This window comes from Stegostoma tigrinum, chromosome 6, assembly GCF_030684315.1.
Source record: "Stegostoma tigrinum isolate sSteTig4 chromosome 6, sSteTig4.hap1, whole genome shotgun sequence".
NCBI classification, from domain to species: Eukaryota; Metazoa; Chordata; class Chondrichthyes; order Orectolobiformes; family Stegostomatidae; genus Stegostoma; species Stegostoma tigrinum.
The window spans coordinates 32,010,162-32,082,250 of NC_081359.1; the positions used below are offsets into that span (position 1 = coordinate 32,010,162).

Here is a 72,089-nt window from a genome sequence, read left to right on the forward strand (position 1 = left end):
AGGATCTTTCAAGACAAAAGGAACAATCTCTCCACAGAGATAATGGGAACTGCAGATGCTGGAGATTCCAAGATAATAAAATGTGAGGCTGGATGAACACAGCAGGCCAAGGAGCATCTCAGGAGCACAAAAGCTGACGTTTCGGGCCTAGACCCTTCATCAGAGAGGGGGATGGGGGGAGGGAACTGGAATAAATAGGGAGAGAGGGGGAGGCGGACCGAAGATGGAGAGTAAAGAAGATAGGTGGAGAGGGTGTAGGTGGGGAGGTAGGGAGGGGATAGGTCAGTCCAGGGAAGACGGACAGGTCAAGGAGGTGGGATGAGGTTAGTAGGTAGCTGGGGGTGCGGCTTGGGGTGGGAGGAAGGGATGGGTGAGAGGAAGAACCGGTTAGGGAGGCAGAGACAGGTTGGACTGGTTTTGGGATGCAGTGGGTGGGGGGGAAGAGCTGGGCTGGTTGTGTGGTGCAGTGGGGGGAGGGGATGAACTGGGCTGGTTTAGGGATGCAGTGGGGGAAGGGGAGATTTTGAAACTGGTGAAGTCCACATTGATACCATATGGCTGCAGGGTTCCCAGGCGGAATATGAGTTGCTGTTCCTGCAACCTTCGGGTGGCATCATTGTGGCAGTGCAGGAGGCCCATGATGGACATGTCATCAAGAGAATGGGAGGGGGAGTGGAAACCATTTCCACTCCCCCTCCCATTCTCTTGATGACATGTCCATCATGGGCCTCCTGCACTGCCACAATGATGCCACCCGAAGGTTGCAGGAACAGCAACTCATATTCCGCCTGGGAACCCTGCAGCCATATGGTATCAATGTGGACTTCACCAGTTTCAAAATCTCCCCTTCCCCCACTGCATCCCTAAACCAGCCCAGTTCATCCCCTCCCCCCACTGCACCACACAACCAGCCCAGCTCTTCCCCCCCACCCACTGCATCCCAAAACCAGTCCAACCTGTCTCTGCCTCCCTAACCGGTTCTTCCTCTCACCCATCGTTTCCTCCCACCCCAAGCCGCACCCCCAGCTACCTACTAACCTCATCCCACCTCCTTGACCTGTCCGTCTTCCTTGGACTGACCTATCCCCTCCCTACCTCCCCACCTACACCCTCTCCACCTATCTTCTTTACTCTCCATCTTCGGTCCGCCTCCCCCTCTCTCCCTATTTATTCCAGTTCCCTCCCCCCATCCCCCTCTCTGATGAAGGGTCTAGGCCCGAAACGTCAGCTTTTGTGCTCCTGAGATGCTGCTTGGCCTGCTGTGTTCATCCAGCCTCACATTTTATTATCTTGGAATCTCTCCACAGAGCTTGTCTTTGCAAACAACATGAGCTTGTCAGGTGTCTCAACACCTCCCCCCAGTGAATTCCTCAGAGAGCTGGCCCAAACTAATGAGGAATCATCAAATCGCTGTCATCAGCCCATAAGCTGCAATACTCCAGATGCAGACAAAATGAAAGAGAGGTTCTTTGCAGACCTTTAGCGACCCTTAGTTCGTGTATTAGCTGGAGAGAATCTGAGATTTCAACTCCAGTATTGTGGAGAACATTCACCTTCAAAGTGTGCCACTAGGAAGGAAAAAAAAGTGTTAATACATTACAATGGAGAACCATCTTTGCAAAGGGTTAAAACACGACCTTGTCAGAACCAATATCCTGTTCTGTCAGTGAATTAAGAACATGACATCATAACGAGTCCAAACACTAACACTTATTCCATTCTCTGATTGTTTGAGCAAGGGACTGCAAAGCAGTATCCACATCACCCAGGCTATGACAGGTAAAAGTGGCTGCCGAACCAATCACTGTTTTATTCAATCTACCATCTCCATCACCCTGGCCCAGAAACGACAGATGCCGCAGAGGCAAATGTTGAAAATAAAAATATCGAAAACTTCAATGATTCCACCAAGGGATCCCTTCTGAGTTTGCTTCTCACTGACAATCACTAAAGATTGTGTCATCAACCTTCTTAGACTCCACAGAAGTAGAGGAATTGAAAGCAAATACAACAAGCATGCTAGGATGTTCAATTTTTGTCAGCTAAAGCAATTTTACATAACAATAAAAATGACCAGAGGAAATTTAATATTTCTGCTGTGGAAAGATTGGACATATCAACACTTTCACTGGCTTAAATGCAAGCTGTCACACAAAAACAGAACAATAAATCTTCTTGAGAGCAGAAAATTTCCTGAGAAGGGAAAAATTCTAGGAAAAGATAAAATTCAAGGAATTACAGACAAAAATACTTTCTTCAGGTCAAAGAAAGGAAAGAGATTCTGTAAAGTTACACTAGAAGTGAAAGACTTTGATACAGTTTTTGAATTCGACACTAGTGTTGTAGTTCTTGTGTTAGCTGATAGATTGTCATGCTTTAAATTAGTAGGTGTCCAAACAGCGATCTGATAATCTTCAAGTATATGTTTGATTCACTATCATCTTCAGTTAGAAATGATGAGAGATCACAAAGATAACACGGTGTGAAGCTGGATGAACACAGCAGGCCAAGCAGCATTAGAGGATCAGAAGAAGTGTCTCGACCCAAAACATCAACTTTCCTGCTCCTCTGATGCTGCTTGGCCTGCTGTGTTCCTCCAGCTTCATAGCATGTTATCTCAGATTCTCCAGCATCGGCATTTCCTATTATCTCTAACAGAGATCGCAAAGACTTTATTTTAAAGAACTAAGTATTTTGTTTTAAAATTGGAACATACAAACAATGTCTTCTGAAAAGAGTGGATGCAATATCACAAGATGACAAAGGAACAGAATTTTGTAACAAATTTCCATTGCTTTTTCAAGGTTCACGTTAGTTCAAACAAGAATGTCACATTGTATTACTTCAGGATGTCAAGACAATATGCTTATCCGCTTCCAGGAGGTGATCATGCCCATTGCTGAAAAAAGGTAAAGGACAGGTTGACAGTATGTATAACACAGAAAAGTACCATCACCTGTTAGAGTCAAAAAGTTGGTTTTCAGCACTAGGAACTGCATCTGGATGGGTATGAATAGGAAGAGTTTAGAGGGATATAGTTCGAATCCTGGAAAGTGGGACTAGATTAATTTAGGATGTTTAGTCAGTATGAAGGAGTTGGATGAAAGGGGCTGTTTCTGCACTGTACATCTCTATGACTCTACGGCTCAAGCCAAATAGTGAGCTCAACCTGTGTGTAGTTCAATTGAATATGGCAATCTTGAGTTTTATGGACAAAGTGTCCAAAATTTTAAAAAAACTACTTGCTTAGACCAAATATAACATCACAGGAATGCATGAGAGTAACAGTCGTTGAGAATGACAAGACGGAAACAAAAGAAATTGGTATAATTCAAAGCGCAAAGTGAAGATTTTAGATCATTGGGACTCGGCCAAAAGATTTGAATCAAAGATAAGAAGTCAGAAGATACAGTCCTCAGAAATGTAGAACAGCAGTGGTCTTTTATTGTTGAACTTCAGTGGGAACATAAAGGAAAAGAAAGTCACTATTTCTAGTGAGGAAGAATTACCACAGACATTAGCTTAATAACAGCAGAACTATCAATTGCCTTGCAGTGTAATACTTGAGTTGGAAAAGCAGTAGAAAGCCATATTTTTCATTCAGCAGTAATGTGAACAAGATCTGAGTGAGTTGTGAAATTCCACAAAGAATTGAGCTCTGATGTTTGGACTATGGGTGCGTGGGATGGGGTAGTGTAGGGGAAATGTAGGTGAAAGGAGGAGGATTTGGTCAAGTGGAGGAGTTGGTGAATTTTCAAGTAGTTTACAATAAGTGTTGAAACTGCATTAAGAGTCGAGAGAAATCAGGAGAGAAGTAGTATAATGACAAAGCATATGTTTATAACATGATGATGTAGCACTGACATTAGCTTTCATTTACCATTGAGACTTTGGGAAGAGAGGACGGAACTGATTTGGAGCCATGTCAGCAGCCCTTCAAAGTCACTGGGTCAGAATGCTGGAATTCCTTTTCCAACAGTCCCGTGGATTAATTTACGTTTAGACTGCAGAGATTTGAGAAGGGGACTCACCATCCCCTTTTTGCTTCTATTTGTGCCACAAACCTGCCCAATATTTTGGGGATTATTGGGAGTAGGGACTGCTGGATCAGTCAATTAGCTGAGCATACAACATTGCTCTTCCAAGTAATTGAAAACAACACATGATCACAATCCATTTTTTGCTCATTGGGTGGCAATTTTTGTTCACTAATACCAGATCGCTGCCCAACCTGTTTCAGTTTCAGTGAATTAGCACAGTTAACTCAGTGAAAAGTAATTATCTGAGTCAATTAGAAAAGCCTAACAACCAATCTTTCAAGCTGGAGACAGATCTCAAGCGCAGCACGTTCATTTACTGTACGATGTATACAAGGTGCAAGGCTTTTAAACTGTCTTGTTGAGGTACAAATGAATAAAGGACATTGTGGCTCAGGTTGAATCACAGCATCAACTGGTAACAATTAAATATACTTTACGGTTACAATTTCATGGTAACAGAGTAAGAGATTTGTAGCAGCTTATACATTCTCAGTGGACAATTTTTGAGGAGCTTACAAATTTGCTGAAGCCAGTCAAACATATGCCACTTAATAAATGGCTTGCATCTTAGCCTCAGTTAGCAAAGTTAATACAATTGGATGAGCTTTGTAATAGTGCAGGGTAGGTTCTGTCAGCTGGAAAGCTGCCGAAATCTGTCTTGAGATGCAAGCAGTTGTGAAGGGATTACTTCTGAGAAACTAGAATTTCAAGGCTGCATTGCACTATGTTAGCAGGAATGCTTTGAGGACCATCTTGTGGTGCAGTGCTAGTGTCCCTAACCCTGGGCTGGAAGGCCCAGGTTCAACTCCCATACAACAGCAGAGGTGTATAATTACATCTCTGAGCAGGTTGATTAGAAAATAGGTTAGATTTATTTTGAAAAACAGGAATGTAGCAAACAACTGAGCTGGATTGTTGCACAGATTGGCATGTAAGCAATGTAAGTGAACAGAAGTAGATGTCAGCAGACATCTCTCTTGGCTACGCATTCACCTAAGCATGACATTTCTTTGAAAAAAAAGTGGCAAATTTGCTCTCATGCCATAACTTTACAAAAGAATTCCTACTACTACAGTAAACAGCTCGTATTTTAATGAAGATGTGGGAATAATTAGTGTATAATCATAAGAGAGAAACAACAATATATTTAAGTTTTGAATTATATGTTAGTGACTAAATCTTGGATGTCATGCAAGATGAACGTACTGAATCTGTTACGCACATGTTACTGAAAAGAAAAGAAGTAGATTTAATAACCTCTTATATGACTACAGAAAATTGCAAATAATTAAAATATCTTGAAGTGTAGTTGTTGTTGCAACATAGGAAACACCACAGCCAATTTGAACATATGCTTGCACAAATAACAAGGAGGTAATAAGTGGATGATTCATTTTTATGATATTAATTGAAAAAAAGTCAAGACATCTGTTCTTCTTCAAGACATTGTCAGTTTTCTTTTTCTCTCAAGCCACTTAAGAAAGTAGATTTACTGCTGTTCAGAAGATGCCATCATTGAGGATGTAGCACTCGCCTTATTGCATAAGCGTTTTAGCCTTGACTTTACTGCCCAAAGCCTATCGTAGGCCTAAAATTCATATCCTGCAGACTCAGGAGTGATAATGTTAGAATCTAAGCCATAACTGATACTTAATCATCACTTGAACTATGCTTGGCACTTTTTCTCTCCCTTTGCAAGTAAATTTTCTTCAGTGCAGTCAGACATTCGACTGAACTTTCAATCCCATATTTAAATCAGAAAATAATATACTATAGGAAGAGAGTATTTGTTCCACCAAGTTGATTCCATTTGCCCTCAGCTCTCACTGTTTCCACTTCCCCTTTAAAATTGTACAATTTTGTTCATAGTCTCTCCTTGTTCTTCTCACAGAAGGCATTACTTCACATTTCTCTATGCTAACACTTCCCATCACGTATTTGCACATTTAAGCAGACTGCCTGTGTCCTCCTGAAGTCCTTTGCTGTCTTCTTTACTTGAAACTTGAAAACATTGAATTGTAATTTGCAACCTTTGTGACTGTCACCTCCACATCCAAACTAACAGGATTCATCTGTTTCAAAAAGAGGACCTGAGGCATTTTCCAAATGTAAATTAATTTTATCCCAGATTATTCTCCATAGCAATTTCCCTGCAGCAAATATTTGGTTGATTCCTCTATGGGTGCTTTGTGCATTTCCCTTTATTTCCCTTCGTTTATCAGTAACATATGTTATCTTCCAGTCCTATAGTACTACAACAGTTTGGGAGGATTGATAACCTATGATGCATCCCGATCAGACAAAAGTGGCTATTTTTCTTAGATTATTGTCAGCCTTCTAAATGCATCTACTTTATTCTATTTCTAACCATTTTGTTACTGTTGTTTCTCTACTGTAAATCCTTAACTGGGAGGGACACTTTATCTAACTCAATAGCACTTTTAAGACATGTTTCTGCCATCACTTATAGAATGATTATTGCCATGTGATTTAATTTCCATGACTAAGAATCCATTAGGTAGTTCATCACCTCCAAACAATACTTTCAACACCTTTTCCATGCAGACCACAGCATATTATCACTACATAAGTACACCAAAAATGATTACATAGCACTCACAAACACTAACACATCTACCCTGATTCTTACTTTTACTCATTTTTGCTTGTGATCTAGATCTTTTGTGAAGGGTAATCCCTGTATGAGCTGCAGACAGCATGGATGCTGGGAAGTTGAATAGGATGGTTCTGAAGTCCTCCTGTGACTCTGAGCGAGATCTGGCTCAGATCGCACCATGCCAGCATGGGCTTCAGCAGTCTTGGACACTGACAGACAAGTGGTAAATCTGCTGGTGGAGTGCCAGGGGAGAAAACACATAAGAACCAGGAGCAGGAGTAGGCCATGTGGCCCTTTGAGCACACACACGCTCTGTCACTTGGAGAGAAGCCAGTAGGTTCAAGCAGCTTCCCAAAATGCTACCGTTGAATTTTCTCAATGGATCACTGTCTTGAAATGATAAAGAGACTCTTGCGCTCTGATTATTCTTTGAGTAGTGCCATCAGGACTTCATTACATTTGCTGGGCCACCAATGGCAGCAAGATTGGGTAATTGTGGGGGCACTTCACAAGACATTTTTTTCCCTGTATTAACATGAGATTTGAACACACAGAACACCCAAAACAAAAAAAAACTGCAGATGCTGGAAATCTGAAACAAAATCAGAAATTCCTGGAGAAAGTCGGCAAATCTGGCAGCATCTGTGGAGAGAAAACTGTATTAATGTTTCAGGTCCAGTGGCCCTTCTTCAGAACTGATTGTACCCGTAACAGGTTGCTATATATGCTGAAGGTGGTGGGTGTAGGGAGGTTGGGTTGGGGAACTTGGTGAAAGAGTTTGTGATAGAGATAGAGAAACGGAGCCCAAAGAGAGAAAGAAAGGCACCTAGGTAGGCAAAGGGATGGATAATGGTAAGCCAGAGAAGAAAGGAAAGATGACAATAGTTAACATCAGCAGGTGAAAATGTGTTGGCAGTGGCCATGTTGAAAGCAGCCCATGTGATAAAGGGCCTAGCATTCAGGTTGGATATAGGGCTTGGAAGGAAATATTCAAGTTCTAAACTTATTGAGCTTGATATTGAGCCCTGAAGGCTGCAGCGTCCCCAAGCAGAAAATGAGCTGCTGTTCTTTCAGCTTGCACAGAGTTTTAATGGAGCACTGAAGCAAGCACGAGATAGAAATATTGGTTAGGGAGCACAGCGGTTTGTTCAAGTGGCAGGCAACTGGAAGCTTAGGGTTCAGTTTACAGATAGAACATATGTACTGTGCAAAGTGGTTGCCCAGGCAGCATTTTGTCTCCTCAGTTTAACGGAGACCTCATTGTTAGCAGTGAATATAGTAGACTAGATTGAGTGAAATGCAGGTAGATTATTGCTTCACCTGAAGGTGTATCTGGAGCCTTGGATAGAGGGATGGAGTTTAAGAACAGGGAGGCGATGCTGCAGCTGCATAGGGCCCTGAGTGAGGTCGCACCTGGAGTATTGTGTGCAGCTTTGGTCTCCTTGCTAGCACTGGAGGGGGCACAGAGGAGATTCACTTGGTTGATTCCAGAGTTGGGAGGGTTGGTTTTTGAGGAGAGACTGAGTAGGCTGGGATTATACTCAATGGAATTCAGAAGAATGAGGGGAGATCATATAGAAACACATAAGATTATTACGGGAATGGATGAGGTGGAGGCTGAGAGTTTGTTTCCACTAGCAGACAAAACTAGGACTAAAGGGCATCGCCTCAAAATAAAGGGAAGCAGATGTAGGACTGAGGTCAGGAGGAAATTCTTCACCCAAAGGGGTGTGAATCTGTGGAATTCCCTGCCCAGTGAAGCAGTTGAAGCTACCTCGCTGAATGTTTTTAAGGCAAGGCTAGATAAATATTTGAACAGTAAAGGAATTAAGGGTTATGGTGAACGGGCGGGTAAGTGGAGCTGAGTCTCAAAAAGATCAGCTATGATCTTATTGAATGCCGAGGCAGGCTCGGGGGTCCAGATGGCCTACACCAGCTCCTAATTTTTACGTTCTCATGTTAACTTTTCCACGATGAAATTATTGCAACAGTTCTATGTGGCAAATCTGAAACAAGCAGCTTCAAATTAGGGACACGGTATTCTATGCTCTGTGATAACAATCAATCTGACATTGACTTATCGACCTTACAGAAGATCAACAGCTCTCTGTTGTCAGCATTAAATGGCATCGAAATGGAAAACTCTTTAAATTAAGTTGCCTATGCACCAAAATGAACCTGATCTTCCACATAAACATGATCTATAGTTGACTACTCACTACAATGTTGATGGCCATTCTGTGCTGGATTTTTAAATCAAACTTGATCTCTTCAATTTTTCATGCAAGCAACTTAGTCAATCATTGAATTTTACCAAAGTAAACTTATTTATCAATCCAAATGGGTCTGACAAATATTTCCCCTTCAAAATTTGTTGAGAGAGAAATTCTGAAGTATGCTGTTTTAACTCAAGAGCTGCTCCTCTCAGAAGGTCACCATTCATAAGATGTAACACGGAATCAGTTGTACCAAATTACAGCAATGTGTGTTTGACAAGAATATTCTCCTTATGTTAATAAACGTTCTAGCGCATAGAGCAACTGTTATCACTGTCTACAGTACTCTTGTACTGCAGTGAAACTTGGACAGTGTGTCAGTGACATATAAGCATTTTAGAAGATATTCTCCATTAATGACTTCCTTCAATTCAATGGGAAAGCTGTTGACCAACTTATCTTTCTTGAAGGCAACTCCATGGGCATCCAGGCTGAATTCCTGTACAACCAAGGTGAGGATTCGATGTGTAGATAGCTGAAAACAATCTCTCCTGACGGTTTTTGTTTTCTCAAATTTCAAATAGCTAATGTTCAAGGACAGGATAAGGAAAATGCTTCTGGGACACTCTAAAGTTCTCTTTGAAGCATGGCAGCTGTGATATTAATGATTGGAAAGATTTTACAATTAATCGTTCAAAATGGTTACAACTTCTCTATCAACATGGGTAACAATGCCTTAACGAAAGTGCAGGTCAGCAGCAAAGAAAGAAATAAAGCAGATGCTGCGCTCTTAATCCCACTACATTATAAAATATCCTGTCTCAAATATAGAAATATTGAGTAATTAGGAAAGACAGACAAAAAAGAAAAGACAGTGGAGTTGCATTATTAGTTAAAGAGGCTATAAACAGTATTGAGGAAAAATATTAGCTCAGGCATTGTAGAACGTTTGTGGATAAAATTGAGAAATACCAAGGGACAAAAAACATTTGTGGCATGTTATATAGACCAGCAAACTGTAATTGTGATGCTAAGAATGCCATTAAACAGGAAATCAGAACTATGTGCAGTAGAAGAACTTCTGAAATAATTGGCGCCCTTAATCTCTACATTGATTGGGTGAATCAAATTAATCACATTACCATAGAGGACACATTTCTGGAGTGTATACAGGATGGCTTTCCACACAAATACTTTGAGGAAACAATTGGAACACAAGCTATGTTTGACTGAGTATTACGCAATGAGAAAGGAATAATTGATAATCAAGTTATGTGAGATTCCTTGGGGACGAGCAGCTTTAATGTGATGGAATTCTTCATCAAGATAGAATCTGTTCGATTATGGTGGACTGGGTTGCCCAGTTGTTGCACTAGAATAAATTATTAAAACCACATTGCTTTCTGAAACCTTTCCTCATCACAAATTTTCCTGTGGATTCCAATGAACTTATAATAGTTTAGTTAACATTCGGGATGATGGTGAATTTGAGATACATCTTGGAGTTTATTTGTTACTTCATGCTGCATGGATACAGTGGAAAGGCCAGATATTTGTTCAGAACTTTGTAAGATTCTAGAAGTCTTGTCATCATAATGTTTATTTGCTTTTACATTATGGAATAAGAGGTTAATATAAACCAGTCAGTGATGTCAGCTGATGGCATATCTTGACATGGAGAGAACATGGAGAAAGAGCCTTAGATCAGACTAGCAAAGAGGCATCACTTTGTATTCTACTGCAATGATGTATTTAGTGTTAATAAACAGATGGAACTTCCTAACAATGACTAAATCAAGATTTCTAATATAGTACAGCACTTCAGTACAAGGATAAACTGAGCAATGGGTTAAGGAATGAATGGATTTTGGTGCAGACCTCCAGTCGATGGCCAACCCCATTCTAAACCAAACAACTAGGCTACAGCTCAGAAAATCTAAACTAGAATCTAAGTGATCCATGTGAGACTCATGTGCCTATCCATTCACCCTGCCAGCCAGTGGAAAGTGGAGACCGTGAATGAGTCTACAGATGTATGTAGTTTCTTATATCAAGTGTAAAAAGTTTCTAAGAAGAGACAAACAAGTACAATGACAAAGTATGGCCAACAAAGTACAGGCATTGTAGATGGAGTGTATTGTTGACATGTTTCAAATGATGGGTAAGGACATTGCACCATAATTACAGTTGGAGGGATTAGCATGTATGATATTGGACTGCAAGCTTCAACGCTGGGGCAGGAAAACAATTAGAAGGAATTCAAACAAGGTTGTGGGTTAGATCACCAATCTATGAAACAACACATAAAACATTTAGAAATCAAAGAAAGATTAGCCGTGGGTTAGTACTGATGAGATTTTGAGCCAGTTTCCACTTAGTGCCTTGCTAACATTTAGTCCCAAGTTGTACATAGTTCCACTTTTGACTGCAAATACCATGTTCACATGAGGACAGGCTCTAGTACACGCTTTTCATCACCACCTTGTGGCTAAAAGACCTAATAAAGCAGTTCAACTGCATTCAGTGGAAATAATGAAGTTTGTGTTTTGGTAGGTGTGATTTTACTAATAGAATAAATAGAGTGCAGGCAGTAAGCCATGAATAAATGGGTGCAGATGACTGAATTAATTCAGTCATCATATACTGCTCACTGTAACTATATTGAAATTGTACAGCAGTTTATTAAACCCTGATGTTTAAATAAAAATTCCAATTAACAAAGCAAGCTAAAGCATCCAAGTGATTTACAGCACTACTTGAATCCCAACAACTCTTATAGCTTCAAATAATTGCCTTTGTTATTACTTTTGAATCCTCTCTGCAGAGAATTCATTCTTCTTCTTTGTAACTAGTTCTTGTTATTTCTTGATAAACATACATTATTTAGCTCAATTTCTACTATTTTGGCTGTTTGTCTTAAAATTTCAATAGATGTTGCCATGAATTATACTTGTCTTCAGACATGAGAGTGTTTTTCTGGTTTTTCCTTGCACCCTCAGTATTTGTTCCTCCAGTGTTCTATTGCTGCTTGTTTCATTTTCTATTTGCAATGGAGGAAGCAACCTCTGTTGCTGCCATTCTGGCCCTTAACCATTCATATTTGATCTTTCTTACCTCTTCTTAGCCATTCAAGAAATTCTGCATTTCAGCAACATCAAGGTATGGCAACTAAAATTTAAAAAGATGGAACTACATTTAGGCCTTCGGTTATATAAAATTGAAAAAAATCTCACACATTTTACAAAATCTTTAAAAAGCATATTTTAACAGCTCCAGAGGCTGTAGGGATGAGAGATTGGCTAATCCAAAATAGGCACAAATGCAGTAACCTTGCTCATCCTAAGCTGGGACCAGTAGGTTAGAAGTAGTTTTGGGATAGATCCACAGATACTGGCTTTATAATTGATTGCTGAGGGTAACCTTTCAAAAATTCACTTCACTTTGACAAAAGGCAATGTTGTGCAAAGTAATACCAAGGCAATTTGGAATGTGATGATTTCATTACCTGGACATGAAATCTATATTCCTATTTAGTCAGAGCTTCTCAGGAAGTACTCTTCATCTTTTTTACATATTTTAACATCTGAGGAGTAACTACTCTGCTGGTTATTTATTTTTCTTTTCATACTTTGTTTTTGCAATATGTTAACTATTCCAGTAACAAACCATTGTTGCCTGATTTATGGTAATTTGATTTATTATTGTCACATGTAGCAAGGTACAGTGAAAGATATTGTTTTGCATGCTAGCTAGACAAATTACTCCTTATATGAGCACATCACGGTAACTGTAACAGAATACAGAATATAGCATGTCAGCTACAGAGAAGGTACAGAAAGACAGATCAACTCTAATAGAAATTGTTCAGCCTGTGATGCAACTTTTGCTGTATTCTCTGAAAGTATTGGTTGAATTCCTTTCCCTGTCTAGCTAATAGCATTTGTATTATAAGTTGTTAATTTTACGTGCATAATGTGCTACTCATACATGTACATCACCACAAGCAGTGATGAATTTTCTTTCTGTTTCACAGCCTTGTGAAAGACATAACCAGAATAATATTCCATATTCCAGTGTCTTCCACATTTCAGCAGACTCTGTAATCCAAAATAATGCCAAGAATATTATGGTGTTGAGATCAGTTCTGCTTTACAAGCCATCTACCTAAGCAAACTTAACATCAGTTGAACCATGGGATGTTATGGACTGTGGGGCTAAATGATAAATCGACTTCAAATAGAACAAAAAGGCAGTGGGATTCAAAAATGCTTGCTTTCATTTTCAACAGCAAACTAACTCTAACCAATGCGACAGGTACATGATACCAATGTAGCTGTTCAGGTCTGTGCATAAATTTCTGTTGCTTTGAGATAAACAAAGTCAAGTGTATACCTTTTCACCCATTGTTAAAGTGTCAGAGATTTCAAGTGCTGAAACGTGGTTTAATTTCTCTTGAACATAGCCTTTGTATAACAGTGGCAGATTTTAATTCAAAAGTGTGAAAGAGGCTTGGTTCTGGAATCATAATTTATGTACATAATAGAGACTGTCAAGCCACTTTATCTAATTAAAGCACTTGAAAGACCAATTCTGATTAATGTTCTTAAATGTCACGTTGAAGCTGGTTAAATCGCAAAATGGGGAGAAGCAGATCTTTGTAAAAAATGAAAGAAAATTGTAACAAATTGTTTAATTGAAAGGTGAAAGACAAAAGAGAAAGATGCTGAAAGTAAATGCATTTTGTCCAGCAAATTAATCTGTTGCCCTTCACTTAGCCACTTCGCATCGTCGCAAATTATTTAACATCAAGAGGCAGATATTTAACTGCACAGAAATGATGAATGTTGAATCAAGGCTGATCATTCTTACAACTTTCTTTTTTTCATTTATTCATGGGAGATGTGCATCTCTGGCTAGAGAAGCATTTATTGTCCAGCCCTAATTGCCCTGAAAAAGGTGTTGGGGTGAGATGTCTTCTTAAATTGCTACAGTCTTTGGGGTATACTCATAGTGTTGTTCCTATGGAACGCTTAGGATTTTGACCCAGTGATATTGAAGAGAAGACAATATAGTTTCAAGTCAGGATGATGAATTGGCTTGGAAGGGAACTGGCAGGTTTTGTTGTTTGCATGCATCTGCTACTCTTGTCCTTTCTCTTGACCTTCACCTGATGAAGACGCTAAGCTCTGAAAACATGTGTTTTCAAATGAACCTGTTGAATACAACCTGGTGTTGTGTGATTTCTAACCTGCTCTTTTAAGTAACAGAGTTTATGGTTCTGGAAGGTGTTGTTGAAGGAGCCTTGTTGAGTTGCTGCTCTGTAACTTGTAGATAGTAGATATTTCTGCCACTGTGCATCAGTAGGAAGATAATGAACGCCTTTGCCTGAGTTAATTTACATGATACAATATAAAACACTTATAAGTTAAAGTATATCTGTTAATTAAATGGCCAAAATGTTTTGATTTATTTTATAAAGATAGTTGGCTCATGTAAATAGAAGTGAAATAGCCATTGCTGTGCACTGTTTCAGAAAGTGAAAAACTATTTTTTAATTCAAAGATTCAAAGTGTTCGAATTGAGGGGAAGATAATATCTTGTCCTGGTGATTCCTTTGTCTAAAGCCTTTGAAACACTATTTAGCAAAATAGGGAATGCTAAATGCCTTTTAGAAAATTGAATGCTCCGGTGAGGTGTACAGTACATACTGCACTGTCCTTTAAAAGGTGAATAGAAGATAGAAATAACAACGGATTCATTCTCCACCCCTCCCATTAAAAAAAACCCTCACAACTATGAACTATCTAGTTCACAGCTGTAATTAGTATTGAAAGTGCATTCATTTTACTGAATTGAGGTATATACCTGAAAATGGCTTGGTACCTCCTGCTAATATTGCCTTCCTTACCTGTAATCTGCCCTTTATTGAACTGAGAGGAAAGGCTTTCTCACCCACGAGAAGAGATAATGTTCCATACTATGGTTTGAAATAAGCCATTGTGATCTAATCAGCCAATAGCAGCAATCAATGTGTTTTTGTGTTCTACAAAGAGCAAGTCTGCAATGCTACTGTTTTGCAAAAGGGATACACACTGAAGGTGGAACAAATGGAGAATTAAAAGTTGCAAATGAGAAGCTGCAAATCAATAATTGGCTTCACATGTCCATTTTAATGCACAATATGCTTTTTTTATATTCAAAAATAACATTTTGCATTTGGATAACATTGCTTTGTTCAATTTAATGTATCTCAATAATATTCAGATATATAACTACAAAACTAATGTGATTGTCAAAATAGTGGTAATTATACTTATCTTTATGCTGACACACTTCAAAGACATTTTGTTCATTCCTCTACATAAAAGTGCACTTAATTCAATAAGCCAAGGCCATGATGCATTTCCTTTTAAATTCAATATATCTTATCACATGGAAAACCATTTTATTTTGGATTGCACAAAAATAGCATGCCATTCTTTTCTTTCACATTCAATTTTTGCAACGCTGGCCTTAAAATGCTTTCAGATTCAGGCTATTTTCTTATCAGTTTGACAAACGTGTTGTTGATTTTCATTGTCACAAAATAGATTCAGCCTGAAAAGATTATTTTCTAATTTTTTTCAATAAGTGATCAATACCAGTGAATAAACTTAATTGCTATGCTGAGAAACTACTTCACCGCAGAAGCATGGCTGCAACATGATATTGATCAAGCTATTCATGTAATTGAGGCAAGTGTTTACCATTATATTTTTGTTGTTAAAAGTATGCTTTTATCTTTGCTGGGAATAGATCAGGTTAGTACTGATGATAATACACCAACAACAGATATCACTCAGACTTTCCTGTTGATGTGGGATCAATCATTCTGTATCTCTGAATGTTATATTTTACAACCTATTATTGTGGCTCTTATCAGTGATCAACCGATATAAATTGTATGATGTTTGCAATGCCTGTAGGGTAGGTCACTGCTCCTAAAACTAATCAGTAACTGGTGTTAGTCTTTGAAAGTCCTTCATCAAAGCACATCTAAAAATTCATCACAGATTGGAAAATTGACTACTGAAACAGTCCCAATTTTACATTTCTTTCAGTTTCTTCATTTTTTAAATTCTGTTTTTGTTCCCAATTTTACGTAGTTGTTTAGGTAGACTCCATTCATTGGGAAATCCCTTCTTGATATGAAGCAAAGTTAACTAATTTATTTCTTTAATTAATTTTTGACATAGTAATCTTTAAACTATTTGCGTATAATTTACGGGAAAATAAAATGCTCCAATTCTTCACTGCTACTGTTCATGCTGTGTGTGAATCCTCAAAACCATGAATACAAACACAATTGTGTTTCAGTAAAATTGGTGCTGATTTATTTTGACAAGGATGGTGTTTTTAAGTAGTGTTTCATTTCCCAACAGAAGATTTTCTCTTTTGCAAGTTGCACTAATACTCTGAGCTACTGTCTGTTGTAACAGGCTACAGAACATTTTCTTTTCACCTCTGGGATGTTAGACCGGGCACTGATTATTCTGGTCAAATATGAGATAGATGAACCCCAAGTCAATTCAAATTATGCATTTTGAGTTCATTCTTGTCATTTTAAATACAGTATAATTTTATTTTCTGTGTTTCTGATTGTGAATTAAAGTGGGGAAAAAACTGTTTTAAAAACACATAACTGTGGAAAGATTTGCTGCACTTTAAAAAAATACTGAAACTTATTGTGTGCAGTATTAATTGCTGCTTCAAGCTGTTGGAGGAAGCAGCTTCTAAATGGCAACACGTCAGGAAAGTGGATGTATAGAGTGATACTTGGCTGGTAAAACATAGCTGATTGGATTGATCAGTTGTGATCTGTTGGGAATACTAAAGATCATCAGCCTGACAACAACTGTCTGATTGGTTCCTGGTAACTGAACAACACAGAGAGAAAGCCTTCAAACTGTTGAATCACTCTCTCTTGGTCTTTGCAGTAAAAATACCTGAAGCCTTAAGAAAGCCAAGATATTTTCTAATCAACCTGTTCAGAGATGTAATGCCCTCTGACAAATGTAAGACTCAAAAGCAGACCCCCTGGCTCATAGGTAGGAACACTACCAGCCCCCTGAAGAAGGAATATTGTGCTCCGAGCAACTGCTGTCAGGTTGGCTTTAACATTTATCTAAAAGTCTTTGTAGTTTATGTCAAACCCCCTGTGTGCCGTGCACAGAAGGGGAAAAAACACTTTAAAAAAGGAAATTGAAGAACAAAAAGTCCTGGCAAGCAAGGAGATCATCTCAATGAAGCCCATGGACTGGAGCTCTTGAAATGTAGATTCCACTCAATTCCCTCCACCCATAAAGCCGAAATTTTATTTTTATTTTTCTGCATCTGTGCCAATGTACACTTAGGTGTTTTAAAAGGGAGTTACATGTTTTAATTAGCAAAGCTTTACATTATTTGCTCATAGCTGCTCAATAGTGATTAGAATTTACTTATTTACTTGTTTAAACATAATGGTTGTTCAGTATGCAAAACTGGTCAGAGCTTTTTTACTGACTTAATTTTAACAAACAAGGAAGTTCGGGTACATGTTGGTGTGCTTGCTGAGCTGAGAGGTTGGATAGTAGGTGTTTCATCCACTTCCTAAGTGGCATCCTCAGTACTGTGGAGCTTCCTGTGAAGTGCTGTTGTCTTGTGCCTGTTCAAATTATATAGTTTGGCTTTTGTTGCTTCCAATAGGTGCTACTTCCGGTTGTGCATTGTAATGGTGGATATATCGGGTCTAATTCAGTGTTTTTGTTGATGGAGTCTGCGGATGAATGCCAAGCCTCCAAGAATTCCCTGGCTGTCCTCTGTTTGGCTGTTCTTGATAGTAGTGTTGTCCCAGTTGAAAGTGTGTTTTTTTCTCATCTGCATGTATTGAAACCAAGGACATTTGGTCGTGTTGTTTAGTTGCTAACTGGTGTTGGTGGATGCAGGTTACTAGTTGTCTGCCTGTTTGTCTCACATAGTGTTTTTACAGTCTCCACATGGTAACTTTCAAACTACATTTGTCCAGTCCGCGGTATCAATGGGTCTTGAAACCCGGTCAGTTGCTGCCTTAAGGTGACCATCAGTTTGTGTGCTGTCATGATTCCCAGCAGTCTGAGTAGCCTGACTGTCAGTTCTGAGGTTTTGAGTAGCTCAAGGCACTCCATACAATCAACACAAGAGTTCATGGGCAATATCTAGAACACAAAATAGACAAAGAAGAAGTGATGCTCTCATTCGGTGTAACAGCATTGTTTATATCGATCGACAGAAACCTAGCCAAAGAAACCATATCCAACACTTTAGACGACCACAACAGATGACAGAATAAGGATCAGATCAACAAACACTGTATAGTCAAACCACTGGGCTTATGCTTAATAACCAACTTTACATTCAATGCCAAGATATGTGAGCAGATCAACAAGACTCCCACAAGCTCACCCATGTCCAGACTGATAGCTGAGGCAGTCATACAAAGACTGGAACAAACAGCCCTCCCACAGATCCAACCCAAGCTCTGGATCAGATACATGGGTGACAATTTTGTAATTGTGGGAAGAACAGAAATTGAGAACACACACTGGCTCATCAAAACCATACTGAACATAGAACATAGAACATACCTAGAACATTACAGCACAGGACAGGCCCTTCGGCCCTCAATGTTGTGCCAACCTGTCATACCAATCTCAAGCCCATCTAACCTACACTATTCCATGTATGTCCATATGCTTATCCAATGACGACTTAAATGTACCTACAGTTGGCGAATCTCCTACCGTTGCAGGCAAAGCGTTCCATTCCCTTACTACTCTCTGAGTAAAGAAACTACCTCTGACACCTGTCCTATATCTTCCACCCCTCAATTTAAAGCTATGCCCCCTCGTGCTTGCTGTCACCATCCTAGGAAAAAGGCTCTCCCTATCCACCCTATCTAACCCTCTGATTATTTTATATGTTTCAATTAAGTCACCTCTCAACATTCTTCTCTCTAATGAAAACACCCTCAAGTCCCTCAGCCTTTCCTCATAAGACCTTCCTCCAGACCAGGCAACATCCTAGTAAATCTCCTCTGCACCCTTTCCAAAGCTTCCACATCCTTCTTATAATGCAGTGACCAAAATTGTACGCAATACTCCAAGTGCGGCCGCACCAGAGTTTTGTACAGCTTCACCATAACCTCTTCGTTCCGGAACTCGATCCCTCTATTAATAAAAGCTAAAACACTGTATGCCTTCTTAATAGCCCTGTCAACCTGGGTGGCAACTTTCAAGGATCTGTGTACATGGACACCAAGATCTCGCTGCTCATCTACACTACTTAGAATCTTACCATTAGCCCTGTACTTTGCCTTTTGGTTACTCCTACCAAAGTGCGTCACCTCACATTTGCCAACTCTCAGCCCAACTCTGCAGCTTATCTATGGTCTCTCTGCAACCTACAGCATCCTTCGTCACTATCCACAACTCCACTGATCTTAGTGTCGTCTGCAAATTTACTAACCCATCCTTCTACGCCCTCATCCAGGTCATTTATAAAAATGACAAACAGCAGTGGACCCAACACTGACCCTTGCGGTACACCACTAGTAACTGGTCTCCAGGATGAACATTTCCCATCAACTACCACCCTCTGTCTTCTTTCAGCAAGCCAATTTCTGATCCAAACTGCTATATCTCCCAGAATTCCATTCCTCCGCATTTTGTACAATAGCCTATTGTGGGGAACCTTATCAAATGCCTTGCTGAAATCCATATACACCACATCAATCGGTTTACTCTCATCTACCTGTTTGGTCACCTTCTCAAAGAACCCACTAAGATTTGTGAGGCACGACCTACCCTTCACAAAACAGTGCTGACTATCCCTAATCAATTTATTATTTTCTAGATGATTATAAATCCTATCTCTTATAACCTTTTCCAACACTTTGCCAACAACTGAGGTAAGGCTCACTGGTCTATAATTACCAGGGTTGTCTCTACTCCCCTTCTGAAACAGGGGAGCCACATTTGCTATCCTCCAGTCATCTGGCACGATTCCTGTAGTCAATGACGAGTTAAAGATCAATGCCAAAGGCTCGGCAATCTCCTCCCTGGCTTCCCAGAGGATCCGAGGATAAATCCCATCTGGCCCAGTGGACTTATCTATCTTCAGCCTCTGAAGGTTTTCTAATACCTCTTCCTTGTGAACCTCAATCCCACCTAGTCTAGTAGCCTGTATCTCAGTATTCTCCTCGACAACATTGTTGTTTTCTAGAGTGAATACTGTTGAAAAATATTCATTTAGCGCTTCCCCTATCTCATCTGACTCCACACACAACTTACCACTACTATCCTTGATTGGGCCTAATCTTACTTTCGTCATTCTTTTATTCCTTAAATACCTATAGAAAGCCTTAGGGTTTATCCTGATCCTATCTGCCAACAACTTCTCATGTCTCCTCCTAGCTCTTCTGAGCTCTCTCTTTAGGTCTTTCCTGGCTACCTCATAGCCCTCAAGTGCCCTAACTGAGCCTTCACATCTCATCCTAACATAAGCCATCTTCTTCCTCTTGACCAGAGATTCCACCTCCTTTGTAAACCATGGCTCCCGCACTCTACAGCTTCCTCCCTGCCTGACAGGTACATACTTATCTGGGACACACAGGAGCTTTTCCTTGAATAGGGTCCACATTTCTAATGTGCCCATCCACTGCAGTTTCCTTCCCCATTCTATGCTTCCTAAATCTTGCCTAATCTCATCGTAATTGTCTTTCCCCCAGCTATAACTCTTGCCCAGTGGTATACGCCTATCCCTTTCCATCACTAAAGTAAACATAACAGAATTGTGATCGCTATCACCAAAGAGGTCACCTACTTCCAAATCTAACACCTGGCGAGGCTCATTACCCAGTACCAAATCTAATGTGGCTTCGCCCCTTGTTGGCCTATCTACATACTGTGTCAGGAAGCCCTCCTGCACACACTGGACAAAAACTGACCCATCTATAGTACTCAAACTATAGTGTTCCCAATCAATATTTGGAAAGTTGAAGTCCCCTATGACAACTACCCTGTCTCTCTCACTCCTATCGAGAATCATCTTTGCTATCCTTTCCTCTGCATCTCTGGAACTATTCGGAGGCCTATTGAAAACTCCCAACACGGTGACCTCTCCTTTCCTGTTTCTAACCTCAGCCCATACTACCTCAGTTGACAAGTCCCCAAACATCCTTTCTGCAACTGTAATACTGTTCTTGACAAACAATGCCACACCTCTGCCCCTTTTACCATCTTCTCTGTTCCTACTGAAACTTCTAAATCCCGGAACCTGCAACAACCATTCCTGTCCCTGCTCTATCCATGTCTCCAAAATGGCCACAACATCGAAGTCCCAGCTACTAACCCATGCTGCAAGTTCACCCACCTTATTGGGGATGCTCCTGGCATTGAAGTAGACACACTTCAAACCAACTTCTTGCTTGCGGTGCCATCGTGCTTCCCTGAAACTTTATTTCGGACCACCCTACTCTCAACCTTTTCTATAGTCAAACTACAATTTTGGTGCCCATCCCCCTGCTGAATTAGTTTAAACCCACCCGAATAGCCTTAGCAAATATCCCCCCCCAGGATATCGTTAGCCCTCTGGTTCAAGTGAAGACCATCTTGCTTGTTGAGGTCCCATCTACCCAAGAAAGAGCCCCAATTATCCAAGAATCCAAAACCCTCCCTCCTGCACCATCCCTGTAGCCACGTGTTCAACTCCTCTCTCTCCCTATTCCTCGCCTCACTAGCACGTGGCATGGGCAACAAACCAGAGGCAACAACTCTATTCATCCTAGCTCTCAGCTTCCATCCTAGCTCCCTGAATTTCTGCCTTAAATCCCCATCTCTCTTCCTAGCTATGTCGTTGGTGCCAATGTGGACCACGACTTGGGGCTGCTCCCCCTCCCCCTTAAGGATCCCAAAAAACACGATCAGAGACATCACACCCTGGCACCTGGGAAGCAACACACCAACCGTGAGTCTCTCTCGTCCCCACAGAACCTCCTATCTGTCCCCCTCACTATGGAGTCCCCAATGACTAATGCTCTGCTCCTCTTCCCCCTTCCCTTCTGAGCAGCGGGGACAGACTCTATGCCAGAGACCTGTGCCCCACTGCTTTCCCCTGGTAAGTCGTCCCCCGCCAACAGTATCCAAAATGGTATACTTATTGTTGAGGGGAATGGCCACAGGGGATCCCTGCACTGCCTGCCGGTTCCCTTTCCGTCCCCTGACTGTAACCCATCTGCCTTTTTCCTGTACTTGAGGAGTGACTACCTCCCTGTAACTCCTCTCAATAACTCCCTCTGCCTCCCGAATGATCCGAAGTTCATCCAGCTCCAGCTCCAGTTCCCTAACGCGGTTTTCAAGGAGCTGGAGTTGGGAGCACTTCCCGCAGATGTAGTCAGCAGGGACACTAGCGGTGACCCTTACCTCCCACATTCTGCAGAAGGAACATTCAACTGCCCTGACCTCCGTTCCCATTATTCTAAATTCCCAAGACTTAAAAAATAAAGAAAATAAAATAAACCTGTTACCTTACCAATCAGGCACACAGATCCCTTTTGTTTTGGTTCGAGGAGGAGGATGGGTGGGAGACACTACCTGGGTAGTGTTTCGGGTAATGCAACCACACAAATATATTACCTCACTCACTCACCAGTCCCGTGTCGGCTCCTGCTCAGCGTCCCTCCGCCTATTCACGAGGTAAGCTTTTTAACGATTCAAAAACAGTGACTCACCGGCTTCCCGACAGGCTCCTGCTCCAAGCTCCCGCTCGCGCTGCTGCTGCAACCAGAAACTGACGGGGGATCAAATCTACAAGAGAGGAGGAACACAACAACAGACTCCCATTCCTGGACATGATGATGGGAAGAAAAGAGTACGGTGTCTTCACTCCAGAGGTATGCAGGAAATCCACATGTACTGACCAGGTTTTAAACTATCACAGCAACCACCCCAACTTGCATAGAGGAGCTGCATGAGGACCCAGTTCAAGAGGGCTGCTACACACTGCAACATACCCAATCTGCAAAAGGAAGAAAAATAACAACTCTACAAGGTCTTTACCGGGAATGGACAACCCCGTAACTTCATCCACAGATGCCAAGCCAACAGACAATTTTACCAGGACACATCAAAACCCAAAATAATAGCCATTATACCATATGTAAAAGATGCCTCAGAACTGAGAGCCAGACTACTCAGGCTGCCAGGAATCATGACAGGGCACAAACTGGCAGCCGCACTAAGACAGTAAATGACCAAGTTAAAGACCCAACAGATGCCATGGACAGGACAAATGTGGTTGACAAGATAAACAGGACAGAAAGCCAATTTGCATAGAATAATCAAATTACACTCATTACTTATTATATCAAACTGCTGATACTAAGTGATAGCAAGCCAATTTCCTTGGCGGGGTCGGTGGGGTGTGTGGGGGTGTGACCTGGAGAGCTGTATTTAAAGTCTGGCCATCAGAAGCAACATCAGTACCAAGAAGCACGAACCTTGGGAGCAACAAGAAACGCTTGTTCTGGGCAATAAGGGATTGGCAATAAATGCTAGCCTAGCCAGCAATGCCCTCATCCTGTGAGGGAAAAGAATTTTTTAAAAACTGTAAGGTTGATTGGGAAATTAGAGGGAAAGATGTGTTTCATAGAGCTGCATGCGTATATTTTGTGTTTCAATGATAAACCACATCTCATTATTCGTGCAAAACAAGTCCTAATAAGCAAGCAAATAAATCACACATACAAAAGATACTGACGCTGTATCATGCCAACTTACCAACTTCTGGCATGGCGTGATCTCTAAACCAATGCTAATGTCAGATAAACTAAGTCCTTTTAAAAAAAAACTAGATAAAACAAAAGTAAAGTTACTTTAAGAAAAAATCACCACATTGAAATTCATTTAATCCATTTAAAAAGTAAGAATTGGAATTCAAAGTCCCATTTCAAAGGTTTTATAACACCTTGGAGCTGACAATAAACTTATAAGGCCTTAGAAGCTCTTCCACAGGGATAAGGAAAGATTGTGAAATCATTCATGTGGTATTAATCCTGTAATGAAAACTCTCAGGCTTAGGTCAATAGACAGTGTACCAGTGAGTGATAATTTTTGTCTTTAAAATTAAGTAGACAGAGGCTTCAAATGCTTTTTATAGCTTGACAATTCCCCTTTACAGTTCTGTTGACATTTCAGTTTGTTAGTTCCTATCAATAGCTCTGTTGACAGCTTTCATAACAGTTCCAATGAGCTTGACAATTCAAATGTTTGAAAACTTCATTCATGTCTACTTTTAACAATCCAAAAAGATTGCCTCTCCCTAAGGGCACGTTATATCTTCAGAAGGGCACTTGACATCCCACATATCACAGGATCATATCCAAAAGAGGTACTTTACCTCTCCAAAAGGATACTCTACCTGTACCAAAATCTCTACAAAGCATAATCATGCTTTTACCATGCCTAATGTGTACAGGTCATTTTTGTTTTGCAGGCCTCGTGTAGGTTCCTGTTGTTTTCTATTCACTGCTCTCCTGCGAAAAAGAGATGTGCAATTTGAAGTCTGCTATAATACTCTTATCCCCCAGCAAACACCCAATCCTGTGAAAATGGTAGGTGATATGTTCAGGGACAAGGCTTTTGGATTCTGAATAGCGAAAAGGTGCTTCATCATCGCAAAACTTCAGGCCCAAGTATTAGCATGATTGACAATTACATGCAATTAGTAGAAAATAAATTAAAATTAAACTTGGAATTATTTTCTTATCTTGACTTGTTCATGTGCTTAATCATTAATGGTGACAGAATAATTGGATTAGCATCTGTTACAATGAGGAAGTAGAATGCTGAAACCAAACCAATAGAGCTTTCAAGATAATAAAATGTGAGGCTGGATGAACACAGCAGGCAAAGCAGCATCTCAGGAGCACAAAAGCTGACATTACGGGCCTCAACCCTTCATCAGAGAGGGGGATGGGGTGAGGGTTCTGGAATAAATAGGGAGAGAGGGGGAGGCGGACCGAAGATGGAGAGAAAAGAAGATAGGTGGAGAGAGTATAGGTGGGGAGATAGGGAGGGGATAGGTCAGTCAAGGGAAGACGGACAGGTCAAGGAGGTGGGATGAGGTTGGTAGGAAGAAGATGGGGGTGCGGCTTGGGGTGGGAGGAAGGGATGGGTGAGAGGAAGAACAGGTTAGGGAGGCAGAGACAGGTTGGACTGGTTTTGGGATGCAATGTGTGGAGGGAAAGAGCTGGGCTGGTTGTGTGGTGCAGTGGGGGGAGGGGACGAACTGGGCTGGTTTAGGGATGCGGTGGGGGAAGGGGAGATTTTGAAGCTGGTGAAGTCCACATTAATACCATTGGGCTGCAGGGTTCCCAAGCGGAATATGAGTTGCTGTTCCTGCAACCTTCGGGTGGCATCTTTGTGGCACTGCAGGAGGCCCATGATGGACATGTCATCTAAAGAATGGGAGGGGGAGTGGAAATGGTTTGCGACTGGGAGGTGCAGTTGTTTATTGCGAACCGAGCGGAGGTGTTCTGCAAAGCGGTCCCCAAGCCTCCGCTTGGCTTCCCCAATGTAGAGGAAGCCACACCGGGTACAGTGGATGCAGTATACCACATTGGCAGATGTGCAGGCGAACCTCTGCTTAATGTGGAATGATATCTTGGGGCCTGGGATAGGGGTGAGGGAGGAGGTGTGGAGGCAAGCGTAGCATTTCCTGCGGTTGCAGGGGAAGGTGCCGGGTGTGGTGGGGTTGGAGGGCAGTGTGGAGCGATCAAGGGAGTCATGGAGAGAGTGGTCTCTCTGGAAAGCAGACAGGGGTGGGGATGGAAAAATGTCTTGGGTGGTGGGGTCGGATTATAGATGGCGGAAGTGTCGGAGGATGATGCGTTGTACCCGGAGGTTGGTGGGCTGGTGTGTGAGAACGAGGGAGATCCTCTTTGGGCGGATGTGGCGGGGGCGGGGTGTGAGGGATATGTTGCGGGAAATGCGGGAGACGCGGTCAAGAACACCTCTGCTCGGTTCGCAATAAAGCAGAACACCTCCGCTCGGTTCGCAATAAACATCGACTGTACCCGGTGTGGCTTCCTCTACATTGGGGAAACCAAGCGGAGGCTTGGGGACCACTTTGCAGACCACCTCCGCTCGGTTCGCAATAAACAACTGCACCTCCCAGTCGCAAACCATTTCCACTCCCCCTTCCATTCTTTAGATGACATGTCCATCATGGGCCTCCTGCAGTGCCACAATGCTGCCACCCGAAGGTTGCAGGAACAGCAACTCATATTCCGCTTGGGAACCCTGCAGCCCAATGGTATTAATGTGGACTTCACCAGCTTCAAAATCTCCCCTTCCCCCACCGCATCCCTAAACCAGCCCAGTTCGTCCCCTCCCCCCACTGCACCACACAACCAGCCCAGCTCTTCCCCTCCACCCACTGCATCCCAAAACCAATCCAACCTGTCTCTGCCTCCCTAACCTGTTCTTTCTCTCACCCATCCCTTCCTCCCACCCCAAGCCGCACCTCCATCTCCTACCTACTAACCTCATCCCACCTCCTTGACCTGTCCGTCTTCCCTGGACTGACCTATCCCCTCCCTACCTCCCCACCTATACTCTCTCTACCTATCTTCTTTTCTCTCCATCTTCGGTCCGCCTCCCCCTCTCTCCCTATTTATTCCAGAACCCTCACCCCATCCCCCTCTCTGATGAAGGGTCTAGGCCCGAAACGTCAGCTTTTGTGCTCCTGAGATGCTGCTTTGCCTGCTGTGTTCATCCAGCCTCACATTTTATTATCTTGGATTCTCCAGCATCTGCAGTTCCCATTATCACCAATAGAGCTTTCTACAGTTTCATGCAGTATATTCATTGCACTGTTTCCTCAAATCGTTGTTTGATCTGTTTGCTGTTTGAGATTTAGTACATTAGCTTATGGAATATTAATTAAACAAAATAACTCAATTTCAAAATGATAGACACTGACATTGCACAATTCTGCAAATCTATACTTTAACATACTTTGAAAACAATTCAATGACCTATATCCTTCCGATAAGGTCGTTAAGTCATTTGCTGTTTCAAAAGAGGCCATTTGGCCTATTGGTTCCATATCATTTCTTAGTGAAAGAATAAATTCAGATCCACTACCTTACTCAATTCTCAAAACTCAGTGAGATTATTTTTATCAACTTCTGACTAAACTATGCTGTTTTAGGCTGCAACACTGGCACCTACCGGGCAATGTGGAAAATTATCCAGGTATGTCTTCCCCATTATAAACACAAGAGTGCAACCTGACCAATTATGTTCACATCAAGCCACTTACAATCATCAGGAAAGGATTGTTGACAATGCTAACAAGCAGCACTTGCCCTTCAATAACCTGCACATTGATGCTTAGTTCACATTACACCAGGCCCACTAAACTCTTGACCTCATTATTGTTTTAGTTCACATATAGACAGAAGAGCTGAACCAACATAGAACATAGAATTCCACTAATATAGAATTCAACTGTTACCACCCATATACTGTGTGCAACATCATTAGATAGGGTGGAGCTTAATGTAACACGAATAATAACTCCTACAGGACCATTGACTCACACAACAGCATGTAGCACGTGTACCACACAAGTGTCAGACAATGACAAATGTCCACTGAGAAAGTCTAACTATCTCCATGTTGACTTTCCATGTCATTTCTATCACTGACTTCCGCATGAACAACATCCAAAGAGAAACTACAACAGTAAGCCAGAGGGGAGAAATTATGTGCTAAATGTTCAAATGTATCATCATAATATCATACTTTCCATTAAGAAAGTCAGTTGCTCTTTAGAATGGACACAATGAGTCTGACAAGATGGCTCCCATCAGTTACATGGCTACCTTTGTGGATTGATGTGACATTGGGACCAAATTGTAATTATCTTAAGAAGAAATCATAAGAGGCCTTTTGAAATTCAAAAATACATTTCCAAGGGTAAACATAAACTCCTTGTAAATTGTTTTGCTGGAGATGTAGTAACTGTTGTGATTTTACCAAAAGCCTGGAATAATTCAAACCTTGCAAGCTATTGACTGAGGCACTGAAACACCATGACTTCAGCTAAAAAAAAATGATGGATCTGTGCCCTACTCCTAGGATAACCCATAACTTAATATGGAAGCAAGGTTCAATAGTTTTGGGAAACAGCCATTGAAAGTTCTGAACTATATATACATTTGGCTGTGAGCAACAATTTTGTGCAGAGACCATAAGACAAATATTTTAAATCAGTCACTACATCTCAAGAAGATGGTAGGAGGAGACTTATCCAGGAGTCTTCTATGGAAATAGGCTACTAATAGCCACCACCAGCAGTGCCAAAGAAACCTTCACTCATTCTAGGACCTGTCCTGATTAGTCCACTGGTGGAAGCAACTTCAAAAATATTTCATGACAGAAGCCATAACAGTTGCCAAATTCTGACCACATGTTTCAGCCTCTTCAATTCAGAAAGATAATCTTCAGCCAAGCAAGTAGTAACTGGTCTCATTTTCAACTTTAAACATAACCTTTATTCTTAGCCACTTGCAAGTATCTGCACTTTAACTATAACTTCATTACTTTTCAAATAAATAATAGGCTGCATTGGGTGCCACCTATAATTAATCAATCAATCACTAATGCTGAAGTGTAAAAGGTGTAATTACCGTTTAGAAGTAGCATCCTCACAGCTCCAACGACGTTTCAGACTTCTAGCAAATGCCTGTGTTCTAACCAATATCCTCCCATTCTGTCTTCCTATTCTCATGCCATTATGCAGTTCTTTTACTGTGGCACAATACCTTCTTCGATGTTTCATTCACCCACTGTGAGACATTCACAGTACGCAGGACTTTTCCACAACCAGTTTGCATTTATTGATAGCAAAGCAATAAAAACACAGATACATGGTTCCAAGTGATCAACACAATGCAAGAGTATGTAAGACATTTGTAATGCTTGTAGATCAACATTCTTCTCAGACAGTGCCAACTATTAATTAGTTGCGTTATTAGTGACCTATGCCAACGGATATCGCATCAAGGCATGGATAATGGGGAAATGTGAACTGACAAGGTCAATTGCTATCTCAGTCTGTTTGGGATTTAATGTGGAGTTGGTGGCTCCACTCATTAGCTGTAAAATCAGAGGTAATCCCACCTCCAACAAAACTGAGAGGCTTGACTGAGTCTCGGATGTCATCTTCCTGGCCTTGGGTCATCTCCGAGACCACTTTATGGACCATGGATTGAAGAATAGGTAAAGATACTGCTGTAAACCAAGAAACTGTGGAAAAACATATTACAGTTTTTTTTTAAAGAGCAAGCTACTGGAATTTGGTGTCAGAAGTCACACGACACCATGTTATAGTCCAACAGGTTTATTTAAAATCACAAGCATTCAGAGAGCTGCTCCTTTGTCAGATGAAATGGTGAAGGAACAGTGCTCTGAAAACTTGTGAATTCAAATAAATCTACTGGACTATAACCTGGTATCATGTGACTTTTGACTTTGCTCACCACGGTCCAACACCAGCATCTCCACATTATGAATTTTAGTGTGGGTAGTATTTACAAGGTAGCCTTATTTAAGTAGCTTGATGCTCAAAGTATGTGTCCAGTACAATTTTGTCCATATCTGGAATCTTGATTTTATTTTCGACCAGAATCAGTTACGTATGTTAAGGAGCGCTCAACAATAGTAACAATTTCTTAATTGTTTCCTAGACGAGTGGCTAGAGTTTTGTATTTGAACAACTCGGCAGAAACCCCCAGCTTGTGTAGCAAAATTAATGTCTCTCATTCTCCTTTCTGTGAGTGGAGAAGTGAAGTAACATTTCATTCTCTCTACATATTTCTTTCTTGTAAGGAAAGTCTTCAGTGAAACTGAAAAGATAGCTAGGAAATGAAATACTGTGAATTTGAGTGCCCATAGCCTCACGTCCTCCTTGAAAAGTCCAAAGAAATTAGGAAGAAAGCAAAGTAAGACATCTTAGCATCATCTGTATTCCAGGCTGCTGCCTGAACTGGGCTTCATTTAATTTTCTTTGTGGGCTACCCACACATAAAATTTGTGCCTGTAGTGTCTTTGTGTGTTTGCTTGTACATGTATGTGAATTTTCAAAAAGAGGTAGAATTTAAGGTCTTGCAAATTGTAATGTACACATTTATGTTTATTTATGTTATTAGTTAAAAACCATGCTTATTGAAACTTATTGAATAAATAGTAGCTTTCTTGCCATGTACAGAAACATGATAAATGTTTTCATTTAAAACTGAATTCAGTCAAGTAAACTGGGAATTTGGATTGTTTGACCTAAACATTTCACAAAAATGATGAATTCAGGAATAGTGCATCTTGATTTCTAATGCATTATCCCAGCAATTCATGGTAGGAGGCAAATTTGGGTTTCATGTTGGGAAAATGCCAAACCTCCCAATGGAACCATTTACATCGTTGGCCAAAAAGCCCTGGCAGTCCCTTCAGAAATCTCATGCAAAGGCCAGCCAAAACAACTGAGGAAAATAGCACTTATACCAATTTTACTTGTTGATGTTTAGACATTAAAAAAAGAACATATTGAAATGATGAATGTTCAAAAGGGGGAGCGACATGTTACCTCTGTGGAGAAACAAGTCATGCCAGGGAATATTGCAAGTCTCAAAATTATTTTTCCAAAACTATTTAGGAAATAGCTCTGATACAAACCTCTGACAATGGGAACGTCAATGAGGTAAGCAGTAAAGAAAAGCCAATCAGCACACATTCAGGGGAAATTAAAGATCCTGACAAGGCGTCCTGGCCCATGATAGTTGAGATCAACAGATTCAAAACAAATTTAAGTTAGACACAGAGCCAACAGCTTCTGTTTTAGCACACTAGTTTTTTTATGGTTTACAATAGTTTTCAAATTCAGGTCACCAGTGTTAAACCAGCAAGTCCAGAAGGCACAGACATGCATGTGAAAGCACAAATTACTACAGACATTCACCATAAGGTAAAGGGAATGGTTGAAGCTCTTATGTGTTCCAATTATCTTTGTTGAGCAGGGAAGTCTGTTTAATGTTGGGTCATTTACTGAATCATGCAAGAACACAGTGAGATAATTTCTCAATTGTTCCCAAGGCTTGGGAAAGCTGCTTCTGGAATATCACATCACTCTACCCAGAGATGCCAAACTAATTTGCTTAATCACTCAAGGAATTTGCCATATCTCTCAAAGGTAAGATCAATGCCAAACTTGATAAGATGTTAAATTGGGGCATAATTTCACTAGTGACAGAACTAATAAGATAGTGTACAGCACTAGTAACAGTCCCAAAAATAAATGCTGAGATCTGGCTTTGTGTCAACTTAACTGAGCGCGACAAAATGACATAAAAGGAGACTCATCCTATCATCCAAGTAATAAATTTGTAAAAGGAGTTTTTTTCACAAACATGTGCACCAACAGTGGATTCTAGCAAACACTATTTGATCAAGCATTGGAATTGTTGATGAAAATTTCATATCCCTTGGTTTTAATCAGTTTTCATTTTGCATTTCTTTATTGCAAAAAAATTTTACAATTCATATGACCAATATTGTACAAAGCAAATAGAGACTAGTTTGCCATGTGGATAATGTACTAATCCATAGTGCTAGAAGTGAAGAACACAACAATCAGTGAATTCATCAAATGCTAAAGGCATTGTAGCTAGCAGGAGTTGCTCTCTATGACAACCATAAACTTGGTAGGATAACTATTAAACTTTGAGGTTCATTGTTCAGGACCAGGCACAATAGTTGAACACAAAAAGTCCAAAACTAAAAAATTTCAGAGACATACAAAGATTCTTTGGTATGGTTAATCAAATGGGAAAGCACCTACCAAATTTATCAACCACAAATGAACCATTTATGCAAAATACTTGAAAAAATATCCAAGCCCAGTATTGGGTTAAAAAAACAATAAAAACCTTCAAGGACATTAAAGATAATATTCCTTCTCTTCAACATATCTTTCATAATATACTCCAAAACATCTAATAATCATGGCAGCTGATATACATTCTATAGGTTTAGGAGCTGTACTCTTGCGTGTCCAAGATGATGTCAAGACAAAACCAATTTATTTCATTTCTTGGCCTTTGACAGAAACACAATGGTATATATAGCCATTGACAAGGAAACTTTGGCCAGAACATGGACACAAGCTAGATATTATCGATTATTTGATGATGTTACAATTTGTGATCCAGAGACACAACAAACCTTCAGTCACACTTCTAAATTCTGAATAATTTTTCATGATACAACCTCTAATAAAATGCTTTTGGCTAAGATGAATACAATATGAAAAGAATGTATGCCAGGGAAGACAGAGAAATGCTGCAGGTTGTCAAGAGCTACCTTTGATTAAGTTAAACAGCAAGATATCATAATCACTTCTGGGATCAAAGCATGTCCATTCACCTGAGTTAATACTTTACTGGTTTTAGGGAAACAGCAAGCTGAGCAGCACGGCTAAAAATAGAGATTGCAAGCAAGTCAGAGCATACTGACAAAAAAAGCTGACCTGGATTTTCTCTATATAATAGTGTCTTGAGAGGACATTGTGAGCAATAAAAACACTTGATAATGGTGGATAGTCAGTCCTTCTTCAAAAAAAAATGATGATCCTGAAAGTAATGTCTGACGAGATACTTCGGAGCCTCCACAGAGGTCACCTAGATATCACAAAGTGCAGAGCAAGAGGTCAACATTCAGAATTGATGCCTTGAGAGTTCAAGCTACCATAGAATTGCAATATACCATAAGCAGTCAAATAATGGCAGAAGTTCAGTATGGGGACGTGGTGATGTAGTGGTAGTGTCAATGGATTAGTAATCCAGGACATCAGGTGAATGTTCTGGGGATATGAGTTTGAATCCCACCATGGAAGCTGGTAAAATGTGAAATTAAGAATAAACTAGCCCAGTGGTAGCAATGCAATTGCATTGATTATTGTAAAACCCCATCTGGTGCACTAATATCCTGGCCTGTGGTTGTGGACTCGCAGCAATGAGATTGTTTCTTAACTCCCCACTGTGCAGTTACGTATTGACAATAAGTGCTAACCATTCAGTAATGCCCACATCTCATAAATATACTTAAAAAAAACTTCGATGCTATCTCCTTTTCCAGCCAGAGTTTGGTAAAAATTAGACCCAGATTTACTTGACCTCAGAGGATAAATCTACCCTATTGCTATAGATCTTATTCATAATGGGTGTAGATTAGTTTGATTGGACTTGGATGGCTAAACAGCATCCTTTACTTCTATGTGTTATGATATTACATTCTGTTATCTAACCAAAGAAGAAGGTGCAGATAAAATCAAGGGCTATTATGGCTGGACAACAAATTCTGATCTTGTCAGTGATGTCAGTTTCCAATTAAAGTAAATAATAAAAGAGAAGGAGGAGGTCACTCAGGTACCTGACAGCTGAAAGAATGAATACAGAGCAGGGATTAGAAAAGCAGGTTATGGAGATATAGAATACAGAAAAAGGCACTTTGGCCCATTGTATCCAGACCTGTCAAAAACAACTACATAATAGCTGTATTTAAAACTTATAAGAGACTAGACTGTGTGAGATGCAACCAAGGATACAAAGGAAGTAAGGGCAGAAACTCCAGAGGAATTGGCACTAATCTTCCAATATTCCTTAGTGACAGCCATTGTGCCAGACACTGAGAATTACAAATGGTACACTCAGTTTAAAAAAAAACAAACACAGGCTGGTCAATTGTTCCTCAGTGATGGGAAAGGTTCTAGGAATAATAATTTGTGACAAAATTAGCATTTGAATGAGAGGGGATTTTTAAAATTCATTCACTGGAGGTGGGTGATGTGATTATTCGAGCATTTATTGCCCATCCTTAATTGCCTAAGAAACAATTAAGGCACAACCACATTGTTGTTGGTCTGGATTCATATGCAGGCCTGACCATGTAAGGACAACAAACTTCTTTCTCTAAAGGTCATCAGTGAACTAAATGAATGAACAATTGACAATGGTTTAATGGCCAGCATTTTAGTAGATTTTTATTTCAGATTTTTTTTAATTGAATTCAAATTTCATCATTTACCAAGCTGGTATTTAAACTGATGCCCTTCAACATTAGCCTGGGATTCTGGATTACTTGAATCTTTACAGTACTACTGTGCCATCACTACCATTGAAGAAAGTCAATCTGGGCTCGATAAAAACACATCATATTTAAATAACTGGATTGAATATTTGATAAAATAACAGAGAGAGGGTTAATGAGGCTAATGCAGTTGATATGGTGTACATGGACTTCAAAAAGGCGTTTGATGCAGAGACATATATTCAGTTAGCTAGTGAAAGTGTGGTAGAGGTTCCCAAAGGTTATTATCGGGATGTTTGGTTTTCTTGACACATATTAACGTCTATGCATAATTACAAAATATGAAGGAGACTCAAAATTTGCAAACATCATGAATTATATACAAATATGATGGGCTAAATGGCCTTTTTCTGTATTTAATATTTTTGATGGTTCCACAAGAACATTATCAATGAGTTTCAAGAGGTCATACAACAGGCTGATGGAATGGGCAAATGGAATTTAATACAGAGGAACATGAGTTTATATTTTCTTTTAGAAAAATGTGGGGTAATATATACCAAAAGTGCAATTCTAAACAGGTTTTCTATTTAGGCAGAGCAGTTAGAAAGAAACTGTTCCCTTTGGTGAAAGGGTTGTAAACCAAACGAAACAGTTTTAACATGATTGGGAGGAGAACTAGTGGTGTTCTAATATAAAAAGTGTCAGTCATTGAGTGGTTAGGTCATGGATGCACAGCTTGCATTTGTGCTGTTTTGCCATGAAATTGAAAAAGTCTCTGAGTTAAACAAAAATTTTCAAGATTACAGGGAAAAATAATGACACTGGGACCAACTGTTCTGTTCTTGCAAAGAAACAACATTAACTTATCAAGCCTTCTTCTGTGCTGCAACCATTTGAATGTTGTTTCACCTGAATGAATAATGGCAAAACAATTGGCTGCTGTTTTTATTTTGGCTCCATTTATCGTCGATAGCTCTCAAGATGCTCTCTGACAAGTAAACTGTTATTGCACTTATGATCTTATGAATTACATTCTTGCATTTTAGCTGTACAGAACAACATTCCTTTTTCTTCATTGAATTTTACCCTGCATTGGCTGTACACCTTGATTAATTTATTATTTGTTTGAGTGAGACTTCTGGGTCTCTCTCAACCTCTTCATTTACGATTTCAACACCATTCATGTGTTTTCTGTATCAGCTACCTTTCTCTCCAATGCTGATATAGGTTCCAATAATCAACTGCTCTGAGTTAATCTGACTTTATGGGACTGGAACAGCCAGAAACCAAGCAAGTTTAATACCTTCAGTGGCTTGTAATTGTCAAATATTAATAACAAATACAATTATTTAAAGGAGATATTAGAAAAAGAATAAGTAATTCAAAGGAGGGGAATGTTTTTCTTTTCCTGAAAATAGAATGAATATTTATGTGTGAGTGTACGTATGTCAGTCAGTGTATAGGATCCTTTCTTTTGAATCTGATCCTGTAGCGTGTGACCCTGGAATAGTACTTTCATAGAGATTGTTGCCATAAGAACAAATAGCGTTCAATTTCTTAGTAAGGCCTTTCCCATCTTGAATCTAAGAATAATCGTAGGGTGGCACGATGGCTCAGTGGTTAGCACTGCAGCCTCACAGCGCCAGGAACCCGGGTTCGATTCCCGCCTTGGGCGACTATCTGTGTGGAGTTTGCACATTCTCCCTGTGTCTGCGTGGGTTTCCTCCGGGTGCTCCGGCTTCCTCCCACAGTCCAAAGATGTGCAGGTTAGGTGGATTGGCCATGCTAAATTGCCCATAAGGGGTGTGTGGGTTATAGGGGGATGGGTCTGGGTGGGATACTTCAAGGGGCGGTGTGGACTTGTTGGGCCTAAGGGCCTGTTTCCACACTGTAGGGAATCTAATCTAATAAATGCAGGAAATAAATTAAAGATCCAGAATAGGTAGCCATTGTCACAAATACCAACCTATTATGACCTGAGGTAGGTAGTTGTTTAGTTTGTGACCCCACACAGTACAGTTGTTCTTCCTCTTTTTTATTTCTGGTGAACAGCTGAGAAGAAGCTAGTTTTTATCTCATTAGAAAGAAGAGTTGGAGAGTCCTAGAAATCAATATCAAGTGTTTGAAATATATTTATTGTTCCAGTGATTATTTTTACATCATACAAAACAGAAGCAGAGGAGTGCATCCCGAATTCAACCAAGGCAGTTAAGAAAAAGCATCTTTCTTTGAAGGCTGTGTTTGTGGCTCTACCATTGTTGGGTTGAGCACCATGCACAGGTGAGTAAAATCACATCATAGGAACTGAATTGATTCCTCTGCCCAGATCAATCCAGGTTTTGATCACAATGACTGTCTGATACCAGTCCTCAATTTGCTTGTTAACTATTTTTTGTCTCTAGCCATTGTGTTCCCAACAAGACTTTGCTGATCAGCCTCTGCTCGTGGTCTTTAAAATGGACGAAAGCAACATCTATCGACTACCTTTTTTTTAGTTTAAAGTGGCACAAGGGAATCATTCGAAGCAAACAGGGATATATCTGGATTGCATGTACATTTAATTGGCCGTGGCATCAGTCATGGCAAAACAGCAGAAATGTAGGGCTGTACACCTATATAGCACTGCATTAAACAGCAAACAAATTCACTCCATTTTAATTTGGAGCACATGTCTTATTGTAACCTACACCTACAGCTACATTGATGCAAGCATGGAGTCATGGAAATCGTTTGTGTATTAGGGGTGTCTGGGTGCATTCTTGAATGCAATGAGGAGAGACTTTTTTTTCTTAATGTTTTTAACAGAATGTTGAGTGCCCATGGTGAACGTGTAAACATTGCTTAGAAATATGCTAGAATAATGAGGAATGCAGCACCAACATGTTGATATGAGCCTCTGTTCATAATATTTTCTTCAATTCATTGTCATTCTTTAATCTGGTCCTTCAGCGTGCCATTAGATTAATAAAGAATGAATGTGCCTCAGCTTGCTTCTAGGCACTCATCATTCCTGCTCTGAATCAACTGAAAGGTCATGCTACAGATAAGCTCATGATAATTCGGCCACTGATGTTCTCAAGTAACCACTTTGTGGTTGAAACTCAAGCAGATTACTTGATAGATCTGGCATTTTGTTGAAGCACTACAATAAAGATAAAGAATCCATTATTTTTATCTGATTCACTTCAAATACAATACGCATGCAACAAAGTGAATATTGCATCAAGAGTATTTTGGATGCGCAAATTTCCTCGTATGCATTTATTTTTCTATGTCCCAGCTGGACAGTGCTTTACATCCAAAGAGAAAATTCTGCCTTATGTCCCACAATGCATGAATAGAATTAATAGTCTTCAAGTCTCACATTGTACCGAATGATCATAGCTATAATTTCAGAGCAGTGGAAACTAAACATAAACAAATTAATCACATGGAACTAGAAACAAGGGATTTTCATAAAGGTGTCCCTAAAATAAGTTGCTGTAAGATCAGACTAGATTTGGAAAGTGATCAGTTGATAACAAAAAGTTACTATAATTTCTATTTGGGGACAAGCTAAATTCCAAATAAGTAGTCACTGAGTTCCAGTAGCTGTCATGCTTATAGGATCAGAAATTTTGGAGGTGGCCAGGAGAATCCTTCAATTTCTAGGGCAACTCCCTCAGTGTTTGCTGTGTTGGATATACCATAGGGTTCCAAAGCGTACCTCCTGTCTATGCTGCAGAAACAATTACCTGGCCATTGGAATTTCCAGGCCATTACATTTCTAACTTTATCCAGTTCAGACAAAAGTTGACAGATATGAAACATTACTAGTTTCTTTCCACAGATGCGGCCACAATCAGCTGGGTATTTCTAGCATCTCCTGTTTTTATTTTGCACTCTAAATTGTCATTTGAAACCAAGGCCCAGATTTATTGTAGCAATGATGGCAAAATATTGAGCATGAACTGTCTGCTTACTGCTCTGTGATTTACAGCAACTTGTGAAGTTTGCACTTGTGCGGTTAAATGTGGTCATCCAAAAATTGGTGCTAGTGATTGTATAATTCTCCATTGGATACACTGTTAATGTCCTTGTTGATTGCAATCCAATACAAATCTCTAAATGTTTGAGAACATTCCCTTATAAACAATTCGACTGACTAAAAAAAAGTGTAAAAATTGTTGAATGCAATGTAGTTCTGGTTTAGACAGTATATTGAATTCATAATTACTTATGTAAAACCTCTCCGGTTTTAAAATACTCTAAATTTCTCAATCAAGTTAGAAACATTCAACTTATTTTTTTCAATGTCAGATGTTTCCCTTTGCAGAGTTTCTGTTTTTATCTTAAACCCAAACCTATGCCTCTTTCATTTGTTTCATTCGGTAAAATATAATTGAAAGTGAATGATAATCAATGAACTTTGCTTTATAGTTTGCTGTCTGTAAGAATACTTCAATATAATTAGCTGCTTACCTTTGTCAATGACATTGCTAATGCTGGATGCCAGGAGACCCTCTTGACAAAAACGTCAAACTAAGGGGTAATCATAATATTGAGATTGCGAAACGTTTGTTGGAATTTTCTCCAAGCTTAATAATGTGTGCCATTTCCTTACCACTGACCACAAAATGCGAGCTTTCGTATCAACATTCTTTTTCACACAACACGATATAAAATGAGGTAAGGGCAGTTGCAGAAATCTCAGTTAGTGATTAAAGTTTCACAACTGGCAAAGGTAACGATATCAGCCCAATATTTCAAACAGTATGACTTTTTTTAAAGTTTTGAATTGCAAGTTTCATGATAGCACAGCTACACATATCTCATAAAACTACTTAAGACAGAAAAGGGGGAGATACCTGACGAACATGAAACTTCTTTACCAGAGAGTAATTAGAAACTGGAACTTCTTATCAGAAGGTGCAGTTCTAACAAGTAACAAAATAGATTTAATGGGAGGCTGGGTAAACATGAGGTACAGGGGTTTAGGTGAAACATGGTGGAGGATACAAATATAGAGAACAAACATGAACGTTGACCTACTAAGCTTAACAAACATTTTTTTTCTCTCTGCTGTCAATACTTTGTAAGGCTGTTTAAGATTCAAAGAAAGATTAGCTCAAATAGATTGTGTACATCTGAGGAAAACTGAATTTTAATTGGCAGTTTCTTTACTTTAGTTATGCTTTGCTGTTTCATCCTGTGTAATATTGAGGTTGATTTCTTGCTGGCTGCTGCAGTGACTGGTTGGAGTCAATGAGTGTGTTTTAATTTGAGAGTTTGGATTAAATAGCTGGCAAATGAAGAATATATTGACTGTATAAGCCATTATTGCAGTAACTAATAGGATACCTTGTGGATGGATTGAGAGAAGCAGCAATGTGATACATTGCTAATTAAAGGTACAGCGTAATGCACCTGTCATATCCTCTTTATTACAATATGCAATGCCATGCTACGTCTGTCAGTAATATTATTAAAAAGGCATATTTAGGACAGGGTTATTATCACCCTTCCTGTCACACCTTGGTATACCATAAATGCAAAGTTTTAACACTAATTCTTACAGTTGCAAGTTGGTTGTCTTCAGATATCTTGCAGTTGATGAGAGAAATTGTACTTTAAATACTTTTAGTTGGTCCATATACAAAATGCCTGGTATAGACAGAGTGAATCAATCACATTAATTAACACTTCAATGTATTTTTTTTAATTGTGATGTCTTCATGATACTTTTAAAATCACCAGACTTGAAGTTGATAGTTCAACCAGTTCTCAGAATGATAAAACACTTTCAGCTTATGAAGAATGTTTAATCAGACATCAAGTGGGTTTTATAGGTATGAGTGGTGGGCTATCTCACATCTGAAAAGAGTATATTTCTTGATGATGTAGTTTTCAAAGAGACTTAAAAGCAATCTCCAAGTTGAATTGCACAGGTAAGCTCATAAATTATTAATTGCACAGTTAAGAGAATCGGTGAAAAGCATTTTTTTCCAAAGATATTTTGTCTAAACTTCACAAGGTGATGGAGCCTACAGTCTCAAGCATGCATTGGGTTGCTTCAAAATGTTTCATTGCAATTGAATTTGGGGTGGGAGCATAAAACTTTCAAGGTTGAGTCAGCTGCCTGATTTATGTTTTAAAGTTATGATGAACAAATATTAGCCACTTTCGAATAGATGCTTACAAAATTAATTCTTTGCTTCAGCATGCATTATGGCAAGTACCCTTCTATCAACTACATATCATCTTAAAGAATCAAAAACGCAAGTGAAATTTAATACTTATCTCAAAGATCAGCAACATACCACAATCATGTTGTCAAGTTGTTCGCATGAGTACAGGCCACAAGGGGGCAGGATTTAAGGCTTTGACAGGGGTGTGGTGGTTTTCTTTATGTTAGCATATATCACAGCAACTCAGGTTCTCGTTGTGGTAAATATCTGGAAGTTTATTAACAACTAAATATGTACACTGATTTGGCCTGTCAGACTTACATATGTAGTCTGGGTTTTGTTATGATTTATATTACAATTATATTAAGTACATATTTAACTGGTCGATTAGTTGACTGACGAACAGATTGACTATATGGAGTGTAAGATAGATTATCGTTAGAATAGGGAAGGTGCCAACAGGCTGAATTTTACTGGAAATCGACTAAGTGTCTAATTTGGTGAAATTCTTGGTGGTTTTACCCATGAAGCCTAAGGAGATTTCTCTCAAATTCATCCTAAATTTCTCATCACTATTGTACTATGTGTCTGTGGTGCTCCGATGGTCATGTCATCCTCCTTGCTGGTGAAAGTAGTCACTACAGCTGAGACTTTCTGTGATTCCTGGCGCCATATATTTCACCTAGAACATTTAATACTTGCTGGTGTCTCTAACCAGTTCAGCGTGAGTCTACTTTCCTGCTCCTCTGATGCTGCCTGGCCTGCTGTGTTCCTCCAGCTCCACACTGTGTTGACTCTGATTCCAGCATCTGAAGTCTTCGTTATCCATTTTGATTGGAACAATAAAAAGGCAACCTAATACCTAAATGGAGAGAAACTTCAGTGTGCTTTGGTGTAGAGGGATATGGATGTCCTCATACATGAATCATAGAAAACTAGAATGCATGTAAAGCAGGTAATAAGGAAGATAAGTGGAATTTTAGCAGGTATTACTAAGGAAATAGAATATAAAAGCAGAAAGTGGTGCTGTAACTGCGCATAGCTTAAGTGACATGGAACCTGGAATATTGTGTACAGTTTTGGTCCCACTACTTGAAGAGGGATGTGATTGCATCGGAGGCACTCAGAGGAGGTTCATTAGATTTTACAGGTGAGGAGTTTGTCTTATGAAGAGAGACGGAGCAGTTTAGGCATTTACTCTCCAGGGTTTAGAAGAATGAGAGGAGATCTATTGAGGTTATAAAACTCTAATGGGGATTGACAAAGTCAATGCACAGAGGATATTTCCTCATGTGAGATAATTTAGAATAAAAGGTCATAATCTTAGGATAGGGGTGACAGATTTCAAACTGAAAAGAGAAGAAATTATTTCTCTCAGAGCGTCATGTATATGTGGAATTCATTACCCCAGACTGCATTGGATTTTGGGACATTGAGTAATTTTAAGGAAGAGATAGATAGGTTTTTAATTAGTAATGGATGAAAGGGTTATTGCAAGTGAATGGAAAAGTAGAGTTGTGGTTGAGATAAAATCGGTTATTGTATATAAAGTCAAAGCAGGCATGAGAGTCTGAATTTCCTACTCCTGGTCTTAGTTCTTATATTCCTATGCTCTTTGATCATCCAAAAATTCCCAGCCACCCTTTTCTTTTCACATTTTACTCCCGAACCAGAGGAATATGAAGTCACCATAATAGATGTTGTAATGTGCTGTCCATTCATTGAAGCCAGAGTGGTGCTGACTGTTAATGACATCCCCTCCCCTGCTTTATTTTCTCCTATGTTTGTGCATTGAATTGTTCCCTTCACAATTAAGATCTGCCCTGAATACCCGCATGCTGCCTTCAATCTCCAAAACTGAGTTCCTCACTCCTCCCACCCTTGCCCCCTGCATCAGTAACTCCTGAAGAATTCAAATTGACTTTTAAATTAATGGACTCCCAGTGTTGAACATGGGCCATTGCGTTGATAGAGTTGGGGAGGAAACCCTGACTACTGAGTGAGCAGACCCCTTACTGATCTCTGCACAGCACCCCAAATGACTTACTGTAACTCCCTGGGCTAGTTAGACTGGATTTATTGGGCTGACCATGGACCAATCCCTGAACAGGACAGTTATTGGCCCCCTGACTCAGATTTCCCAAAACTGTGAAATGACCATGCCCATGTGGCTGGATTAATGGGGGATGCCCACCTTAATTTGCTAAACGGTGATGTTCTAACTACAACATGTTTTCTTTGATTTGACCAGGGATTATTCCCTTGCAAGGTAGGTATTTAATCCTTTGGTTGAAACACATACTTAAAATGCAGTTGTGAGATTTACATAACACAATATTGCACAGTAACATGTCCACTCCCTTGTCTGGTGACAACTGGCAACCATGAGAAACCACGTGACATTGTTTCTGTGCTAAACAGTAAGGCAAGGCAGAAATTCTTTAAGTCTTTAAGCCCTAGAGAAGAGAGCAAAGTGCAAATAAGGTAAGGCAGGCAGGGCAAAGCAGTGAAGCTGTGAATGTTGAGGTAGATACAAAGTAATTGGGTGCTGAGAGAGCAAGCGAGGGGATACATTTTGGTCATATCAATGACATCAGTACTTGTCCCTATGTGTAAGTGTCCTGGCAGGAGCATTGCAATGAAAATTATCATTGCATTCCAAGATACAAAACTGAATTATAAGTGATTTGGAAATGTGCCATGATGATGCAGTGAGGCTGATGCATGCCTGATGCTAATGTTTATAGCAGGCCATAGAGCCTTCAATGACATGCTAGTGACTGCTATCCAAGATGGCAGTTTGGAGGAGCAACTGATGAGCTGGAGATTCCAGGTAACAGTGCTGATTTTCGTTTTGGGAATTGTTTACATGTAGTTTTTATTTGATGGATGGCAGAATGGTTAATACATGAATAGGCCTATCCCTGCTCACGAACAAGAATTTTGGCTTAATATTCAAAATTTAGTTTGAGTATTAGACAGTTTGCTCCCAATGTCAAGAAGATCCTCATTGCCAATTACATGTAATTTTCCCAACTTTCTCACCAGTGCCCAGATTGTTCAGTGCCTGGCAAAACTCTGCCAGTAGGACGAGTTATCCAGAGCACCTACTTAATGTTTTGGGGAAATGGATTTGTATCCCATTATGCAGATAGTTGAATTTAAATACAGTAAAATCTGCAATTAAATGTAGTCTAAGTGTGACCATGTACTAATTGTCAATTGCTATTAACATGCAGATACATTAATGTCTAGTGAGGAAGGAAATTTCCAATTCTTACTCCCTTGGTCCACATGTGACTCTGGGAGCATGGTGACATGGTTGACTGTTTTCTGTCCTCTAAAATTGCCTAAACAACAAATCAGTTCAATTTTAACTGAAGATGGGCAACAAATATTGGGCTTGCCAGCAAATCTAACATCCCACAGGGGAAGAAATTTTTTAAAAAGCTGTGATATCAATTAGCTGTCTTAAAGATATGGTACAGTTCTTTCAAATGTGAAATAATAAACATAGACTAACCTTGTTGTGATTCAATGTTAAGCTACAGAAGGTTTGCTTCATCCACAACTGACAGCAAAACAATAAGGTACCATAAAAGTCAAGGATTGGAGGGGCGAAACTGACAACTCTGAGAAAACTGAAGTGGAATCTAATTAAAGGAGAGAAGATTAAATTATTATTTAATTTACTGTGAAGAAAGCACTAAGTAAACTCCCTGCTTCTTCCAGTGTGATAAATATTTCATGCACACACGAAAAGGCAGATAGGTGTAACTATCCACTTAAAGCCCTGCACCTTGACAGAGCAACGCCCACTTATTACAGCAGTGACCATTTAGTATAGCAATGACGCATTAACCTCAGTTTTCTGCTCAAGTGTCTGAACTGGCTTTGAACCCAGGTGGTCTGGCTTTGAAACAAGACTGCAACTGAACCATTTCAAATTGTAGCAAAAGTGTTGGGAGGGCATTAAAAATACACAGTTCCAATAAGAGTGCAGGTGTTGAAATTAGGTTCAGGGCCAAGTTTGCATTAACCGTTGCAGGACTGTCATTTCTATACTGTCTTATTTTGCAGCCTCCGGGCTTGTGTACCAATTGAAAGAAGTAAATGTTCCTTTCCTTCTTCACCATAGTTCTAATGAGCAATAATGCCCATCTGTATATTTTGGTTCCAGTGCACAGGTGGAGTCAACATTATGTCCATATGTCAGTAAGAAGTGCAACATGTCACAAATTATGGTGTTAAACCAGAGGATTCAGAATTTGTGGTTAATAGAAGCATGGAAAACAAATATCTGCCTATCAATACATGCATTGAAGCTAATGCCATACTTGTAAATGAAGAGAAGAAGGAGTATAGGACTGGCAATGAAACTCCAACATAGCCTGTTAGCACTTCTGATGCTATTCTGCCACCTTTTACTTCTGTCTAAAATTACTAAGGGCAAGCGTTCTGACCTTATAGTCTCTGGCAGGTGTAATGAATTGAATTGTCAGGGAAAGGGCAAATGAGAAATTGGCATTCACTATCACTGAAGTTTTAAAGTATTACTTTTAAATCAGAGATAACACTAACACAGAAATCTGCAGGATGATGATCAAGTTGCTGACATAGAACAAGGAAACTGAAAGCTTCCAATGAGGATATTCAGATAAGGTTATTTATCTTGTGGACTCTAGTACATCTAAGAATAGTTTAAATTGATCCGTAGGTGCAAAGATGAATGAGGTGGTTGTTTTCTGAACCCTCACGGAGAATCCAATGCTCTTTGACGATGCCCTATTAATGCTAGAACAAGGTGAATGACCGAAGTTTGAATGCAAAAAGCATTTTTTTTTGTTCATTAGAACTTGTACACCACTTAACAGTTACAAGTGGTAGGAAGGGGTGACTTTCTTACAACTTAAATAAGCGACATTAATATGGTAACTAACCAAGCTGCAATTCTTTCAACACTGAAATATGCTGAGCAGTAATGAACACATTAAGATTTATGAAGCAGAACATTCGGTCAGTGGCAGTGCTAACCCTACCACTAGTGAAATAACAACAGCACAAAACAATGAAAACAGTAAAGAAAATGTGAAGAAAATCCAACATTACCCACTCGACCATCTTCCTACAGCTACGCATTTATGGATGAGATGTAATTACTTATCTTTCTGTCACCAGTAATGCAGGTTGCAATCACAGGTATAAATGTAAGCATCTACTGCCTTTCACAATCACCAGTAATTTAACACTGTCCACAAAAACTTGTCGACAATAAACCCTTTTCAAGACAGGCTTTGAGAATGTTTGTTTGCATGCTGTATTCACAACTTAACGTATAAAAAAACGCTTGGATATGTTTGCTTGAAAATACTGAATAGATTTTGGTGAATAATTGTTGCTCACCTAACTCATGGTATTCCAGTCTTCGATGTGCATCAATTGAGCAGTGTGGTATTGGAAGGGTACTTTTAAATGGCCTGATACAGGAAAGAACATCTCTAATATTAAAGATATGGACATTTCTAGCAGACCAAGGCATCTGCAACAAAAAGAGAGAAATGATGTAGAACTAGAATTAACTGATGTAAGAAGTATAGAAGAGGATTTATGTAAAGGCAAATTCCTCAAAGTAGCCAGTACAAATGACAGACCACATATGGTGAGCGAATTTCTCACTAATTTTATTACCTTAATATTAACTCATCCTGACAGAAAGAATTGAGCAAGGGTTGGGGTTTATAAATTTCAAGTTTGTGGCCCTGTTTTTAATCTGCTGTATCTCTGTTGTTACAAGATCAGAAGTGCCACTTCAGGTGTGAAGCAACTGGCTCCGATCAGCAGCAGGCAAGAAGCTCCTAATTAAGATGCAGTCTCAGCTAAATGTCTCAGCTCAATGATACTGATACTAATTGGTATTGCAAAAGCATATTAAAATCAACGCAGGCTGTGACCCGCTCTGACAACTGCAGCAGAAACAAGGCTGGAGAAGTCAACTGGCTTGAGTAAGTGTTTTAAAAATTACAAAAGCACAATCTTGTGAATGGTGGAAATCAGAAAAAGTGACAAAGTGCTGAAGTCAACATATTGAGCTCCATCAGTGATAATGGGAACTGCAGATGCTGGAGAATCCAAGATTACAAAGTGTGGAGCTGGATGAACACAGCAGGCCAAGCAGCAACTCAGGAGCACAAAAGCTGACGTTTCGGGCCTGGACCCTTCAACAGAGAGGGGGATGGAGTGAGGGTTCTGGAATAAATAGGGAGAGAGGGGGAGGCGGACCGAAGATGGAGAGAAAAGAAGATAGGTGGAGAGGAGAGTATAGGTGGGGAGGTAGGGAGGGGATAGGTCAGTCCAGGGAAGACGGACAGGTCAAGGAGGCAGGATGAAGTGATAGGTAGGAAATGAAGGTGCAGCTTGAGGTGGGAGGAAGGGATGGGTGAGAGGAAGAAAAGGTTAGGGAAGCGGAGACAGGCTGGGCTGGTTTTGTGATGCAGTGGGGGGAGGGGAAGAACTGGGCTGGTTTTGGGATGCAGTGGTGGAAGGGGAGATTTTGCACTTCCTGCGGTTGCAGGGCAAGGTGCCAGATGTGGTGGGGTTGGAGGGGAGTGTGGAGCGGACAAGAGAGTCGTGGAGAGAGTGGTCTCTCCGGAAGGCAGACAAGGGTGGGGATGGAAAAACAGCTTGGGTGGTGGGGTCGGATTGTAGATGGTGGAAGTGTCAGAGGATGATGCGTTGTATACGGAGGTAGGTAGGGTGGTATGTGAGAATGAGGGGGATCCTCTGGGGGCGGTTGTAGTGGGGGTGGGGTGTGAGGGATGTGTTGCGGAGAATGCGGGAGATGTGATCAAGGGCATTCTCGAAAACTGCGGGCGGAAATTTGCGGTCCTTGAAGAACGTGGGCATCTGGGATGTGCGGGAGTGGAATGCCTCATCCTGAGAGCAGATGCAGCAGAGGCGGAGGAATTGGGAATAGGGGATGGAATTTTTGCAGGAGGGTGTGTGGGAGGAGGTGTATTCTAGGTAGCTGTGGGAGTCAGTGGGCTTGAAATGGACGTCAGTTTCTAGCTGGCTCTAGCTCCTCCACAGCGGATGCTGACGGAACCCCGCCCACAGCCGACACAGCCAGCAACCCCAGAGAAGACAGCCACACTGAGCCCTGCCGCATCTTCACCATCCCCCCAGACCTCCCACTGACTGAGGACGAAAGGTCAGTCCTAAGCAAGGGGCTCACGTTTGTCCCCCTCCACTCACACATCAATGAATACTAGTCATGTTTGGACATCGAGCAGTTTTTCCCGCCTCCATGCTTACTTCTTTAACCGGGAGCCTAACCCTTCCTCCACTGACCCCTTCACCCGCCTCCAACACAAGTCCTCTTCCTGGACACCACACCCAGGCCTCCTACCCTCCCTTGACCTCTTCATCACCAACTGCCATTGAGACATCAACAGCCTCAACCTCTCCACCCCTCTCACTCACTCTAACCTCTCCCCCGCAGAATGGGCAGCCCTCCGCTCACTCTGCTCCAACCCCAACCTCACAATCAAACCTGCAATGGTAGTATGGCACACTGATCTCTACATCACCGAGGCCAAACACCAATTCTCTGACACTTCGTCCTCCCGCCCCCTTGGCCCCAGCCCCGAGCACCAAACCGTCATCTCCAACAGCATCCATGACCTCATCACCTCAGGGGACCTCCCACCCACAGCCTCCAACCTCATTGTTTCCCAACCCTGCACGGCCCGTTTCTATCTCCTTCCCAAAATCCACAAACCTGCCTGCCTTGGTCGACCCATTGTCTCAGCCTGTTCCTGCCCCACCGAACCCGTCTCCAACTATCTGGACTCCATTTTCTCCCCTTTGGTCCAGGAACTCCCCACCTACGTCCGTGACACCACCCATGACCTCCACCTCCTCCAGGACTTCCAATTCCCTGGCCCCCAACACCTCATTTTCACCATGGATGTCCAGTCCCTATACACCTGTATTCCACATGCAGAGGGCCTCAAGGCCCTCCGCTTCTTCCTGTCCTGCAGGCCTGACAAATCCCCCTCTACCGACATCCTCATCCGCCTAGCTGAACTCGCCCTCACCCTCAACAACTTCTCTTTCGATTCCTTCCACTTCCTACAGACTAACGGGGTGGCCATGGGTACCCACATGGGCCCATGCTATGCCTGCCTCTTTGTAGGTTACGTGGAACAGTTCCTCTTCTGCACCTACACAGGCCCCAAACCACACCTCTTTCTCCGTTACATTGATGACTGTATCGGCGCCGCCTCTTGCTCCCCAGAGGAGCTCGAACAGTTCATCCACTTCACCATCACCTTCTACCCCAACCTCAAGTTCACCTGGGCCATCTCCAACACATCCCTCACCTTCCTGGACCTCTCAGTCTCCATCTCAGGCGACCAGCTAGAAACTGATGTCCATTTCAAGCCCACTGGCTCCCACAGCTACCGAGAATACACCTCCTCCCACCCACCCTCCTGCAAAAGTTCCATCCCCTATTCCCAATTCCTCCGCCTCTGCCGCATCTGCTCTCAGGATGGGGCATTCCACTCCCGCACATCCCATTTGTTCACATTCTTCAAGGACCGCAGCTTTCCTCCCGCAGTGGTGGAGAACGCCCTTGACCGCGTCTCCCGCATTCTCCGCAACACATCCCTCACACCCCCACCCCCGTCACAACCGCCCCCAGAGGATCCCCCTCATTCTCACATACCACCCTACCAACCTCCATATACAACGCATCATCCTCTGACACTTCCACCATCTACAATCCGACCCCACCACCCAAGCTGTTTTTCCACCCCCACCCTTGTCTGCCTTCCGGAGAGACCACTCTCTCCGCGACTCTCTTGTCCGCGCCACACTCCCCTCCAACCCCACCACATCTGGCACCTTCCCCTGCAACCGCAGGAAGTGCAAAATCTCCCCTTCCACCACTGCATCCCTAAACCAACCCAGTTCTTCCCCTCCCCCCACTGCATCACACAACCAGCCCAGCTCGTCCCCTCCACCCACTGCATCCCAAAACCAGCCCAGCCTGTCTCCGCTTCCCTAACCTTTTCTTCCTCTCACCCATTCCTTCCTCCCACCTCAAGCCGCACCTCCATTTCCTACCTACCACTTCATCCTGCCTCCTTGACCTGTCCGTCTTCCCTGGACTGACCTATCCCCTCCCTACCTCCCCACCTATACTCTCCTCTCCACCTATCTTCTTTTCTCTCCATCTTCGGTCCGCCTCCCCCTCTCTCCCTATTTATTCCAGTTCCCTCCCCCCATCCCCCTCTCTGATGAAGGGTCTAGGCCCGAAACATCAGCTTTTGTCCTCCTGAGATGCTGCTTGGCCTGCTGTGTTCATCCAGCTCCACATTTTGTTATATAGAGCTCCATCTGTGGAGATACAGAGAAACAACAGGCAGAGCTGCCATTAGGATCTGGTGGAGGTTCAAACCCCAGGTTCTGTAAGGGACAGTTACCCAGCAGTGATTTTCCCTGAGTTGACCAGTTACAGGCCTAATGACATAATTGACAGGCAGGGCCTAAAAGCTGGAGGGCAAATAAAAGCCCTTCCAACCTGCAAATAAGAGCAGAACTCAGGTGTGGTAAGACAGGAAGAGAAAAAGGGACCTTCGTGGTAGACCTACCTTCTTTACAACTTGTTTTAAAAAGCTTTTAAATTTGAAGCAAAAAAAGACCATCAACACCGGACCACCATTGTCACAACTAAAGGCAAATAAGCTGGCAAGGCCTCAAAGCCTCCCTGTAATTCAGGTTCCCAATCTGCCAAACAGTGGCCATTTCCAGGAAATTGGTCTGGCTCCATATACATCAAGGCCCAAAGACTGTGCTGGAATTTTCCTGTCAACATCTGTTAATTGACTTTAATTGTGTTACATCCTAATTGTCACTGTTTTTGAGGAGGTCATAAATGTGTATGGAAGGAGGTATACCATAATGATGCCAGATCACTCGGAATTTGAACTTAAGTGTGCAGCGTTGCAGAGATGTCCTCCTTACCAACTCTTGTGCAAAGTTAAGTTGCTGGAAAAGCTCAGCAGGTCTGGCAGCACCTGTGAAGAAAAGAATAAGAGTTAATGTTTCAGGTCTGTTGACCTTTCCTTGGAATCAGAGTCCTGAGGAAGGGCCACAGGACTTGAAACGTGAACTCCGTGTTTTTCTTCACAGATGCTGCCATACCTGCTGAGCTTTTCTGGCAACTTCTGTTTTTGTTCCTTTAACATGATTTATTGTGCCCACAGCTGTGGCTTTTGTTTATTTTCAGATCATTCATCGCCAAAGAAAGACACTGATGACCAAACGTATGATCCTGAGACCACCTCCAATTTGTTGAAGGGTTTTGGACCCTGGGATGTCTTGTCTGAAACCAGGAAAATTCCACCAGGTGGAGGAATGCAGGCATTCAGACAGTATATAATCAGGATAGCTCCCCTAACATTGTCCCGCCTCCCAGCAGGTTTCCCAGAGGTAAGACGCTCCAAGAAATTGACAACCCGTTCCACAGGTGCATACATCCAATTAAGTAGCCAATGAAATGCCACTTTCAGTACCCGCTCTGATAGGCAGCCTCCATGGGCTCCATCCCCTTTACCAGAATCTTCCCATCCCTGTCAGAGAACCACTGAGCCATCTTCCCTCTGATAACTTCAGGAAACATCTTTGACTGAGCAGGACAGCTTTGGAACGTTAGTACTTTCTTGGCTGCACAATGGCCTTGTAAAGTAGCATGTGCTACTGCACTTTCAGCAGGTATTTAGTGAGGAATAATTTAATTTGAGAATGGCAAATGGTAAAATAGTTTCAGAGTTGAATGAAAAAAAAATGCCACATAGATGGAGTGATTAGTTAATGCAATGAGTTTGAAAACATAAGGTGTGGTGAGAAAAATTATTAGGTTTTACAGTGGAGAGCCCTCCAGAAAACTCAACGCAAATCAGACTAAGCCAAAAAAAAGTAATTTTAGTCCCTAATCACTCGCTATAAGTATAACTTCTCTTCATTCAATATTTTAATTTTTTGCCAATCACTTTCAACTCATGTTCTCGGTTCTCAAATCTTCTACCATTAAGAACAGTTTCTCCGTATTTAGTCCATCATGAGCATTAATGACTTTGAACACATTTACCTAGTGTTCTTTCTATAATGAGGAGCTTGCTAAATTTTCCAATCTATTGATACAACTTAAGTGATCCATTCTAGAATCATTTATATAAATCATTTTGCACGTTTACAATAAGCCAAAAATGGACAAGGTACACTAGCTGATGCTGAACCAGTCTTCTCCCAAGGATCATTATGGGAGTTCCCTTGCTTCAGTACTCTATAGCTCTATTTATAAAGCCAAACTCCTCTGTAACTGTTAACTACATTCTCTATCTGTACTTCAAGTATTTATATACATGTACCTCCAGGTCTCTGTTCCTGTGACTTCTTTGGATTTGTGCTTTTTAGTCTGTGTTACCCTTTCTCATAATTCCTGGCTGAAGCATTCATTTCACATTTCTCTGTAATAAATTTTATCTGCCGTGAATCTAGTTATTCTACCAAACTATCCATATTCTTATGAAATCTACCACTGTCCTTATCACAGTTCACAAAACCTCCAAGTTTTATGTAGCCTGAAAATTTTGAAAATGTGTCCTGTACATACAAGCCTAGTCTACGACATCAATATCTGTCAAGGAAAGTAATAATCCTCATCCTGACCTCTACATAACATTGTTATACACGTTCCTCCTGTTCTAAAATCAATCATTTACCATTATAATTAGATAGGCTTTTGAAAAATTCCTCACACTTCCACTGCATCAAAAGGGGACACAGCAATGGTGCTTATATTTTCCCCAAATCGCTGGTGGCTGTATGTGTATGTACAGAGACACAGTAAAAAAGACACTATGTGCAACAATTGGTTGGATTTGTTAATGTGTGCAATAATGTAAAATGGATGATAGTAATTAAAGCTGCAAACTGTTTTACATCTCCCCTGATTGCAATCAATAGAAATGAAAATTGCAAGAGATGCATAACAGCTGTCAATCTGATACCATCCATTTTATACAGTTGCCCAAACTCTGAGCCCATGAACACTTTAATTGCTTGAATAATTATTGAATGATCTGGAGGTGCCAGTGCTGGACTGGGATGGACAAGTTCAGAAATCACACAACACCAGGCTATAGTCCAACAGGTTTATTTGAAAACACAAGCTTTCAGAGCCTCAGCCTTCAGAAGGACTATGGCTCCAAAAGCTTGTGTTTTCAAATAAACCTGTTGGGCTATAACTTGGTGTCATGTGACTTCTGATATTTATTGTAATAAATAATATTAATCAATATTATTAATCAATATTAATAAATAATCATAGTAGCTGTTTGTTATCTAATCTTGCCATCTTAAAACAAATAAAGGTTGATAAATCTCTGGGAACAAACCAGGTGTCCCCTAGAACTCTGTGGGAAGCTAGGGAAGTGATTGCTGGGCCACTTGCTGAGATGTTTGTATCATTGATAGCCACAGCTGAGGTGCTAGAAGACTGGATGTTGGCGAATGTGGTGCCACTATTTAATAAAGGTGGTAAGGAAAAGCCAAGGAACTACAGACCGGCGAGCCTAACATTGGCGTTGGGCAGATTGGTGGAGGAAATACCGAGGGACAAGTTGTACGTGCATTTGGAGAGGCAAGGACTGATTAGAGATAGTCAACATGACTTTGTGAATGGAAAATCTTGTCTCACTAGCTTGATTGAATTTTTTGAAGAAGTAACAAAGAGGATTGATGAAAGTAGAGCAGTGGACGTGTTCTACATAGACTTCAATAAGGTTTTCAACAAGGTTTCTCAAGGTATACTCGTTAGCAAGGTTAGATCACGTGGAATACAGGGAGAACTAACCATTTTGATACAGAACTGGCTCAAGGTAGGAAACCGAGGGTGGTGGTGGAGGGTTGTTCTGCAGACTGGAGGCCTTTGATCAGTGGTGTGCCACAAGGATCAGTGCTGGGCTCACTGTAATTTGTTATTTATACAAGTGACTTGGATGTGAACATAGGAGTTATGGTTAGTAAGTTTACAGATGCCGGCAAAATTGTTGGTGTACTGGATAGCCAAGAAGGTTAACCTAGGGTACAATAAGTCCTTGATCAAATTGGGTGTTGGGCCGAGGAATGGCAGATGGAGTTTAATTTAGATAAATGTGAGGTACTGCATTTTGGAAAGGTAAATCAGAACAGGACTTATACATTTAATAAGAGGTCCTGGGGAGTGTTGCTGAACAAAGAGACCTTGGAGTGCATGTTCATAGTTCCTTCAAAGTACAGTCACAGGTAGACAGGATGGTGAGGAAGGCATTTGGTATGTTTGTATTTATTTGTAAGTGCATTGAGTATAGGAGTTGGGAGGCCATGTTGCAGCTGTACAGGATACTTTGCAGTCACTTTTGGAATACCGCATTCTCCGTGCTACAGGAAGAATGTTGTGAAACTTGAAAGGGTTTACGATAGATTTACAAGGTTGTTTCTAGTGTTGAAGGGTTAGAGCTGTAGGGGGAGGCTGAATCGGATGGGGCTATTTTCTCAGAAATATCAAAGGTTGAAGGGTGGCCTTAGAGACATTTATAAAATAATGAGGGGCATGGATAGGGTGAATAGACAAGGTCTTTTCCCCAGCGTAATGGAGTCAAAAACTAGAGGGCACAGCTTTAAGTAGAGAGGGAAAAATTTATTAGGGAAAAGGGTGGTGCATGTATGGAATGGGTTGCCAGAGGAAGTGGTGGAGTTGGTACAATTACAACATTTAAAAGGCATTTGGGTGGGTATATGAGTAGAAAGAGTTGAGATGGATATGAGCCAAATACTGGCAAATGGGACTAGATTAATTTAGGATATCTGGTCAGCATAGATGAGTTGGACTGAAGGGGCTGATTCCAGGCTGTACAGCTCTATGACTATGACTCGGTGTCCTATTTTATTTTATAATGATTTCCTTCAATGAGCTATTAACATTTAAGCAGAGGTTTTACTTAATGCAGTATTAATGCATTAATGTAGACATAAAAAAAATTCTGGTGACTTCTGTAATTTAAATCTGACATGTAAATCTGTGATTCTATTCCACAGTGTAACAGTAATGGTGCTGGAGGGTATAGATCACTAACATTTATGTTCTTGACTGAACAGCGAATCTCAGGATTAGATATTTTTATTAAAGGAAGCTGGGCAACCACAGCATTCTGGCCACGGCTGGCACTGTCCATTAGTGGAGGAGGGTTAGAACAGGTATAGAGAGTGTCAGCTAGAAATAACCTATAACTTTGATAGGTGGATCTTCAGCAGCAGGGCTTCAGCAAATGGGCACGCAAGTCATAGAGTACTACAGCACCAAGACTTTGGCCCAACCTGAAGCGTGCCAACCAAAATGTCAATCCATGCTCACTCTATTTTCCTGCACTGGTCCCATATCCTTCTCAACCTTTCCTATCCATGTATTCGTTCAAATACCTTTTACATGTTGTTAATGTATCTGCCTCAACACTTCCACTGGCAGCTCATTCCATGTGCATACCACCCTCTGTGCCTCAGGTTCCCAATATATTTTTTCCTCTCCAAACCCTATTTCTGCCCATGTTACTTATACCAATGTGCACAATAACTTCTAGCTGCTCACCCAGTCCTTTGAGAACATTTTACAGCTGCTCTGAGGCATGCCAGACCCTGACACCCAGGAAGCAATGCACTATCCTGGATTGTTTGTGGCTACAGAAACTCCTGTCTGTCCCTCTAACTATTGAGTCTCCAAACACTAAAGGTCCTGTTTATCTTTATCTTGCCCACTGTGCCCCAAAGCCAGTTGTAGTGCCACCAACCTGGCTACTGGTGCTTTCTCCCAAATAGTTATCCCTGCTAACAGCATCCACAACTGTGTACTTGTTTTCAAGGAGAATGGCCACAGGGGATTCCTGCACTCTCTGCCTACTCCCTTTGCCTTTCCTGATGGTCACCCAGCTACTCTCTGCCTGCAGCTTAGATTTGACCACCAGACGAAAACTCTTCTCTGTGATGCAATCAGCATCTGAGATGACCCTGACTGTATCCAGCTCCAGCTCCCTAACACACTTCCCCCAGGGATTTCGGCTCAGTGCATTTCCCACAGGTGGATTTCCCATCAGGGACAATGGAAGTCTCCCTCAACTCCCAACATTCTGCAGGGGCTCTTGACACCCTTGACCGCGTCTCCCGCATTTCCTGCAACACATCCCTCACACCCCGCCCCCGCCACAACCGCCCAAAGACGATCCCCCTCGTTCTCACACACCACCCCACCATCCTCTGGATACAACGCATCATCCTCCGACACTTCCGCCATCTACAATCCGACACCACCACCAAAGACATTTTTCTAACCCCACCTTTGTCTGCTTTCCGGAGAGACCACTATCTCCGCGACTCCCTTGTCCGCTCCACACTCCCCTCCAACCCCACCACACCCGGCACCTTCCCCTGCAACCACAAGAAATGCTATACTTGTCCCCACACCTCCTCCCTCACCCCTATCCCAGGCCCCAAGATGACATTCCACATTAAGCAGAGGTTCACCTGCACATCTGCCAATGTGGTATACATACTGCATCCACTGTACCCGGTGTGGCTTCCTCTACATTGGGGAAACCAAGCGGAGGCTTGGAGACCGCTTTGCAGAACACCTCTGCTCAGTTCGCAACAAACAACTGCACCTCCCAGTCGCAAACCATTTCCACTCCCCCTCCCATTCTTTAGATGACATGTCCATCATGGGCCTCCTGCAGTGCCACAATGATGCCACCCGTAGGTTGCAGGAACAGCAACTCATATTCTGCCTGGGAACCCTGCAGCCTAATGGTATCAATGTGGACTTCACCAGTTTCAAAATCTCCCCATCCCCAACTGTATCCCTAAACCATGCCAGTTCATCCCCTCCCCCCACTGCACCACACAACCAGCCCAGCTCTTCCCCTCCACCCACTGCATCCCAAAACCAGTCCAACCTGTCTCTGCCTCCCTAACCTGTTCTTCCTCTCACCCATCCCTTCCTCCCACCCCAAGCCGCACCTCCATCTCCTACCTACTAACCTCATCCCACCTCCTTGACCTGTCCGTCTTCCCTGGACTGACCTATCCCCTCCCTACCTCCCCACCTATACTCTCTCCACCTATCTTCTTTTCTCTCCATCTTTGGTCCGCCTCCCCCTCTCTCCCTATTTATTCCAGAACCCTCACCCCATCCCCCTCTCTGATGAAGGGTCAAGGCCCGAAACGTCAGCTTTTGTGCTCCTGATATGCTGCTTGGCCTGCTGTGTTCATCCAGCCTCACATTTTATTATCTCTCCAGCGTAATCGCCCTCTGCTGGATGGTCTTCAATCTGCTGATCACGGGGGCTGTTGCCAGATGATCTGCTCCTTCATGTGGGTGACTGCTTCCAGGCTCTGATGTCAGCACCGAAGTGATGCCTCTCCCTCTCAGTCGCCCTCTACTGTCATGAGCACAACTCTGCAGTAAGCTTGAAGTCAACCAAAACACTACTGCTCAAACCTTAATTTACACCAAATCCGATTCCCTTATCATCCTTGAGCTTGCCTGCTGACATCTGTACTCAGCAAAAGTCTCAGTTTTATCCCTCTACATTCCCACTTTAATGCATTTTGGGCACAATACAGTGTTGAACTCTTCTTCTGTCATCTTTGCCTTCAGGCCTATTTCTTCCGATAAGAGTCCTCTCCCTGTCCCACAGACCCCTTAGCCGACCTCCAACACTTTCCCTCCACCTGGACCCATCCCACTGGCCTTCTACCTGCACCTGATCTGTTCGTTGAGAACTGTCAATGTGACAGTATTCACATCAATTTCTCTGCCCCCTCACCCATTCCAACCTATCTTCTCCTCAAACTGACTGCACTCCATGCACTCAGATCCAACCCTGAATTTTTTATTAAGCCTGCTGAGAAATGTGGCACTGTTGTTGTCTGGTGAACTAACCTCTCCATTGCAGGTGCTGAGTTCCAGCTCTCTGATGCCGCCCCCTATCTCCTCCTGGACCATAACCCCACCATGGAACATCAGGCCATTGTGTCAACTATGGTCCCTAACCTCATTTCATCTGGTGATTTTGCCCCTCCATCCCCACCCCCAAATTGGACCCTCCCACCGCTGCCTCCCAGCTGATAGCATCCCAACTCTGCTCAGCTCGCTTCTACCTCCTTCCAAAAACCCACCAACAGGTATGCTCAGGCAAACCCATTGTTTCTGCCTGAACCCATCTCCACACTCCCAGTTCCTCCGTCTCTGTCTCATATAATCTCCGATAATGCCAACTTCAACAAGGAAGCCTCTGAAATGCCCACCTTCTTCCCCAGCTAAGGATTCCCCAGCACCATTTTGAGTAGGCCCTCAACTGTATCCAAACTATCTTCCGCACTTCAGCCCTCACCTTCCCTCTCTTCCCTCCCACAATTGCAATACGGTTCCCCTTGTCCTTATCTACCATCACACCAGCATCCACAGTCAGAGGATCATTAGCTGCCATTTCCGCCATCTCCAGCAAGATGTCATCACCAGCCACATATTCCCCTCTTTGCCCTTGTCCGCTTTCTGCAGGGACCATTCCCTCTGGGACACCCTGGTTCACTCTTACTTCGCTCTCAACAAACTCTGACAGTCCCAAGGCGCCTTCTCCTGCAACTACAGAAGTTGTACCATCTTCCTCCTTTGTAGCCAAGGTCCCAAACATACCTTCCAGGTGAAACAGCACTTCACACAATCTAACCTGCTGTGTTTGCTGCTCACATGTGGCCTCCTCTACCTGAGGGGAATGTAGCATAGGCTGGGTGACTGCTCTGTAGAATACACACGATTTGCCTGCAAAAATGACTCTGAGCTTCCAGCTGTCTGCCAGTTCAACATATCACTGCGTTTCCTGGCCGATATCTCTTTCTCAATCTCTCTGTGGTGCTCCAGTGAAATGGGGTTAGGCACACTCATTACCGTTAAAGAGGGTGTTCTGGGATGTTTACCCAGTAATTAACAATGGAGATGTAATTCCATGTTAGGATAATGAGCATCTTGGAGAAGAAACTGCACGTGGTGGAGTTCCCATGTAACAACTGCACTTGTCCTTCTACATAGTAGAGGTTGTGAGGTTTTAAAACACTTTCTAAGGAAATTGATTGAGACTTTGCAGTGTATCTTGTAGTTGGTAAACACTATTTCCATTCTGCGCTTGTCTGGATGGAGTAAATGTTGAAAGTGATAGATCGGCTTCCAGTCAAGCAGCTGCTTTTTCCTGAATGTGTCAAACTTCCTGAGTGTTGTTGGAGCTGAAATCTACTGGACAAGTGGAAAATGTTCCATCATACTCCTGACTTATGCCTTGTAAATAGTGGACAGGCAGTGCGGAGTCAGAGGTGAGTTACTGACCTATGAATTTTTAGCCTTTGACATGCTCTTCTGGCAATAATATTTATATGGCTAATCCAATTCAGTTTCTGGCTAATGGTAACTCTCAGGCTTTTGATGGTTAGAGATGCAGCAACAATCTTCAAAGGGAACTGTTTAGAAACTCTTGTTAGTGACAGTAATTGCTTGGCCCTTGTGTAGTGTGAATGTGACTTTTCATCTGTTTCCTTGTTTGATTGTTCCCTTTCAGATAAATATCCATTTGGGAAAGGACTGGTCAGTAACAAACCAGGAACTTCCATGAGTTGAAATAACAAGGTGTAGAGCTGGATGAACACAGCAGGCCAAGCAGCATCGTTGGGGCAGGAAAGCTGAAGTTTCAGGCTTAGACTCTCAAGGCCTGAAACATCAGCTTTCCTGCTCCTGTGATGCCGCTTGGCCTGCTGTGTTCATCCAGCTCTACACCTTGTTATCTCAGATTCTCCAGCATCGGCATTTCCTACTATCTCTGAAAAGGGTCTAGTCACGAAACATCAGCTTTTGTGCTCCTAAGATGCTGCTTGGCCTGCTGTGTTCATCCGCTCCACATTTTGTTATCCATGAGTTGGTACAGATGTTGATCTCTTTGAGAATTATTTAAGAATTCTGCGCATGCATTTCAACTAGCCTCCTGGGAGTCTCCTGTTGCTGCTTTCAAGTAGATCATGAAGAAAAAAGAACTCTGGATATTGGAAATCTTAAAAAAAAAACAGAAATTGCCATAGAAACTGAACAGGTCTCTCAGCTTCTATGGAGAGAAAGTAGTGTCAAAATTTTGGGTCTAGTTACACTTCAGGGTATTATAAAAATCTCTGCTTTTTTTTCAACTATCTCAGTTGGTTTGGAAGTTTGGTGTCAGACATTTGATTCATGTATCACAGCCAATGAACTTCCTGTGATTAACACATTGATACTGGTTATGATGACTTGGGAGGAGATGCTGCTGTTGGATTGAATTTCTTGCCCCAGATGTGGAAAATATCGTGAAGCAACACTGGTAATACCTTTCCAGTATTTTAACATGCTTGATGCAGGTTGTCCACATCTCTGAAGCATGAAGGAACACGAGGACCATTTCTGCCAGGCAAACCACCACGTTAGTCTTGGGTTTGACATCCTGATCCACAAATACGCTTTTCATTAGATGAGTAACTGCTGAGCTGGCACAGTGAATTTGATGATGTATTTTGCTGCTGTGACTGTCTTAGTCAAAAGGAGACTTCCAAGATATAAAAACTCATTCACATCTAAACCATTAATCTCAACCAATGGGGGAAGTTGTTGTGCTTTCAAATCTAGACAGAGAGAAACTTTAGTTTTCTGGTTATTTAGTGAAAGGCCTAATTACTCATATGCATCAAGAAAAGAACGGACAGTGACCTTGAGCTCATTTTCTGAGTGCACATATAGGTATCACCTGCATCGTGAAACCCAATAACTGAGGTTGGAGTGATTTGGGTTTTGGATGAAGGCAATCTATACAGACATCTGAGGGTAACGGGGTGGAGTGATGACACAGTAATGCTGAAAAAATATGACAAAGAGAACTGGTGTGATGATATGCTCTTGCTTGATCAAAGTGATCACTGCTTGTGGCTTTGTGCTGGTTTGATAGATGAGGCTCATGACTTGCATTTCACCATGGATCAGGCAGAGGATCGTGATACAGAGGGCAGGAAAGTTGAGGAAGACTCTCAACAGAGAATCCCCTACCTCTGTTATTACCAAATAAGTGCTTCTTGATTGCACTATGAATGGTCCTTGCCATTGTGTTAATAATGGTTGATCGTAAACTAATAGACCATTAACTGGTCTGGTTTGATTTTTCATTTTCTGCCAATAACACAGAGCTGGACAAATATCCACGTAGCCGGATAGATGACAGTCATGTGACATTCCCATGATGCAGCTTCAGATTGTTTCCTATTTTAAAGGCACGACATAAAAATAGCCGTTACTTCTGTGCACACTAATCCCATCTCTAACCTGACTTCCTGTTTAGTCAGGCACTATGCCAGGAGTACAGCTGATAAAATTCTTCCTGTAAGTGAGTTGATGGCATGGAGTAGGGAGAATGGGATTATATGGATTTTTATATTCATGGAGGAGAATTCCTGAACAAATACAAAAAGATCCATTCTGTAGACTGTGATAATGGGAACTGCAGATGCTGGAGAATCCAAGGTAATAAAGTGTGAAGCTGGATGAACACAGCAGGCCAAGCAGCATAGATGCAGCTTGGCCTGCTGTGTTCATCCATTCTGTAGACTGTCATGTTGGTATGCCTGTGTGGATCACGCTCAGGAAAAGCAAATTGGCAATCGTCAAATGTTAATTGCTCAATTGAAGTGATATTAGTGTCAGGTTTACATTTTAAATATGAGTCCCCATACTTCCTGAATTCACCAGTGACAACAAGATAAGAACTCACGGGCAACTGGAGAGAATGAGGACAAAGCTGTTTTAAAAAATAATGTCCACAACAAGGACTCAATTGCACCAGCTGCTTTCCTACCTGTATGCGGTAAAGGGATATTTTTCATATATTTGTACTTTGCACACCTTGGAATTAAAGGGATCTGATCTGGCTTTCGGAACTATGATTTGTGATCAACGTAAAGACACTTACATTTCCTTTTAATAATTCCATATCGAAAACTGGAGGAGAATAATCCAAAACTCAATCAAGAGGAGGGGCGTGCTGTCAGTTGGGGTCCATGTACTTACATTTATGTGTGCAGTCGACACACAGTCCAGGGGTTTCCCTGTTAGTCATCTGCTTGGACTGCTCACTGTCAGGAGGCATGCTTGATTCTAGCCTGGGGAGTGGACAGTGGTTAACTTTGTGGGGCCATCACAAGCAGTCTGAGGAAATCATATATCATCGGGTGAAGGGCTGCAAAGGAAGTGGTCAAGAGTCTGGTCAGTCAGGTCCAGAGATGACTTGTTGAAGTTAGTCAGAGATGTGGGACAAATATAGTCCTGGAGTCTGTTTTACATTGAAGACACAGATAAAAGGAGAATCTGTAGGACAGTGGGAGAATTACTGCCAAAGGGGCTGGGAGAGGTAAGGCTGGACAGAGGAAACATACACATATAGAGGGGACAAGCTGTGGCCTTCAGTGTGCATTGGGGGCAGAGTAACAGTCACTTAGAGAGGGTGGTTACACTGTATGTAGCTAAGGACTGTAAACTGTGTGGCCTGGTAATTAAACAATGACCAGGGTGACAGGATGGGGGTGTACAGTGTGTGTCAACCATATAAGATGTGTACAGTGAGTTGCATGGCTTGTATGCCATTAGGGTGCTTTCGAGAGGAATGAAAGATTGACAACATTTGTCCAGGTGCATAGTGGCCTTTTAAAGATGGCACAGCTTTAATCAGATATCACTGTTACTCCAGGAACAGTACAGGGTAAGGCAGGAATAATATTGAGTGAGATTGCCACCATGGGGGTGGAGATGGCAGATAGTTAATGAAATGCATTTGATAAGATATGACAAGCAATCTCACCTGGACTCACAATAAAAAAAATCAACAAGACGCATACTTAGCCAAAACTAAATGTAAGATTCAGCCTGTAACTTGCTTAGGATCTCACAAAAAAACATTTGAAACCATGCTTTTCTTAGACCTCTATCAGATTCCACAGAGTTTCTGCTGTCCTCCTAATCTTTACAGCCTCATACGAAACATTGATGGCAACATCTATTGATAATATTCAGTTCAATGATTCAATTTTTGACAAATTTGCAGTCAAGGTGAAACAGGGTTGCGTCTTGACACATTTCTCATTTTGTAACTTTCTTTTCTCTAACTAGAAGGGAGTGCAACCTCCACTCATACTCAAATAGGAAACTCCACAACATTTCAAGACTGAAAGTCAAGACACAAATAGGGAATGTCCTATTCAGAGAACTTCTGCCTTCATTGTCCATTCAAAGGAGCATGTCCAGGGTGGCTGTCTCATCTTCTCCTTTACCATCAATGTAGGTATGAGACAGGTTGTTGTCTGTCTGCCTGTGAAATCAGATTACACACCAAAAGAATCAATCAGCAAATTCTTCTACCTTGGATCCATGATGACGAAGAACTCCTGAAAAGAGCTCAGTATATACATTAGAAAAGCAGGAACCTATTTTGGTCAATGAACAAAACCATCATTGAAAAGCAACAAAGTGGCCAAAGGATGAAGATGTTTGAACCATGCAGATTTCCGTATGATGGTGAAGCCTGTGCATCTTAAAATTACCCAGAAAAAAGGCCCAACAAATTCTATTTCCAATGTCCATTACATATTCACTGTGTCAAGATAATTTCATCAATTAAGCAATTTTATGAAGTACATTCCTACCGATTATTCTCGTGCTCTTTGAGCAAAGAGGACATTACTGATTTAGATGTGTGTGCAGGATGAATGCTGACCACATCCTGAAAAATATGCTACATGGAAAGTCCTCCATTCCAAGAGATAACAGGTTGACCAAATCACCAATTCAAGGAAGCTGTCAAAAGAGACATCTTTGAAAACTCTCAATCTCAAATAAAAATTGAAAGCTGGCAGAGAATCAGAGCAAATGGAGATGCTGGCTGTGGACAAAATGTTACCTTGACCATAACATATGGCTCCAGAAGCTCCAAAGCAGACACCAGCCCTGCAGACAAGATACCTGCAGAGATTTACTCTAAAACTGACAAAGCACAATTCACACCTGTACCTATATGTATCTGTATCTACCCATAAACAGCAGCAGGTATCCTCATTTGACCTCAATATAGTTCAGAAGTTGTAATCCCATGATAGATCTGGCTGTTGCAGATTAAAATATGTTACTAACACTTCAAAGAAAAACAGGGTATTTATCACTCGTGCCCTGCCTAATACTGCACCTGATGACACTGTCACAAAAACAGATTATCTGTTGAATATGAAGTTACTATTTGTGTAAACCTGCTTTAGGCAAACTGGATGCCATGCTCCAGGCAACAGTAAGTACACTTCAAAAGAACTTTACATGCTACAATGTAGTTTGAGACAAGCAGTGGTCATGAAAATCACTATTTAATTCAAGTCTTTCTCTCCTATGATTGTCTACTGTTGTTCATTTCTGTTTCATTTAGTTTTCTCTAAGATTGTTTAAATTTCTACCTAATCACCTATATCCTGACATCTCCCAACTTGCTTTTAATATCTTTCTTTTATACCACAGCTTTAAATGTCCACACCAGGGCCTCCCTTTCCCTGATGCTGTGTGTCCAATTTGCCCCATGTCTCTGTTGCCCAAAAGGGTTTTGAGACGTCTCCTTGATGTGAGGAGCAAAGATGAAGCTGTTCTAATATGACCAGTGCTGAAATGTATCACCCACTTATTAGTATAATGCAGTTGCTGTTCACCAACTTAAATGACTGAATTATCATTGAGAACTACGCACTACTGAAATTAATCCGGCTGTGATGTTTCTGCACAGCTACCGACGCAATGAGCAAGTGGAAAAGAGTAATTGAGACAGCCAGTGACTTCTATCATCAATCAATGCCTAGTGAAAATTTGGGTAAATGTTATTAAATGTAGTCTAGTTGACTGTTCCATTTATCTTGCTGATCACCATTTACTTCCTTTCACCATATTAAAAAAAACTTTGTTCCAGAACAGATTCCGCTGCACAATTTCAAACTGTTTTTACATCATCAAAGTGAGCTTAAATTATTCACAAGATGACAAATTGCTACACCATGTCAGTACAAACGATGAGCGTGATAATATTTTCGGAAAAAAACCCCCAAAATTCCACTAAAAATTCACAGAAAGAAGTTGTGACTTGGAATGTTTGCACTGTCCAGGGGGTCAAAGGCCATATACTGAGAAAAAGGTTTTTGGGCCCTTTTTCTTCAATTCCTTTTCCTTTAATGTTCTTCCCCACTGCCTATTATCTAAGCAGGAGAAGGAATGTCCAAACTACTCAAACTATTTGGAACAGTATTCCACAGGAGTCAAGACTGTGTTGATGATGTGGAAGAAATTGGCAAACATTCTTTTGCGGTGAATGCTTTTTACTTATATAATACCTTAATGTGGCCAAATGCCCATAAGTTCTTCACAGGAGTATTATCCCGAAAAAGATCCCGAGCCATTTAAAGAGACATTGAGGCTGATGACCCAAAGCTTGGTTTTGTGCAGCATCTTAAATGGATAAGGAAAGGTTAATCAGAGGATAGGTTTAGCAATGAAATTCCAGAGACTAAGGAATCCACATTTGATGGCACTGTCATCAATGGTGAAGTAATTGAAAGTATGGATGTGCAACAATTGGAAGACACCAGATACCTCAGTAAATTGTAGTCTGGAAGAAGTTGAAGTTGGGGTGAGGGCAGTGGTGTTTATGGGAAGATGAAGAAATTGAGTCATCTGAAAGAAAGGATGAGAATTTTTAAATGTATGTGATGTTAAATTGAAAGTCCTGATGGTGGATTTTAGAGCTTAATTCATGTGATGTAGCTGACAGCCAGCGATATAAAGACTGGAAATTTACTTTGCTTTAGTACTTCAGCAAAAGGTAGACTAATGCTGTTTCTTTGAAGATAATTACTTCAACATTTACTAACGATGGTGTGAGCTCTGCACAGCAATTTAAAATAAAATATTGAAACATTTACATGCACCATCAGCCAGAATCCATACAAAAACTTTACATTTGTGAGGAGGATATTGATGTCACTATCCTTTAATTTCAAGCTGGATACCATGGTAAGTGCCAGTATAATAGCAGATAGGAAAACACATCGTGTACAATAAATAAGAGGTTAATGCTTTAGAAGCAATTCAGAAAAGATTTATTAGGTGAATACCTGTAATGAGTAAATTGCTTTATGAGGAAAGTCTAAACAGGTTAGCCTGGTATCCTCGAGAATTTAGAAGAGCCAGAGATGGCTTAATTGAAATGCATAAGATCCCCTTGTGGCTCAACCGAGTGGATGTTGAAAACATGCTTCCTACTGTGGGACAGTCTAGAATGAGATTTTATTTATTCATTCATAAGATGACAGCATTGTAAGAGGCAACATTTATTGCCCAGAGCGCAGTTAAGAGTCAACCACATTGCTGTGGATCTGGAGTTACATGTAAGCCAAACCAAGTAAGGATTGCAATTTCCTTCTCTAAAGGACATTAGTGAACCAGACGGATTTTTACACACATCAGAGGGATGCTTTTCAGAGTGTCAAGGACATGCTGACTCTGGATGACCTATCTTCCTACCATGTATCCTTCAACTGCATGCTTAAGAGCAGTGCTCTTCCAGGAGCAATCAAAGATGTATCATAGACATGCCTACTATTCATCATGGACATTGCCGGTTACAGGAAAACAGTTGGCCTACAGGACTGAGAAGGGTTGAGAAGGGGACTCTTCTAGTTGTAAGGCAGATTTTCAAAATATGCCCTTGGTCTTAAAGTCATCACTGAGACAGAACACAAACTATTAATCTTGCAACCGGAAAAGAAAGAATTAACAAGGATGCCTCAATAAATACAGACCCTTCTTCAGAAAATGCTCCAGAACTGAAACATTAGCCTTCCTGCTCCTCTGATGCTGCTTGGCCTGCTGTGTTCATCCAGATCTACATCTTGTTCTCTCAGATTCTCCAGCATCTGCAGTTCCTACTATCTCTGAGATGATATTGTTTTTTTTCAGAAAACTGAAGAATATTATCAGTCCTTGGTGGCACAATGGCCAGTAAACCACAATAGAGACAAAGAATACGTCACATCAGTATGTATTTTGCTGAAGATTATCCAGGCCACGCACCCAGTTCATTGGCCATGTGAACTATTTTGAGCACTGACAGCATTTCACAATTCTGCGTGGCTTACTGATGAAAGATGAAAACTTTTTACACCAGCTTCACTTCAGGAAGATATCTTAGGTAAAATACACATGGCATCCTTGGGGGTCACGAAGTACAGGGTCAATGGTGTGGTGGTCTGGGATGTCTAAATACAATAAAAGTCTCAGTCAAATGTGAAACTTATGCTATTCATAAGTCACAGGAATGAAAGCAGCTGGTATCTCTCAGTTTACCCACAAGGCTATGGGAATGTATGGGCACAGGTCTATTCATTTTTGAACAGAAATCGGAACTTATTACCACTGACTATTTTTCACAACAGGCAGAGGTGAAGAAGTTACACATCATCACTTTGGATCCAGTTATCAGGGTCTCACAGGAAATATTTGAAATATATTCCTGGGGCAGTGATTTTGGCCAATGGACCACCACTGCTGCAAAATGTTTCAAGCAATTTACAGCCAGTACTGGATTTGAACACGTGACAAACTCAATGGATTATCAGAATCAAATAGGAAGCTGACTTGGGGTCTGGACAGTCAGCTGGCTTTTGAATGAAAATGCTGTCTTCGTTACCGCATTGCTACATGGCCGATCCATTCCACACAAATGTGATCCATCATCATCAGAGATACTAATAGTCAGAAGGCTGAAGACTTAGCCCACTATCTTTACAAAAAAGTTGACTTCACATTTACACCCACAGGATTGTCAAGTTATATATGAAAAGGAGTAGCCCTATTGTAGGCCATACACTATAATAGAGATCACTGTGTCAGACTGTTGACTCATTTGGTCCTAGGGTGTGGATATAGGATTGGAGCAAAAATAAGTAATTCAAGGAGCTAAAGACCAGTAGTGATCGTGCACAACTGAATGAAGTATAAAAAGGAAATGCAGAATCCTCAACCCATTGTGGATCAATTGTCCACCACAGTTTGATTGGGATGAAGTGAGTGAGGGATGTTATAAAGATATCTTCAGATCTCACATTGATATGAACAGTATCAGTGTCAACACTCAGTGATGCAGAGATCTACCAAACTTCCAAGTCTGAAGACAATACACTCAATGTCTTGATCTCCACAGCCTTCTGCAGATGAGTATGTACCCTCAGGTCCTAGCCTGCCCCACCAGTCTAAACGTCTTCTTAATGTCCACTCTATCCAGGCCTCTCATTGTTTTGTAAGTTTCAGTGAGATCCTCCCTTATCATTCAAAACTTCATCGAGTACAATGTCGGAGTCTTCAACATTTCCTCAAATGACAATGCCTGCATCCCCAGGATTATTCTTGTAAATCACGTCTAGAGCCCCTTCAACGCCAATACATCATTCTTGACATCTGAAGCATTCTGGGAGAAGAGTTCTGGGGTAGTTGTAAACATCAGCATGCACGCAAATATTAAATATTAATAATTAATAAAATATAGTCTTCCCTCCAAGCCTCAAAGCACCATGTTTTGGAACTATGTTATCATTCCTTCATTTCCATCATTCCTTTCTAACAACACTGTGGGTCTTCTTACACTCTAAGAACTATGGTAATTCTAGAAGGCAGTTTAACAACAGCTTATCAGGGGGAGTTAGGGATGAGTAATTAATGCTGGGCCAGCCAGTGATGCCACCTCCCATGAATGAGTAAAAGAAAGCTCTTGCAAATTGCACTGTGTCAATTTAATCATTGATAAGACACAAAGAGGCTTTAAAATTTACATATATATATTTAGTAAATGTGAAAATAAGCTTTGTGACAATTGAATTGTCACTGATTGATTCACTGCACAAATAAGGGAATCAAACCTGGGAAGTCAGTGAGCTTTTTTAAAAGTGTCCCATTAGATTCCATGTAAGAGGATTCCTGGATAAAAATGCCCAAGAAGAAAATATAGTCCAATTGGTTTTAATCACAACAATTTTTTCCTCAATATGAGAAAAAGTTTTGTATATATGGGTAATGTTTATTCAAATGTGGGAAGTTACTAAAAAGTAATTTTCCTCTACTCAATATTTTACCTAATTATAACTCTAAGCTCTTAAACAATTTCTAAAATTCCTAACGGACTTTCTGGTGTTTTTTTTGTGATAAAACGTAAGTTAATAAGAAGCTCCCATCTCTACAGTATAATTGTATGAGCCTTGGTTTGTGCAGGAGGTTATGTATTAAAGAAATATTGCCCCAGACAATATACAGCTTAATGTAATCATCCAGAAGGAACTGAGGTCACATAAAGAAGTTGGGCTTATTGTTATGAAATTTGATAGTTACAAATGTAGAGCATGAAAACCTCTATTGTAAATTTCTTCTCATTATAAACTTCAGAAATCCCTAGTAGTCCAAAAATCAGTCAGGCACATTGCCATCAGTGTATTTGGAAGATATGGTAATCATGAATAATTATGAGGACCTGTAATGAACTCCTTTCAAAATGTTATTGGAATTTACTGTACCACGGGTGTTATATTGTAGTGGCTATGTTGCTAAAGGGGATAACTAGATGTTAGTTCAATTTCTATCATGATAGTTTGAGATTTAAAATTCTGTTTGTTATTAAACTTTTAAAATTAGTCAGCAAAAAAATGATCTTAGGCTGTCATAAATACCCAAACTACAGACAATTGTCCTTTAGGAAATGAAATTTCCATGCCTTAATGTAATTCCAGTCCTTCACTAAGTAGGGAGCTCTTAACAGCGCTTATTCCTGTCAAAGTACTGATAGTTCAAAGGATAAACACCATTTCAGGGCAACAAAGGATAGGCGATCAATATCAGTGTTTCCTGAATCCCAAGGATGACTAAGAATGAATAGTCATCCAGAAATTTCAATTTTTTTGACCAAATTGAGGCCAGAAATGAGTTATGATACCAGCAAATTAATGATTACATCTTTATTTCATCTGCAATTTTCATTCAGGACTGGCCACAGCTGCAAAAATGGTGAATAGAAGAATTTTAAAGAATTGTCTGCCAGTCTGCATTGCTATTCACTTCTCAGGATGTTTAGTCAATCAGCCTAGAAGAAATTTTGTGTTACATATATTAATATTATTTCATGATGAAATTAATCTAGATCACAAGGGACTAAATCCACAATGCACTGGGATCAATTTTGACTGCGAGCAGGCTCAGTACTTTGAGGTCTGAAACAGCTGACAAACATAACAGAAAGAGAATGGAGTAAAATTTAGCTTATTTTAATTGATGGACCGCGTTTCAATATTTGAGCCTTTTTAACTACAATTCTTCTATTGAATAATAAATATTTTATCAGTTGAAAGACATGGGCCCTTTGAGAGAGTTTTCCCAAGCCCCATGGAGAAAGGCCGGCTAGTCAGTTGAAGAACTAGCGTATTGGTGCTGTTTAATGAGATCATGCCTTAAGCACTTTAATTCAGGAACAGATTAGGTCCAAAACTAATAACATGCCTATCCAGAGAAAACCAGTTAATACGTTTTAAGTAAGGTGTTTCAATATACTCTTTTTAACAAAAGAACTAAGGAATCCATAAGGTTGAATGGGGGTAAGCAATATGCTGACAACTGTCAAAAAGAACATTAACCTCATGTCGGAAATTACGTTTAATTTCAACTCAGGCAGCCATATAATAATGAATAACATGGTCTGTAATATTAGTGGCAATTCTGAGAAATTAGTCAATTCACTTTTGGGATCAGGCAGCTCCCGTTATAATGTTGGACAATTGATATCAATGGAAGTGAAAATCGGTGTAGGTTTTGAAACAATTTTAGAGGAAAAATCATATCAATGTAACTGAGGGTCCAGAAAGCTCAGAAACAAAAGCAGAAATTGCTGGAAAAGCTCATCAAATCTGGCAGCATCTGTGGAAAGAAATCAGTTCTGAGGAAGCGTCACTCGACCCAAAATCTTAAATCTGATTTCTCTTCACAGAAGCTGCCAGACCTGTTAAACTCTAAAAGCAATTTCTGTTTTTGTTTCTGCTTTCCAGCATCTGCAGTTCTTTCAATTTTTATCCAGAAAACTCAGGCCTGAAGAGGTTGCAAAAACAACTCCCAAAAGACCCAAAATCATGTGGTAGACAAATTAAAATAAATTAGTGACTGTCCTGTGGGGAATGTGTGATAATCAGGCTCCACTACTCCATCAAATGCACTATTATTAAAAAAAAATGTTGATTTAATCACTAAAATGGCCAAATATACTTTTTTGGAACGTTTTTGTACTGTTACCCAGAGGAAAATAAATTTTCATTCAGCTTCATCAATAACATCAAAATGATCTGGTTATTGTATAATACAATTATTTGTACAGTGTTATTTACTGGTGAATATCTTAACTTTAATTCAGAGTTAGAAGTATACTTCTTAATTTGATACACTTACAAAAGTTATAAAATATATCAAACGATGCAAACAGTATGTTTTAAAATGCAAGGCAAAAGACCAAGGTTCTGACAACAAAGTTTATAAATTGATGACTTTTTTTGTCCACTGGTTTAATTGCCAGTGAAATTGAATTACTGACATAGACTGAAATCAAGCTAGATCTGAAACTTTGGAAAATGCTTTTTTCCCAAGTTTTATAAGATAGTCTGAGAGGTGGAAACTTCATGAGGAACCCAAGAAAGAGACTGAGAGACAGAGAGCGAATAGCACTGGAGATAATGGGAACTGCAGATGCTGGAGATTCCAAGATAATAAAATGTGAGGCTGGATGAACACAGCAGGCCAAGCAGCATCTCAGGAGCACAAAAGCTGACGTTTCGGGCCTAGACCCTTCATCAGAGAGGGGGATGGGGGGAGGGAACTGGAATAAATAGGGAGAGAGGGGGAGGCGGACCGAAGATGGAGAGTAAAGAATATAGGTGGAGAGAGTGGAGACCGCAACTTTCCCCCCACGGTGATCGAGAACGCCCTTGACCGCGTCTCCCGCATTTCCCGCGACACATCCCTCACACCCCGCCCCCGCCACAACCGCCCTAAGAGGATCCCCCTCGTTCTCACACACCACCCTACCAACCTCCGGATACAACGCATTATCCTCCGACACTTCCGCCATTTACAATCCGACCCCACCACCCAAGACATTTTTCCATCCCCTCCCCTGTCTGCTTTCCGGAGAGACCACTCTCTCCGTGACTCCCTTGTTCGCTCCACACTGCCCTCCAACCCCACCACACCCGGCACCTTCCCCTGCAACCGCAGGAAATGCTACACTTGTCCCCACACCTCCTCCCTCACCCCTATCCCAGGCCCCAAGATGACATTCCACATTAAGCAGAGGTTCACCTGCACATCTGCCAATGTGGTATACTGCATCCACTGTACCCGGTGCGGCTTCCTCTACATTGGGGAAACCAAGCGGAGGCTTGGGGACCGCTTTGCAGAACACCTCCGCTCAGTTCGCAACAAACAACTGCACCTCCCAGTCGCAAACCATTTCCACTCCCCCTCCCATTCTCCAGATGACATGTCCATCATGGGCCTCCTGCACTGCCACAATGATGCCACCCGAAAGTTGCAGGAACAG

The 72,089-nt window shown here is 41.2% G+C and overlaps 1 long non-coding RNA gene across 1 annotated transcript; it reads left to right on the forward strand.

The window, feature by feature from the left end:
* Window positions 1-39,302: 39,302 nt before the first annotated feature.
* On the forward strand, window positions 39,303-50,734 carry LOC125453692 (uncharacterized). The gene is made up of 3 exons (XR_007247815.2): window positions 39,303-39,465; window positions 46,037-46,244; window positions 50,537-50,734. It is a non-coding gene; the product is annotated as an uncharacterized LOC125453692 (long non-coding RNA).
* Window positions 50,735-72,089: the final 21,355 nt, after the last annotated feature.